This window comes from Tripterygium wilfordii, chromosome 11 (assembly GCF_013401445.1).
Source record: "Tripterygium wilfordii isolate XIE 37 chromosome 11, ASM1340144v1, whole genome shotgun sequence".
Taxonomy (NCBI): Eukaryota; Viridiplantae; Streptophyta; class Magnoliopsida; order Celastrales; family Celastraceae; genus Tripterygium; species Tripterygium wilfordii.
The window spans coordinates 9448576-9520664 of NC_052242.1; the positions used below are offsets into that span (position 1 = coordinate 9448576).

Genomic DNA, 72089 nt, shown 5'->3' on the forward strand with positions numbered 1-72089 from the left:
CGGTATTCCGTATTTAGTAACGGTAACCGTACCAATAACAACCCTATATAAATCTTTGGTGATAGAAAATTCCATCACTAATTAGCAAATTTTTTTGGACTTTTGGGATGGAAAGTCAACAATATTCCGCTAATTCGCAACGAAAGAAATTTTGTCCCTAACTTCCATCACTAACTTCCTATTTTCTTGTAGTGCTAATATATTTGTTTTTCCAGATTTGAACATTTTAAAGGACAAATCAAGGCTGAAATTTTGTGCAACGAAGCTATGTTTCTGACATTAGTGTGTTTGACATCTGTGTGGTCGGACAGTCATAACTCACTTGTTTGAGTTTCGATTGAGAAGGATTTTATGACATTCGAAAGAAGACTCAAAAACTCATAGATTTGTATACAATACTCATTTGGGAATTTGAACATTTTAGGGTCAAATCTAGGCTCAAAGTTTACGAATTAGAGCTTTATTTCTGACATAAGTGTGCTCGATGTCAGTGTGTTCGGACAGTCATAACACACTCGTTTGAGCTTCGATTGAGACAATTTTTATGGTGTTCAAAAGAAAACTCGAAAAGCCACATATTTGTGTTTAATATTAATTTGGAGATTCAAACATTTTAGGGGTCAAATATAAGTTCAAAGTTTACAAATTGGATCTGTATTTCTGACATCAATATGTTCAACGTCAGTGTATTCGGACAGTCGTAACTCACTTGTTTGAGCTCTGACTGAGATGATATTTATGGTGTTCAAAACAAAACTCAAATACCCACATATTTGCGTAAATATATATTGGAGATTCGAACATTTTATATGTCAAATCCAGGATCAAAGTTTACACTAAAGATAAATTTTTGTTAATGTTTTCATCTTTTGTTGTGTTTTTTTCCCATCTGGGAATGACTTAGTTTTGTTTGTCTCTGATTCGTGGAATTTTAAAAATGCAGTGCAGATACAGTGTAGACAAATAGACATGCATTGCAGGTAAAAATGCTATGTAGATAAATAAATATGTAGTGTAGATAAATTCACATACAGTACACATAAATTATATGCAGTGCAGATAAATTAAATCTACATACAAGATTTTTTTTATCTCAGAATATATCGATGAGTGATATTGTTTGAAGGAATTTTTCACGCTGATAGAGAATATGTAATTTTTTTTTCAAATTCCATCATGTATTTTGAGAGATAAATCATTTTGAAATTTCATTTAAGAAAAGAAAAAAGTAACAATTGATGATGTCATGTGCTGGAAAAAATTTAAGAGAGGTGCGTACATATATGAAATTTCATATGGCGTAATTTCTTTAAATAAAAAGGGGTATATATGTAATTTTACAATCTCTATCCTTATTCTTAATTTTTTCCCGACTGTCCTTATTTGAATAAATTTTATTAATTTTGTCCTTATTAGTAATTACCCCTAATATACATACACACAAATAAAGCACATGGTAGCATGCAATACGTAAGTTGACACAGATAAACATTGTACCACATGAATGATAAACTGAAAATGGTTCTAAGCGCATGTTGACAAGTTGTAGCCTAGAGACGTCAATGGGGCGGATTGGAGGCATGGACCTCTTTATCGTATCCGTTAGAGAAATTTTTACTCGTCCTTGCTAAAATACTCATTGGGTATTTGAATCTTCACTCCATCCCTATACCCATCAGTGAAAAGTCTCTCTTAAACTTATGAAAAGAAGATGACTTGACAAGCAATGAAAAATGATTAATACATACGATCACTCTTGAGCAAGTTACTCAATACATTACATAAGGTTTGTTTATATACATAAGTTTCCAACGGGCAAAAAAGAAATAGAAAAGGAAATAATAGATTTTGTTTTGACAGCATATATGTATCTTCTATTTTTCCCCTTTGACGTTTCTTTCTTTGGTGAGTCTTGCTTTAGTTAATCCATTTGCTATTGCCTTACATAGGATGAGATTTGTGTGTAACGGTACAAGAGAGATTTCCTTCTTTACTGGCTCTGATTCTTCACTTGTAATAGATGGTAAGTGTGCTTGATTGTTGGCTTGATGTGTGTTGCTGGCTAACGGTTCAATAGTTGAGTTTAATTGTGCATGATTTCCTCCTTGATTTGTATGGCTGTCTAAGAGTCCAAGAGAGATATTGGTATTTGCTTGATTTCCTCATGAGTTACGTGGCTGATATATCTATTATCATTATCAATCAGTGCGGGGAATCCCTACCCCTTTACTCGTCATTGTCAATTGTAATTTTGAGAACTCCATTAATTGTACAATCCTCGTCAAATGTAATTGTGGGATTCCAGAAAGTGTAAAAATGAATAAATTAAAAGCAAAATATTTATATATGAGTTAAACTATAATATATATATACTATTTTTATATATATAAGTAATAACATATATATATATACTATTACTTATATTACTCTTCCCCGATCCATTAACTAATAGGTCGTACCCTTCTGATTGAGGCAGGTCATGCGAATACTTGTCGGGTACAGATATTGACGTCCCTAAGTTGTGCTACATTCACACTATCTAGTGACCTATATTGAGTTTTAACAATAATGCTAAGAAAACCCTTAACATGCAAATTAGTCCTAAAAATTATACCATCACAATAATTCATGAATGTTATTACTGCAACTTGTTTAATTATTGTAAATTGTAAATATTATAGATATATAAAAAATTAGGATGTGATTTATTCAAGACAAGCAACAGTGTTTGTTCAACAATGCATAGTAACGAAAACTTGTTCTTTATTAGAAACAAATATTATTTCTAAACCCTCCAAAAATTAGTGCTAAACCCACTAAAATTAACAAGGATGTTGCACTAGACAGTTAGAAATGATTGGTGAACCAACCTAATGGATGGGAGTGATGTCCGCTTCTCTCTCACAATAAAACCAAAATTTTCAATTTCTTTTCCTTGAGCTACTTAGGGTCGTTGTCCTTCCAATTAATAAAAAGGGAAAACCTATAAATACATTGTAAAAAGGGAAACTAAAAAAGGAATTCCCCGGATTTGAGATACCTTCACCTCCTCACCAACCACCCTCCCACACCGATCTCTCGGTTGGCCGCGCCAGCGCCTTCTGCTGCTGCCGTGGCTGGCCATCAATTACGTTACCACCCATAGGGGACGACGCGCTAGTTTTATTAATTACATTAATCTAAAATGTCTCGTGATAACGAGGAGAATGAATGTAATGCAACATTGCCATTATCATTGTCGTTGTCGTCATCACCATCATTATATGACTCGGAGGTGGATCAGGAGTTGGAGCGTATGCCGTTGGTTCCACCATTATGGAAAAACAAAAAGCGCCTTACGAAGCAACTGTCAATGTGCGAGACGCCACGGGACATTGCGTGGGAAAAACGTCGACGCCAGATACTTCGACAAGAGAGGAGAAAGAATGGAATCATCGACTCCGAGGAGTTGACCGATGAGGATTTTCATGAGCTTAAAGGATGTATAGAGCTAGGGTTTGGGTTTGAAGAAGAGCAAGGACAGAAATTGTGCAACACGATTCCAGCTTTAGACCTGTACTTTGCGGTGAACCGCCAGCTCTCTCCGAGTCCAGTGTCAACACCGCATAGCCGAGCGTCAACCTCACCCCTTGGTGCTCGCTCGTCCTCGTTTGAGAGCCCAAGGAGCGAGTCTGATTCTTGGAAAATATGCAGCCCAGGTAATTTTTCTTTCACAAAAGTATTAAAATTTGTTTGTTGCTCTAGAGTGGTTGAATTGGATAGGCTAAATCCTTCCAGCATTAGCTTGCCCGGGACAAGATGAGACATTGTTTCATGCACCCATGGATTTAAGTAAGCCAAAGGCCAATAGTTACTCTATAGAAAAGAAATTTACAAAAATTGTTCTAAATGAGAGGACCAAAGCATATATGTAGAATCTATATAAAGTACCTTAAACGAGTTGTAAAAATATGCAGCCCAGGAAAATTTTCTTTTACGTAAGTATTAAAACTTGTTCGTAGATCTAGAGTGGTCGATTTGAGTAGGAAAAATCCTTCCAGCTCGGAAAGCTTATGATTTCTCGTCGGAAAAAAAAATTTAGATGAATACCAAAGAACATAAATGGATTCTATTAAGAAACCTAAACAGAATTGTTGATTTGTCAAATTAAGACACTTTTGTAATACCAAATTTTGTTCTTTTGTTGGGATGATTGTGCAGGAGACAATCCTCAGCAAGTGAAGACTAAGTTGAGGCATTGGGCGCAAGCTGTTGCTTGTTCAGTGATGCAATCTTCTTAAAAGTATGGATGGGATATGGAGATTATTGTATAGAGAACAAAGAGAGAGTAAGAAACTAAGATAAGATAATGAGGTTGGCTTGAAGTAGGGTTTTGTTTAACTTGGCATTAATGGATTAATCTGGGGCATTTTCTCTTTTTTTGTTTTTCATTTTTCCACCCAAATCATTCTAGCCATGAAGCCAAGTGTGTGGAGTACATAATTGGCTTGTGAAGAGAAACTTTGGCTAGCTTGAGAGGGCTTATGGATTTAATATCTTTCCCCTGTTTTATTATTGGAAAAACCTGTCAGATCCCAAAAATTTTTGATGTAATTTGATGGAAACAACAGTGCATGCCACCATGAGGTTGGGCTCTTTATATGTGGAAATTGAATCAAGAATATTCATGAATTTGTCCAGCTTTTTGTTGTTGACTTGCAAGTTTAATGTCATGTTTGTTTAAGTTATTTCTATTGGTCCTAATTTGTGTCCTGAAATGTTTGTATTGTCCTAATTTCTGTCCTGAGAGTGTGTGCGTCATGTCTCTATTACTCAAATCTCATTCTATGCCGATAAGAAAATGTTCAAAAAAATGTAACATATTCAGTATATTCTAGATTGCTCAACATTGATGAAAACTGAATCATGTCTTTGACAAATTTTGACAAATATGTAGAATGTAACAAAGTTTAGAACTGAGTTAGCATCAAAAAGTACCAAAATCTCACAAATTTCGAACCACAAACCAGCAACAATAGTTTTACTTTTTGCCACTAATTGAACAAATAATCCACTTGGCACACTATACTACGATAGTTGTAGTGACCAAAATTCGTATAGGCTTACTAACCTTCGAACACGGACCCAAGCCCAATGTTTTTATGATTAACATGTCCACAAAACATTGGGGCCTGTAGCCCATATGGCGCCAAGCCCACGATTCTACAAGCCCCGGTAGCAGACATCATTTCTAACACCCATGAATGGGTATCACATCAGGCGTCACACCGCCTAACATTGCAATCTGACACAGACTAACTGTCGCCTGACAACTACCAGTGCTACACTAGACAACAACCCTCCAGGGGTCAGACACCAACCCAACTTTTATTACGTCTCCACTTATGAATGGTTACGCCATAAAGCTTCACTTGGAATGTGAGATATCGTCAAGTATGATTACTTTTCTGTATAACCAATCTCCACAGGACACGCTGCCCACCTTTATGACTTCTAGGCACCTAGCCTCATAATACCCATCTTTTCTCTTACTTTATAGACTTTGACATAATGCTTACTACATAGACAATGTCCAAAAGGACAAGAGTGGTTAGACAGAATTTTCAAGATAAACTAGTTGTACACCCGCGCTTCGCGCGGCATGAATTTAATTTGAAAAACCATAACACAAATCAAATATATTTTCAAAGTCATAAAATGATGTAATGAAGATGTGGGACAATTACGGTATCAAGTTAGTTGCACACCCGCGCTTCGCGCGGTGCCTATGAAAAAGAGAGGGGCACTCGAATGCATTAGCTGCAAGCTTAGGTTGTCAAATTTTCAAATCTTTAAACTTTTCTCTACATATTATTATCATGAACTTTATTTTTAGTACCCTCCTAAGAGTCATACCATACAGAATTCAGGCGAAATGCTCATGATCAAAGACAATCTCATCTTTATCACAATTATACTAAGTGCATATATGATATCCTTACCTGTTCTTGCATTTCTATGAAGTGGAGAAAGCTGCACTACATTGGAGATGTGAAAATGCATTAGAAGCAAGCTTAGGTTGCCCAAATTTCAGTCCTTAAAACTTTGCTATCAGAAACTTAATATTTGGTACCCTCTTGAGAGCCGCACTCTACAAAATTCAGGACAAATGCTTATTACCAAACATAATCTCATATTATTCACAATTCTACTATATATGTGCGGATATGATAGTCTTTACCTGTGCATTCATTCTTGCCATGACAGTGACAACACTTGAAAAATTAGAATCCTTCAAAACCATTGTGTCCTAAAAAAATAATCAAAACAATGAAAAGAGTAAGAAACTCAAACCAGTCTGAACATGACCATGCCAACTATATAGGAGAAAATTACATATTGAAAACCTGGAGTTCAGGAGTTACAATATTAGTGGTGAAAGAATCAAAAAGAGAAAGTGAGGGCTTATATAACAATATAATATAGACAAATGATGAATAAGCTCTTATATAATTCTTAAATACTGAAGGGAGGAAAATATGTAAAAACCAATTGAGCAACTATACCACCAAGAACATATCCTGACAACTCAGGATATGTTCTTTGCAAGATTAAGTATCTAATATCCAAAAAAAAAACATATTCATTTGAGGCTGAATCTGGTAGGAGGCCATGAAGGCACCTGGGCTACACAGATAAATCGAACCAAGTCAAAATACAATTAACCTACAAACCATAAAGAATTACATGGTAGAGGAGAGAACTCATTAAAAAACAATATTCCCACAATCCAGCAATAATGTTACTATCTATATGGGTTATGCCAATATAGCAAACAACTTGGACACAAAAAAATAATAAAGAGAAGGTCGGGAGTACCCTATGGAACAGTAGGGTTGATAAATCAAGCTAGATTTAAGAACTGCAACAATCAGTGTGAGCCCATAATAGCAATTGCTCAACTCCTCAATATTTACAACAGACCCCTTCCACCATTAAATTAGAAATGATTTGTGCTTTCTATGGACAACTGTTTCAGAGGCTTTGCAAAGGATAAACATATAATACCAAGTAAATTGCAAAAGCATGAGTAATCATCAACACTAAACAATCCCTTTCCTGGTATTGAATATACTCTTCTGACCTGTTGAAGATGAACTAATGAAAACACACAGAGTTTTGATTTTGAACGTCAAGATAAAGACAAAAGGCTTGGAACTTACTTGTCATTTGCATTTGTCCAATCCGTGGAACTGTCCCCACTCCCCATAAGCCCTTTCGCTAACCTGATGACCAATTCCTCCACCCAATCATTCATGTGCACAGCATAATCCCAGCATGCACCAAATCGGCGACAATGCAAAATCCTACACAAAATCGAAGACATCATGTTAGCAATTCGAAGAGGAAAGTTTAAAAACATAATTGCCAAACCGACGGAGTTCATTCACCACTTTGAAATATCCCTACCTACGAGCGGCTTAAGGATTCAGTCCTGCAAATCTGACATCTACCAAAAAGAAATGAGAAATTACAAAGAGAGAATATGTACAGCTACAAAACGATTAGAGAAAATAAGATAAAAAAAAAATTGAACCAGAGAGAATGGTACCTATGAAAACCCAACCGATTGCTTGAAACAGGTTGCCGAGAAGATAGAAACCGAAGCTTAGAGTAGAGAGAATTGAAGCAGAGAGAATGGTACCTATGAACACCCTACCGATTGTTTGAAACAGGTTGCCGAGAAGAGAGAAACCCAAGCTTAGAGAAGAATTGTAGTTCACCCGCCAGGTGCATGCGGCAGACCAAAGACGATTGGGCTCTTTGTTGATTCAGGTGATTCATGAACATAAGATAAGAAGAGTAATAGGAATGGCAAAAGACGATTCATGAACAGAAGTCAAAAGGATCATCTGAAGAATCGTAAACGACGACATGTCAATATTAACTCAAGTCCAATTTGTTTTTTTTTTAATTTTAATTCAGATTAGATGCCACGTGGCAATCATATGCTCTTTACAGAAGCTGATGTGGACACTCTCAAAACCCATCTGAGACTCCGTAATTATATATGTATAGATACCCTGAAACTTCAATAATTAATCCTCCCCCATCTTTGGGGAAGGGGATATTGATTACAAACTAAAACACTAGCTTAGCTCTGAATTTTTCTACCAGATATTCAACCAAAATATCATCCGGTCTTGGAGCTTCTAATGACTCTGTACCTTTTGATAGGCATTCAAGGTTGTATACGATCCTACATCATCAACATTTGACTTTTCAACGATTATGGATTTAGCTTCTACAATAGTCTATAGAGGCAGATTTATTGTAGTTGTAACAAATTTGAGAAGCAATAGCATCAGTTGGTGCACCCATGTTAGAGGCGGATTTAAATTCTAGTGAACATCTTTATATTATTTTTATTTATAAAAATTATTAAGGAGAGAACTTTATAGTAAATTATTTAAACTCCATCAAGAGTTTTTTTTTTCCACTCGAATATGTACTCTTGGTGGATTCTGAGCAACGAGAACATATATTACAAAAACTTGTATCATGGATTCGAGTTTAACCTAGAAGTGGATCTAGGATTCTCCCTCAAATATGGTTTCTTTTTCTTTCAATTTATTATCACTTCTTATGAGGATTTTTTGGTCTCGGGTAGGTTTAGGTTTTCAAAATCTTTTTTATGTATTCGCAATTATGTAACAAACACAAAAGCTCAATCTGTGTGTACCAAAAGTGACCTCCAGTCTCTTGTTGGCACATGGCGCCGTAAGGGCCCACTAATGGCTAAGAACATCCAATCACCAGCGAACACGTGGCAAGGCAAAAAATTTTTATATTAATGTTTGTTCATTTTGCAGATATTCTGGTGTTATTTGAGTTGAAATCCAAGGGTCTAGTCGTTGAAAATTGAGGGCTATCTGAAATGGTTTGTTCGAAAGGCTAAAATCATGGGATTAATTGTCAATATTGTTTTATTCTATTTTAAAATAATTTGTTAGCTGAAAACCGAGATTTTAGCTGAATAAATGCGCAAGAGGTGCATGAGATTTCGGAGTTAACAGCCTACACATTCCTAAAAATTCTCAGACTCATTTCTAGAAATTGCACGATAACCAAAGGTAAGAAACACGTTCGTCCTACACTTTAAGCCAAGAAGAAACCTGCCCACGTTCAAGCAAACATAAGTAATAACAAAATGACAACTACCGACATCTTTCCCTCAACAGCCATTATGAGGCCTATTTATCAGGGAGTGGAGCAAGCTGCATCTTCCTAGGGCTCTCATATCCATCTTCAAGAAGGGACACGACCTAGGAACCTTACCATGATCCCCATCACTCTGAAGATATTGCGATTATGAAGAGTTTTGACCCAACAACTCAAGCAACAAGAAAGAAGTCAGTTTTCATGATCTACCACGTCTGCACATGTCGAGATCGTGCCAAGAAAACAGGAGACGAGGTCACCATTGAAGACTATAAGAAGAAGCAGAAGAGAAACTCACAATCATCCCGCGTTAAACACAAACTCGACATCTACAAAATTTACTACTTTATTGGCATGGCTCCAGTCAATCATCTTTAACCCATTTATTTACTTTTAAGCCTCCATGGCTATAGCCTCTCCGGTTATATTTTGTTTTGGCCTGTAAAGCACGCCCCTCAATACATTCTAGGATGTATTCCCAGTTAAAGATCCCAATGCATTAGCGATGTGTTATTTCTTTTTATTTCATTAATAGAAGTATTTTCATTCCAGTGTTAGTCTTCGATCTCATACTTTTCTCATTTGATAAAGTTAAATTTTGAGTCTTTTTTCCGAAAAATAGCCTAGAATAAGTAGTTTTGTGTTCTCAGACTGCAAATAACTCGTCTGGTGGCAGGTAAGATTTGGTACAATCTCATATCAAAATCTTTAGATTAACAGCAAATCCTGATACACCTGAACACACACATCATCAACAACTCAAACACTCATATCCCTTTAGTAGTCAGAATTTAGAGATCTCCTGCCAGAGCATAAGAGACCAAGCGCAATCCTAGATTCCATGTACAACTTATGGATCAAGGTGTATATTTGAAGAGTACAACTTGATCCATCTATATGGACGTTGAATGGGCTGATAGTGGATATTCTCAATACCCTTGCTCATTGAGTTTGTTGGTTAAGTGTAGATGGTGAATACATTCAGCCCCTACAAGGTTTTCTTAAAGGGTTGGTTGAGTTAGAAGCTTATTGAAGAACCAATCCTTTGTGTTTAGAGCATGTTTAATCATGTTTGGGTATCTTATGAGAAATCGACTTGGCAAACTATAGATCCCTACAATTGAGGCGAGTCGAAGACTACGATTGTCGAGGTGGGGTATGGTAAGGCGAGTCGATTCGAGGACACCTGCAAGAGTGTGGCAAGACGAGTGAAGCGTATCAGAATGAGGACCCAAGAAGAACTAAATATTTAGATTATGGGTATTTATGTATTTTAGTTAGTTTAGTCAAGTAGTCAACTCTATGGTAGGATAAGAATATGGTATTGTAGGGTTTAGAAATTATGTAGAGAGGGGAGAAAAAGAAGTGAGAGGCGGCACAATACTGAGGGGAAATCCAAGAATATGATCAATTCTTCACTACATTCTTGCTTTGATTTGCTTGGATTAGGATGGAACCCTACCTTAGGTTATTGACTAGATTATTAGGCTCTTTGGGCATTCGTTATCCCAATTAGCTTGGGCTAGAGAGGAACCCTACCTTAAGTTCCGATCTAGAGATTATATTAGGGTTTAATTCTGTAAGTTCTAATCGATCACAATTATCCAGGTTGTATTGGGGTGAAATTTGTAAATCCTCAGTCGATCATATCACTTTGTATTTGTGTTGTTATTTAATTATCCATCTAGTTGTGGATTTGTTCTTATTTATCTTGATAGATATTCAAATTGCTCTTATTTTACGACTTGATGGTGCTTTCGTGTTGTTTGGGTGTGGCATGTTGATGGATCCTGGAATGGGGTCCTCATCAGTATCATTGCAGTTTGAAGGATGGATGAGTTACTATACACAGTGAAATAACATATTTAAACATGGGTCTCCATAGAGGTGTGGAGTAAATTTCACCTCGGTGCACTTGTGGTAGAACTGGCCGCTCAAACGGGCTCCTCTCTACACTTGTGGCAGAGTTCTCACCTAACACTATTTAAGTTGTGAAAAACAAAAAAATTTTTAGGTTTGACAAAATACACTTGAGAAAAAGAGGAAAAAAGAAGAAGAAAAAAGGCGATCGACTCGTGTAGAGGAATGAAAGACAACTTGTGATCTTGATCCTTGTGATAGTAAAGCCTAGCAACCACAATAGACGTAGTCTATTAGGTCGAATTGACGGGGTGTATCACTATAAATCCCTATATTCTTTCTTTACTGCTGTTTTGATTTTACTTGTTTGTTATTTTAGTTTATTCTTTGGTCGTTTGACATTGTTTTGTTGGTTATTATCTAGCATTGTTCTTGCTTAGATTAATTGGGATTGTAGTATAATCCCAACAAGTGGTATCGAAGCTTGAGCTATTTTTTCAACAAGTTTGAGTTGTAGTAGATCTGTGTTTAGTGGGTGAAGATAGTGCCAAGGATGTCGATAAGTTTGATGGGACTGATTTCCATCATTGGAGGATACAATTCATCGATTATCTAAATATTAGGGATTTAGAAGTACCCTTTGCTAGAATAGTTCCAACTTACATGAGTCAAACAGGATGAGAGAAGCTTGATAGAAAGGCCTTAGAGGTGGTCCGGTTAACACTTGCAAAGAGTGTTAGTGCACAAGTCATTAATGACACTACAACTATCCGGCTTATGAGTACCATGTCTGATATGTATGAGAAACCAGGTGATGTAGAACAATTGGTGGAAGACTACGTGGAGGTTTTAAGCGCAGGCTTGAGCGCAGATGTTGATATGGAAGGGTTTGAGCGCAGGCTTGAGCATACTACTTGAACGTCCGTTTAAGCATGCTAACTTGGATTGCAGTTGGATGTTTGATTATACGTTTGAGCGTACTGATTGTGTTACATGATTAGCTAGTTATTTCCATATTCACCATGATACGGTTAGTGCTAAGCTTATGGAAGCTGGGAATCTATACTTGGAGCAGTTAGATGTCAAGAGTCCTAATTGTTTTATCTCTAGGGAATTTGGAGGATGACATTTATATAAAGTAACCAAAGGATTTTGTAGCACAAGGTAAGGAGGACTTGGCATGCAAACTGGATAGGAGTCTTTCATGCTTGAAACAAGCCCCGAGATAGTGGAACAAGAAGTTTGATTCGTTCAAGTGCAGGAATGGCTATACAAGATGCCATGCAGACCACTGTTGTTACTTTAAGAGGTTTGACAATTCCTACTTATTATTTTACTTTAGGTGGATGATGTGTTGGTGGTTTGGGCTGATCTAAGTGAGATTAAAATGTTGAAGAAGCAATTGTCAAACAGTTCTCAATGAAGGATCTAGGCAAAGTCAAGAAAATCGTAGGAATGAGGATTGTTAGAAATAATCCTAAGAATGAGGATTATCTTTAATAATGAATGCATAAGGAATTTTAGATAATATAAAAAGCATGAAATATTATTCTATAGTTAGTTTTGCAAATGAAATTATTTTATGCATAGTAATTGGGAGACTTTGGTTTTGCATGGAGATAGTGGTGAAAGACCTAGGCCACACAAGAGGGGGGTGAATTGTGTCACCAAATTCTACTTCGAATCCTCTTTAACAAAATCATCACACAGACACAACACAAACCAGATTTAATCAAGTGAACAAATAGTCAATGTTTTGGTAATGAATAAAGAGTATAATATTTGAAGTCAGTATATAACTTGCAATCAATATATATGAATAGAGATCAAGAAGCTGAGCTATAATATCAATCGTGTATAGTCTAGACAGATTAAAGCATATTAAAAATCAACCAGTCAAAGCAATAAGGAAAGCTGTAAAAGTATAGGGAAGAGATGCAAACAGTGATTTATAGTGGTTCAGCGACTTCACCAAGTCCTCCTACGTCCACTCCCTAAGCACCATTGTTTAGGAGTTCAATCCACTATGGAAACGGTGATTTTTCGGAGTTCACCCCCGAAACTCAGAGGTTTTTTACAAACTCACCCTCCTAACTTTTACACTCGTGGTTTTAAAGTCAAACCACAAAACTCTCACAAACTTACAAAGGTTACACGTTTAAGTACAAGGTTCCTCTCAAACAAATTTAGAGAGTATTTAGGAGATAGGAACTCTCAAGTATACTCTATGGCTCACGGGTATGGATGAGAGAATGATAAGTATAAGGGCTTTTACAAATCAGAATATAGTATGAGAAAACTTGGTTTGATTAAGATGATAGCTGAGAATTTTTTTGTGCTTTTCTTTGAACTTTCTTGGTTGAGAGAATGATAGATACGCACGGCTCAATGCAATAGCTTTCTTTTCTCACTTTTGGTCTTCTCTTGTTGCTATATAAGTCAGCCACGAGCGAGGCAATTTAAGTTTGAAAAATTCCTTAAAGTTCTCCTCTTGATTTTTGGTAATCAACTCCACAAACTTGCCTTTTTATTATGGGAAATCATCTCCTTCAAGTCACACATTTTTTTCTTCTCCTTTGTCTTGATTTTGTTTCTGCATAAATTTAGCAATCTTGATTTATAGGATCTCCATGCAAAAGGAAACAAATCAGCTCCACTTTATTTTGAAGAATAACTAACTGGCACCTAGGGTTTTCTTTGTAACACAAAGTCAACTCCTCATGATTTGTATGGAAACAACCTTTTCATATTCTTATCATCAATGTGTAGATTCAGCTCTATGACTCTGGAATCAACTCTTTGATCAAATAAGAAAGAATCAATGTAAACATGGAAATGACTTGACTTTTCTCTTTGAAGAAATCACCCTTTGATGCTTATGGAAACAAGCTATAATTCTTCAAATATTAGTCCTTCCATATTTGCAAAAGAATCAGCTCCAAAGTATTGACTGAATAAGTTTGAAAGTATCTTACCAGTAAACCAGCTCTTCAAATCATAATAAGCTCTTCTCTTGTTTTTCACGGCTATGCACATGAGGAGACTTCCTCATTCAAGTCCAGACATTGAGCGAGGATAATTTCCAATAAACTCTCCTTCCTCATCGGCCACCTCACTTGTCAACTTGCCACTTTCAAAATTTGCTTCAATCAATTTCTAGTGGATTGTCAAGGGTACTTAGGAATTTTTTAGCAAGCCCTAGGTCTTCCAAGACCAATCTTGGACCACCGCATAATAGCTCACATATTCATTGGAGTATTTAGACCTAACCTGAAATATTCTAAAAAATGTTTGTAAGCTCGTTTGAACTTAATGCTTGAAACATACGTTAATATAGTTCAAATAATCTATCTTTATACATAGAGTATTATAAGCATAAGCATTTAGCAAATGAATCGTTGAATCAAGATGTAATCACAGTCGAAACATTAAACATGTATTTTGGAAAGTAGCCATCAAAACATACCTTTTCACATTTTAAGACATATTTAAGTTAAGCATGCTCACACACATTTTTACACACAATCATAAAAAACACAATGTTGACCTAGACGGTCCAACGAGTGGTGATATTGGATGGTTCAATCATGAGATATAAATCAACTTATTGAGGTTTTCATGATTTTATTCAAAGCATAAGAATAAATCCACATAACATTATTTGTGTGTGAAAATATTGTGTGATCAATCCATATAACTAATATATGCATATGCATTTATAAGAAGGAAAATCGCTTTCACATGTTCCTTCTCCATGGTATTTTTCTTTGCAGTCATTATCACAATTACTAGCACAAGATGCAAAGTCGTTGTACGGCAAATATGCAGCCTTTCCTTCTGTTGTTGGCATCAAAGAAAAAAATCAGCACACAAAATATATTTTCTAATATTTTTCATCTCAATTCTCTTTAATCCACAAATGAATTTTTGTATCTAGTTTGATAGAATCTTACTGAAAACGAAAGAATAAATTATAAAGGAGAATTATGCAAAACTATTATGGCATACCAAATGCAACCAGCAGGATAACAAGAACGAAGACAAAGGTACCAAGTTTTGCCATATATTTAGTCTTTTCTAAGCACTTTATGGAGAATAAAATTTCAAAGGGATTTGCTATATAATGTTTTGACACCGAGCATGCATATATATAGGAACCAATTGATATATTTTCATTAAATAATTAACCATATCGTTGTGATATTCAGCATTGATTTTAAGATGTCGTTTGGTTCGCGGAATCTAGTTTTTTAGGAATAAGAGTTTTACTTTTATCAAGAATTCATATATTTGATTGGTGGAATCCTTGGAATCCGAGATTTCAAGGAAAGTTGGATTCCTCCAAATGAGAAATTATTCTTTTCTTCCAAAAAGGAGGAATCCTTGGAATCCGCCCTTATTTTTAATTAAATACCTATCATTTCATTTTGAAAAACATATAATTTCGACAATATCCCACTATTATGTTTTTAAATATGTCATTTTCTATTATTTTTTTATTAATTAAATATGATCACATAAAAAAATATTTATATTTTTTCATTTTTATAGTTTTTAATTTAAATATTCAAATTAAAGTATTATTTTTAACTTTAAATCTGTCATATAATGAGAAATAATTGTAATTTTTACTCTATTCGAACATGGCCAAAAAAGTCAATGATGCTGGGAAAATAGTATAAGAGTGCAATCTTTATTGGCAAGAAATGAAGATGTCAGTAAAATAGCTTTCCTGAAATTTTTTTTTCATTCTCATCTCCAAATCTGTGAACCAAACGAGCCATAAAAATATTGTCAGCATCCATTTGCAAAGTGAGGTCACTGTAGTGTCAAACCTGGAAGGCTTCTTGCATTGGCAATGAGGCTAACTCTCTTGCCCCAAATCCCGAGGGGAAGAGGTGAAATATAAAATATCTTCCCAGCCAAGTAAGATCGGTTTTCAAAAGTCAAAAATAGGCCTTGAAAAGCAAATTGGTTTATAAAATCAAATACGATTGAAATGGTAACATTGAGAGATATAAAGTTACACTTATTGCTCAAGGTTATAATCAAAGTGAAAGCTTTGATTATAATAAACTTTTGCCTATGTTGTTAAAATAGCAAATGTTAGGATTTTCTTAGCTTCAACCACCATGAATAAGTGGATCATTCATCACCTAAATGTTCATAATGTTTTTTCTAAATGGTGATTTAGAGAAGATGTCTATATGAAGATTCCTCAGAGATTTCAAAGTCAGGATACCAAACAAGTTTATAAGCTAAATAAATCAATTTATGGATTAAAACAAGCTACAAGACAATTGAATGAAAAAAACAAAAAGACTTGTTAGATTTTGGTTTTATAACAAAAATGACAAAGTAATCCTTCTACTATATATGTAGATGACATGAGAATAGGAGGTAATAATATTGACTTAATAAACAAAGCCAAAAGATATTTCATGGAATGGATTTGGTGTAACAATGACCATTATATAAAAACTCACATTTATCTAAACCGAAAATACTTTATGTCCCAACAAATTTGCATCCCAGAATTGTACCAATCTATATGGCATATTAATTGTGCATGCCAACATGGCATTAATTTAAAAGAAAATTTTATGTTTCCCCAAATTTCCCCACAAGCCGTTGCTTTATTTCTCTCCTTCCTCCTCCTTTCTCCCTCTTCCCTATCTCTTCTCTCTCCACCCTCACACCTCACCTCATGGCCAACTAGGCTTTTTCACCATCGTTGGTCTCAAACAAAGCGTCAGGCCAGAGGGAAGCTACCCTAACCCTCCATTGACAACAACGGCGAAGAATTTCGCCGGAAAAGCCTGTAAAATTGTAGATCTCCATTACTTCAAAAGTTCAATCTGGCCATCTCTGGCGTCTTCTCTGCACGTCGTCACCTACGTTGGACTCCCCGAGGTAAGGAGCACATAGCCCAGCCTTGCGCCAGCCTCCCGAAAGTAGATGACCTATTTTTCAAAAATAATGTAATTAAGATCAATATGTGATAATGAAAACAATGTAATACTAGTATGTGTAATTCAAAAACAACGTAATTACAATCTGATAGTAAAAAATAGTGTAATTACATTTATTTCAAAAATAATGTAATTAAGAACTACCCGATAAAACATACCGTTAATGGATCTTGTTTTAAAGAGGATTACATACTGATTCTGAATATATAATATTTTTTCGATATCTAACATGTATTTTGATAAATAAATAGTTTTGAATTTTTGTTTCAATAAAGAAAGGAACTTTCTAAAAATACTCACCCTATTTACCATATAAACTCACCATATTTCCTATTCTTTCCTATCTCATGACAACTGATTTGTTATGAAATTTATTATATGACCCAATATTGATATTGATTCGATAAACGCAGACACATATCATATTGTTTGCAGATTATGTCCTTTCCATAATTCCTTCATGTCATGTCATAAAAAAAAGAAAAAAAATCTCATTATGAACAATGTTTGGTGTTGTCTATCTCTTATATAATTGACTAAAATCAACTTTTTCACTATTAATTATTTCACTTAAACAAATAATTGAGTTAAGTTCACTGTTATAATTTTTAATTGTTAGATTCACTGTTATAACGTGCATTATATATGCAAAGAGAGATAGTGTTTTCCACATGGCTTGCATGTAGAGATTGTAAGAAGGACTTTCTAAACATTGGATTATAACTACTAAATACTAATAACACAAAAGTCTTGGATATTTAAAACAAAATTATTCAAACATATTAACACATGTTACATTTATAATCTTCCAACATAATGGTTGCAAAAGGAAACATAGAACGCATATACTGTATGTACGCATGAATTCGCTTCGCATACGGGGTAACCCATGCAGTTGCACAATCATGCCTGAAGTGAACCCATTGAGGCATTATGGGAGGCATCGGGTACTTCTCTGTAAATGCAACATGGACGTAGTGATTATTATTTACGTACCCGATAGCGATAGAAACATGTTGATTGGACGGTGGTGGAGTATATCGAAGTGGAAAATACGTCAAGCTCTGTGCAGCACTTAAAACGTGTAATATCACATTAAACTTTGAAGCAATCAAGAGACCCATGTCTGACATAGTTATCCAGTGCTCAATCGGTGCTCCTCTATCGAATGCAAAGAAGTTCAGTGAGTTGTAAACACAAGTCCACTAGTCATCATTGCCAAATATTGCAACATACTGTGTCCTGAATATGTGCAATTCTTCTCTTAAGTTATACCAGATAGTTGCCTATGCATCTTCATGAAGACCAAGACAGACACGGTGATAAGTCAAGTTTCCTCAAAAATTATGTATGGAATCAATTGGTATGGGATTACCATCGTTCAAATATATTGCTTGCTCGTGCGCACATGGCAGTTCATAGCTCGTACAAAGTTGATATCCGCATTTGTAGGAAACTTCTCCGACATTATTAGACTGCTCAAATTCCTTCAAAATTAGATGCAATGCACGGCTTGAAACGAAACCGCATAATTCGTGGAAGTGCGGTATATTGAATCGATGTTGGACGATAGTTTTGCTCTGCTCAATACTCGCTTTGATAGCTATGTCTTGTGATTGGATGACTTGATGAATAAATGACAGTGATGTCACCAAATCTGATTGTGATGACTCCAAGTATCGTTTCAACTTGGCATACTGGCTCTCAACTCTATTAGTTGTTTAGTTTCCAAAATGTAGATATTTATTGGTCTAGACAGATATAAACATCTCCTTATACTGTGTCAACCATACATCTTTAAGATAATTAATAATACCTGGAAGGTTTTGTAACACTACCTTAAGGTCCGCCAAATTGCACACAAACGCATTCTCAGTTTCAGATTTCAACAACGTAGTCCTCATTTTGTAGAATGCATTCCAAGATTTGTTGTTTGTTATTGATGACCTGTACTTACTCAAAATACTGCTATAGATGTGTCATCTACAAAGTAATTTCTTAGCATCAGGAAATACCTGGGCAGATGCATTCATCAAGGCGAACTCTCTGTTCGCGACAATAACTGGTTGACCAGTGCATCCATCCATTGTTGACTACAGACACCTTAAAACCCAAGTATAATTGAACTTTTTTTTTTTTAGTGTAGGAACACGAATGCTATGCAAAATGTCATACTAGTTGCAGTCATGCCAACAATCTCAATGAGAGGCATCTTGTACCTGTTTGTTTTATATGTTGCGTCCATCAATAACACATGTGGGATTGCACGCCATCGCTCTAATAATCCTGGATGTGCGAAGAATAAATCTTCAAGCTCGTTGGTTACATCATTTGTTCGACTCTCGAAAATGTATCCTTCACGTTGTAGGAGTGACATGAAAACTTGCATCTTGGTTTTATCGGCTTTCTCTGCAGTTTGAAATTTCTGACGTGAATTGTATACGGTCTTAATGGTAGATATGTTGTCCAGATTCTGCTTCTTCAACGATCTCAATATATCTCGTGGCTTCACATTTTTCGTAGACATATGTACCATCAACTAGATTTCAAATTCAGAGAGCCGACCGGAGTACGGATGTCCCTCCATATATGTTGTAGGGGCATAATTATGTGTTCCACACACCACCCTTGTCATCCAGTCATCACTTGTTGCATTTTCACCCCTTTCAATATAAAAGGACAATCAATTTCTTTTGTGTCTGTAACCTTCGTAGAGGTTTTCTTGCTTCTGTACGTGTCACCGCGATCACATTGGAACAATAGTCTAGGACTCTTCCGATTAGACTAGTCTCTGACCTTTTAATGACAATGATAGTGTGTCTAGTACTTTGAATCCAATCAATTAGAGATTGGCGCGAATTGAATACCTGAAAATGTATTAATGCTATTAGAAATTAACAATATTTTATTACAAATTAACCTAATAAAACATATATTAATTGAGTTAAATCATACCATGTCGGTGGAAAATTCGTCCACATTTTCATCTTCTTGTTTTATTTCGTGTCCGAGAATATCATCATGAGAACAATAGACATTCACTTGAGCATCTACAATTAATGAAAAAAATTTCCTAAAACATTTAAAAAGTTGTATATTACCTTATCACTTGAACCACTTGACAATCACAGATCATTCGCCCAAATTCTCAATTGATCCAAATTCATATTTTCTGTTCGTATGTATATTGCCAAGAAGAACCATATCTATGTATATATAAATTAATGGTGTTAACGTTGAAGTAGTTGATGGAACTAAAAAGTTACGCCCTTTTACAGAGAATATATTATCTACAACTAAAGAGTTACATCCTTTTACAGAGAATATATTCTCTGTAACTAAAGACTTACGCACTTTAATAGAGAATATATTCTCTTCAGACAGATAACAAAGGACAAGACACGAGCATGCTTATCACTAGGCTAGGTAAAAACCAAAGATTTTTATAAAATTCAATAATAAATTCAAAACAAGGCCCAAAAGCTTAAATATGTTGTAAGTCAAGAGTCAATGGTGTATGTACCAGATGATTTATAGTAAGTTGCACAAATTAGTACGGATTCAACTATTTGCAATTGGCCATTGAATGTCAATGAAAAAAAAAGACATAGATTTATAGGTATAGGCATATAGAGTGGGTATAAATAGCAACACTCTAAAGAAAAAGTAAAAATCAATGACACATCATATGATGTCAGCTTTTATAGGAAAAGAAATTACACAAAAAAGAAGCATATTTTTGTCCAAAAAAATGACAAGACATTTATAACTAGGATGCATTTAAGATATATGTTGCTGGGATATCTAGTGCTCCCAATATGTAAACATATCGAATTGATATGATCTTCAGAATTTCAAACCATTTGTTTTTTTTTTCATTTTAGAAAAAAAAAGTTTTGTAGACTTTGGCCTATTTGGCATCTATTTCTAGAAAATAGAAAAATATGAAATTTATTCGTTTTTCTGATTTTAGTTATTTGTTCTTGAAAATAGAAAATAATTTTATTATTTCCTTCACTGAAAACAGAAAATCTATTCAGTGATATTTCTGTAAAATTTTATGTTTATAATAAATGAAACAAGAGTTGATTTATCTGCTAAAAAAATATTTACTACCTCTTAAAAGCAAAAAATAATAATTTATCTTCTAGCTAAAAGCAAGACTTTTAAAAATATTCTCGCCAATTTGACGAGTGTGTTTTTTTGTATGTAAAACATTGACAAGTGCCCCTTTAAAGTATTATAGGATTGACATGTCTCATTCAATTAATTAAATCATTTATCAAATATAATAAGTTTAATTTATAAAAATAGTTAGAATCCCTAATGTAATCAAAAAACAATTTTAATATCATAACATATGATATTCTTCAAGTATAATTTTTCATCAATACATGAGTTATTGGTAAGTTATTCATAAAAATATTTGATAAAATAATAAAACAAAATTAAAAGCACAAAAATCTAAACTACAAATTTTCGTGATATCTTATGTCAACAAAAAAAAAAGATAGACATAAAGTAAAACATGGCTTACAAATTTACATAATTTTCTCATGTCAAAATATAATCTTATTTGGGCCAAATTACGAGTTCAACTAAATAAAAAATGGTAAATATTTTTGTCGAGCATTTATGCTTGTATCTGACATTATGCTATGTGGCTACCAAACAAGCACTTTGGGGTTGCAATTTCAAGAAAATTTTTGAAGCATTTTAGAGTCTTTTGAAAATGCTTCCAATTTCAAGCATTTTCATTTTCATTTTGTCCTTATCTTTTTTTTATTGTTATCCCTAATACCCCTTATTACTCTTATTCTCTCTTCACCTTCCTCTTCCTATTCTTCCCCGACCCACCTGGAGCGACCACCAGCTCTGCCGCAATAGACCTCCGTTCGATTCCACCAACACCCACAGCAATACTACCAACAGAAACAACCACCGCAACTCTTGCCATGATATTCCCTCTCTACCCCTTGGCACTGGCACTCCATACACAGCTTCGATTTGGTACCCCAAGTTAGAGCCAATTTATTCAGATGTCAGTTTTGATCTGAAGATGAAGAATTGAGAGAGAATTAGTGAGAGAAAAAATAGTGAGACAAGAACATGGGAGAAGATGAAGAATTGGAAGATAAAATAGAGAGAGAAGCAACGAGAACCATGTGGGAGAAGATAAATTTGGGGAAGAGATAAACATGTAAAATAATATATTACAATGTCAATATATTTAAAAAGTAGCAGATAAATATATTAAACATATGCCTTCTATTAATTTCTCTTTAATTAATTTAATCTACATAAAAAATGTTTTTCATATTCCTTTTATTATTTTAAAAATCTATATTTTTTATTTTAGAAATTGTTTGTTATTTATTTTTGTAATTATTTATATTTGTTATAACTAAAATGCATCATACCCATGCACGTAATTTATCACAAAATGTTACCCAGCATAAATGTTACAAGCAAAAGTTGAACAAAACACTACCAACCATTCATGCAGCATATCTGCTACTAAAATTGTCCAATATTTCTACTACCACCATTTCTACTAGTATATCTGCTACTTTGCAAATATTTTACCAAACTAGGCCTAAGAGTTAGATGTAGATAAAGAAACTGTTGACACCAAAAATGGCACAAGATGGTAATGAATAGCAAGTGTGTCAAGGTTTATAATTTCCTACACTAATTTGAATGAAATGCACCGAATGTAAATCAAACTTCTATCTAGACAATTGAACAAATTATCTTAGGACCTCAATAGTTCTAGGTTCCCAACTCCACTATAATGCGCTTCGTTGAGATTGGAATGAAGATAAATAGATAGACACCAAGCATAATTTACACAACGATAGTTGGTATTGAAACTTGACAAAAAATATTTGCAAATACAAAGTAATTTGGAATGAACAACATGATGTCTGTTCGAAATTGATAAAAATTTGGAAAGCAATTGGAATGCTAAGAAAGACCTTTGGGCTTGAGTAGTTTGTTTGATTTGTTAATTATTTGTTTTTGTTGTTTGTGTCTTTTATTCTTTTGTCCACCAGCTTTTATAGGGCTTGTTTTGTATGAATATCTCCCATAACCCACTATCTTCCTGTAGTTATCCCCTCATTTGCGCTATGTTTGTCAGTTAGAAGTCATTACCATCTTTCTCACACCATTTTCCCTTACTTCTCTCATGTGCTGCCACGTGTACCACCTTTCTCTAACTGTCATAAACTTCTCCCATTTTTTGTGGACCACTTCCAACACGACTCTTCTTGGGCCAGTATTCTCAGTAGCTGGGCATTTCTTTCTCAACAAAATAGGTGTACACAACAAATTTCTCAGAGTAAATTAAATACACTTAGAAGTTGATACAAATTACAAATATGTAAATTAAAGTGGACTTGATCTCTTCTCTTGACGTATTCCACCCGAATACGGAATCTTCTGATTTTTAGTTGAACACTTCAAACAAATTCTACGAATTTGTAATAAACTCCAATTGAAATTAATTGCTGGACTTGAATTTGGGACTTGAAAAACTTAGACTTTTCACTTCTGGGACTTGACTTGGACTTGAGACTTGATGGAATTCTAAGAATTCCAAATTTAGAGAACTTAAACTTTTTACTTCTGGGGTTTGACTTGGACTTGAGACTTGAAGGAATTCTAAGAATTTCGGATTTAGAGAACTTGAACTTGAACTTGAAGCAAATTTGAGAGAGCCTTTAGATAGTTTCTCTCTCCTCCTCCTTTTTTTTTCTCTTCCAAATGAGCTTGGTATTTATAGGCAAAGGGAGATGTGAAATTTACTTGATGTACCCTTAGACTTAACCCTTGACATTAAGGGTATTGTAGAGAAATCACTTAATGAAAGATTATCTCTTTGATTTTATTTTTATTTTATTTGAATTTGATTTTGAATTTATCTTAGATTTTATCCATTTAACTAATTTAATTTGATTTGCGCTTTATAAATTATTTTAATTTAGAGTCCATTTAAAGCCTACTATTTTATTTAATTGGGCTGTAATTTTTTTATGTCTACAAATGCCTCCTCAAGACTTAAGTTATCAAAGACTAGATAATTTAAGTCTTGAATTATCTAATAAAATTTATTTTTTCTAATCACAATTTGATTTGTATTTGGTAACTTGTAACTAATCCTACTTGATATAGTAAAATAGAATAAAATCAGGTTTATATAAAGTCAACGTATACCATAGAGCTTGTATACTCATAATGAAAACCCACACCGGCCCATAAGGCCCAAGGTAGAACTACAACCCAGAAAACCGGCTTACCAGGTGAGGGTGCCTTAGATCCTTATAAAGGAGAGTTGGTAGCCCTATTTTTTCGATGTGGGATACTCATCGAACCACCCCCTTGGACAGCCGACGTCCACGGCGGCTCCGCTCGCCCTTCAGACGGCAGCCCTTTCCTGGACAACAGCCCTTTCCGCAAACGTGACTCTCTCAATGAAAGCACCAATGATGAAAACCCACACCGGCCCATAAGGCCCAAGGTAGAACTATAACCCAGAAAATCGGTTTATCAGGTGAGAGTGCCTTGGATCCTTATAAAGGAGAGTTGGTAGCCCTATTTTTTCGATGTGGGATACTCATCAACTCCACACAGCACACATAAAAGGTGAGATGGCTTTAGTGTTTTTTTTTCCCTCTCCACTAACCTTGACTAATTACTCTCACCAATGCGTTTAGTTGTTTTTTTTTTTAGCATTTAATTGTACTTCTACAAGAACCTGCAGACTTGATCTAGTGCAGTACGTCAAAGACCCTTTTTTTTTCAGTACTTATGAATGTTGATATATATATTTTTTTCTTTTTTTTTTTCAGATTTTTTTTTTCAGCTGATGATTTCTTTTTAAATTTTAGATATGACTTTCTACAAATCGCGTTCCACCCCGAAGATGGATTCTGAGAGTAGCTCAAACTCTAATCCACAATGGATTATAGAATCTAGTAATCCCAAACTTAAGGGGAAAATAATTCGTTTTCTGATGGTTTTTGTTGGACTTCACTCTTCTACAGGCATGTAGGGTCATCTTAAATTTCATGTCAATAGTGCAATGACTGGCCGTTTTGCTATTCCCGACGTTAATCGATTTCAAGGTTTGGATATGTCTTTGATTAGAAAATCCAAGGAGTTGGCACCCATGGTCTTTGATTGTCGAGAATATTGGAAACAAATTTATTAGATGGGGGACATCTTTGAACCCCAAAAGAGAGATTTCATATCTTAATGGATTTTGGGAGTGGTACAGACGGGTTGCCGGACTCCTTAAGAATAGAGGCTTGGAGGATTTATCATTAGCAGTCAAAGCAGCAACGATGGAATATCATCGATCGTCCCTCTTCAGTATATCGGGCTTTATGTGAGGTATGGTGTCCTGAAACCAATACCTTTGTGATGAGGCATGGAGAAATTGGCATTTCTCTTTGGGAAATACGAGATATTTCTGGATTGTCTATACTTGATGATTATTATGAAGAGGTCATTCCGAGTTTTAGGGAACTCACTGATGGAGAATCTCTTCTGGATTCTTGTCTTCATCTCTTTAAGGCTTTTCAGCATATAGCCGGAGAGAAGGATATTGATCGAATCAAGCATGCAGACTGGATCAATTTTTGGCTTAATGGGATTTCCCGGAAACCCAATCCTCGAGGAGATTTGAAATATAAGAAATTATCAAACTTGGGAAAGTATGAATTTCTAAAAAGTAGAACAACAACAAAAGTGTGGAGACCCATAGTCATTCCGAACCAAAGTGTATCTTCTGAAGACATCAGAGATCTAAAATGTCTACAGGAGTTAGATCTTGAATTATCTACTACCAAGATTGATGAGTTGGAGATAGCTACATATCTCTCCATTTGGCTTTGTCGATTTGTTCTTCCATCAGGCGATGACCACTTAAGACCTGCAACTTTTAAAGTTGCTTCCCGGATGGCTGTAGGTGTAAGATATAGTTTGGTTCCACCTGTTTTAGCGAGTATTTATAAAGGTCTTATACAGACTTTTTCTTCTGATAGAAAAGATTTTGGAAGAATTACTCAATCATTTCCAGGGCACTTTCTTTATGAGGAGAATGACACCATGCGTTTTCCATCTTTAGAACAAAAACAAAAGTAGTTGGCTTCTTTGGAAGATCTTATTTCTGCTTGTATGCTTATTGTTCCAGACTTGACCAAGGAACGTTGTAAGATAGAAGTAGAACAAAAGGAAGTTAGACTTGAGATTTCTCGTTTAGAGAAGCGAGATAATGTTTTGTCTTCCCAACTTGGCTCCATTGATGAAAAAAATGAAGAAAGAAAATGATGACCTTAATCAATTGAAGGAATCACATTCAAAGCTAGAGAAGCTCTAAGTTAAGGATGTCACTACAACTGCATTAATTGCTAGACGGAAGGCAACATTGGAAGATGGATTCCGTGGGCTAGCGAATTGGATCAAGAAGAATTAGACTTCTTTATTTATTTATTTATTCTTGTATTTGTCATTTTGATTAGCTTTTTTTATGTAATGAACATTCATATCAATAAATTCATTTGGCTTTTTTTTTTGAATGCTATAACTTGGCGCACCTTCAAGTATGCACATATAAGCAGTAAACAAAGGTATTCTCATTAAAGAAAAGAACCTTAAATCATAACATGAATGTATATTTTACATGCTTCGATTTTGTCCTTTCGAAATGATAATACAAAGAAAATTTTTTCCTTTTCATTGTATCTGACTGAACTTGGAAATAAAAGACATAATCTTTTTTTTTTTGGATTTGACTGAACTTGGAAATAAAAGATAAAGTTTTTTTTTTATTTGGATTTCACTGAACTTGGAAATAACAGACAAAGTCTTCTTTTATTTGGATTTAACTGAACTTGGAAATAAAAGACAAAGTCTTTTTTTTATTTGGATTTAAATGAACTTGGAAATAAAAGACAAAGTTTTTTTTATTTGGATTTGACTGAACTTGGAAATAAAAGACAAAGTCTTTTTTTTTATTTAGATTTGACTGAACTTGGAAATTCTCGAGCTGCCTACGTACTCCTTTTGAGGAGATCAGTCAAACAGAGTTCCATGCAAGGATTTTTTTTTGAACTCTTATTTTTTGTCTAGACCGCCCTTTTGGGTTTTCAATCTAGCGAGTTTTTTTTTTCAATTCCATTCATAGTTTATACTCATATGGGCAAGGAGTAATACAATTTAATTCTAACCGTAAATACGCTTCAAGAATTTTCCAGTGATAGGTCCGATCCGTAGACCGTCCTTGTCGATAATCTTATAAGCACCATTTGTGTAGACTTCCGTGACTACATATGGTCCATCCCATTTAGGTATGAACTTGCCCCCAGTCCGTCGAGTGATCACAATCGGTCTCCTTATAGCTAAGACCAAGTCTTTTATTTGAAATGATCGAGGATGTACCTTTTTATTGAAAGCTCTGGACATACGAGCTTCATAACATTCCAGTCGCTTTTGAGCTTCCAACCTTCTTTCGTCTAAAGACTCAAGTTCTTCCAACCTTAATTGAGCATTTTGCTCTGTTGTAAGGCCTTCTTAGATAGCAATCCTGAGAGACGGAATTTGACATTCCAATGGTACTACTGCTTCAACGCCATAAACCAAAGAATATGGTGTGGCTTGTGTTGGTGTTCGATAAGTTATTCGGTAGGCCCACAAAGCTTCTCCTGCCCTTTCATGCCAATCCCTCTTTGACTTGGAGACAACTTTCTTTAGCAAAATGTAGAGAGTTTTGTTAAAGGCTTCTGTAAGTCCATTTGCTGCTGCGTTGTACATGGAGGAATTGTGTTGAACAAAATGAAACTTTTGACAAAGTTTGTCCATTAGATTGTTATTGAATGGTTTCCCATTATCAATAATGATATATCGAGGAACTCCATATCTATAAATGATTTGACCTTGGATGAAATTGACAACGGTCTTTTTTTAACTTCTTTTAATGGAAGTGCTTCCGCCCATCTTGAGAAATAGTCTGTAGCTACCAAGATATACAAATGGCCAGTAGACAATTTTGGAGTTATGGGTCCTATAACATCCAAACCCCAGGCATCAAAAGGCCATGAAGCAATAGTCGAATGTAAGGGTTTCGATGGTTGGTGTATAAAGTTCGCATGAACTTGACAAGCTTCACATCTGTTAGCATGGTTCATGGAATCTTTCACCATGGTTAACCAATAATATCCCAACTTTTTTATCCGAAAGTGAAGTTTTGGTCCAGACTGATGAGCACCACATATCCCAGAATGGGCCTCCTCCAATACTTGATCCGCTTCTTCTTTACTTAAGTATCGAAGAAACAAGCCATCAAAAGAATGCCGATAAAACATATCTTTGTAGTAGATGAATCTAAAGGCACGTCGTCGAATTTCAGTTTTATGACGATGATTATTTGGTAACTTTCCGTATTTAAGAAAATCAATGATTGGTTGCCTCCAATCCTCATTTTCAGTTGTATCAACTGAGATACTATGAACCTCTGTTTCATCTTCAAGTGTCCATGATGGAATTATCCATTTTTGAGAAATGGACATAACTGTGATATCTTTATCAGAGTTAGCCAATACAATAGCTAAGTTAGCCAATGCATCTGGTTGTCAATTTTCATTTCTTGGGTCATGAATAACATTAACCATGTCAAATTTTTCCAAGAGCTTTGTCGCATGCTTTTGGTAAGGAATTAAATTGATCTTCCGGACTTCATATTTTGCTAAAAGCTGATTAATAACCAACTTAGAATCTCCAAAAACTTCAAGTTGTCCGTGCTGCATCTCTAAAGCCATTTCCAAGCCAATTATCAAGGCTTGGTACTCCACCACATTGTTGGAACATATCTCCATCAATGTGAAGGAGAAAGGCATGACTTCATTTTGAGGGGTGGGTAGGAACTTGCCCCCTTCTTCAAAGGTAGATGGTGTCGATATGGGTTCTTCATCAAAAGATGATTCGAAATTGAATTTCTTTTCAGTCACTTCCTCAATTGTGACATGGTTGACAGAAACAATCACCTTGTTTTTACCTTTATCTTTAGCTGGAGTATTACGTCTACGACGTTTTTGTCTCTTTTGTTTCTTCGGATCCTCTTTCTGGAATTTTCGCCTAAGCCTAGAAAATACAGAGACTTTTTGTACATACTCCATTTGGTTTGATGTTGACGGATTATCATCCATCCATTTAAATACTGAAATTCGAGTATTTTGCTCTTGTATTTGACTGGGAGCAAAGGGTTCTATGGGCTTGTGAGTCGTGAGACTCATGTCCCAATCCGTGTTTTGGCTGCGGAATAGATATTCCTTGTTTATTTATCACCAAAGCCTTTCCACTAGAAAGAACATAATCAAGGTTATCAAGTTTGCGAGGCTTCCATTTTCCGTATCCAGCATTCTCCATTAGCTTCTTTACACGGGGATCAAACCAACATTCTCCCAAAGCTTTAGAAAGCTCAGCTTCCTTGACATTTTCTTGTGTATAATTAAAGTTCATAACTTTCCCAACAGAAGCAATCGAAAGGATTAGGTCTTCCTTGAGAATGTCAATATCACTCTTAGACAACTCAATTTTTGATGATTCCTTCACAAAGGTTCTTGATAAGATGTTCTCAATTGAGTAATCTTTTACGTCATTTTTTTTATTCCAGAATCAACACTGGAAGGGCTTCTTGGGGCATATCTTCTTTTGGGTAAAATCTTGCATCCGCAAAAATGAGATTCTTCTCTTGTGAATGGTTTTGATTCAGCTACAATGCATTTTTCCTCACCATCTCGACTGTACTTGAAGCATTGGTGCCATTTTGAGGGAATTACTCCATTCTCATGTAACCAGACGCGTCCCAGAAGTAATTCATAGGATGTTTTGGAGTCAATTACATGAAATAAAGCTAATGATATCAAGTCATTCATCTCAATCTTTAATCGGATTGTGGCAATCGCACGTTGTCCTTTTTGATTGAAACCTTGGATTGTAAGTTTTGAAAAGCTCATTCACTGAGATTCCAATCTTTCTCATTGTATGAATCGACATAATATTTATAGCAGATCCATAGTCAATGAGGATTCGAGATATTTTGTGTTCTCGAATAAGTCCACTAACATAAAGTGGTCTGTTATGAAGTCTTGTCCCAAGCTGTAGATCATTATCCGTAAAAGTAAGTGTTGCCATACAATCAATGGGACTAACTTTTCTTATTTGGGAAAATATTGTCCCTTTATATTATTCTTTTCCGGATTGAGCAGTGTTTGAACTAGCGCCAAACGAGTATCTATTGGGAGTTCAAGGACTTCTGAGATGTTCATATCAAAGGGAATTTCTTGGAGTGAAGTAACAACTCCTTTCTTTTCAATGCTTGAGGCTTCCCTCTTAGAACCATCTCTTTCTTCATGTGACTCTTTAGAGTCTATTGCACTGATCACATATGATGTCATATGTTCATCTAGTCGAAAAGTATTCCTTAAGAATTACTTCTTTTCGGGGAGTTGAATGAGTGCTTTCATTCTCAACATCAACATATGTTTTTCTTCAATTTCTTCTTAATCGGTTCTTAGGCCAAGATTTATTATTTTCTCTCCTTCCAAACTCCTTATTCGGAATAGGCATTGGACTTGGAAGAGATCAGATTGGTGATGGGCATTGTCTTTTATTTTTCACCTCTAGCCAACCTTCATCTTCACTTTAGAGGATGAATCATACATTTCTGGTGACGAATCCCACACATCCAAATCATCTGTTATAATTTCATATAACGTTGGCATATTTGGAGCTTATGGTCTTGGCATTTCAGGATATGCATAGACAGTGGTGGCTTCTCCATCTACAATGAACTAGACTCTTACAGCTCCTTCAAGAAGCTCAGTAATCAGTTCTATATTTGATGAATTCCTCGTTAGTTAGGGACGAGGGCATCATTTGAGCTTCCATTGATATTGGAATGGGATCAAATGACCCAAAAGCCACCATTCCGCAATTAACTTCAGCGTTGTCAGTTAGATCAAGATCGATCTTGTTTTCTCTATTCAACCGCATGATTATGTCCTTTAAGATAAAACATTTCTCAATCGGATGACTAATGATTCGATGATACTTGCAGTACTTAAGATTATCATTTTGGCCAATTTCTTCTGGCTGCTTCGAAGTGGGAAGCTCTATGAGCTTCTGTTCAAGTAATTGGTCTAGAATTCCATACACTTTGGAATCTGCAAATGGGTTTTTTTTTCTCTTGCATTTGTTTCAAGGTTGGTCGCTCCTTGACTTGAGTTTGATCCTTATGAGTCTTGGACTCAAATTTAGATTTAGATTTATGTGTAGAAATCTTAACGGGGTCGGTAGTAACATCCATGGATTCTTTAGTCCATGAAGGCTTTGAATCCTTCTTCACCTCTTTCTTTAATTCTCATTTTTCACGAGGGTCACTTGGAAAATAGCTTCCATGCCTTGCTATTTGGATTTCCAAGTCGTGGGCTCGGGTTGTAAGTTCCTCGAAGGAATGAGGCATATTAGCTTGAAGATTGTATAGTAACCCCCAATGCATTCCTTGAACACACATATTGATGGAGGAACTTTTGCTTATACGTTCCTTGCAATTTAGGACAAGGTTCCTCCAGCGTCCAATATACTCGACAACAACTTCTTCTTTATTCTGCCTCATTCTTGCAAGTTTCGGGAGGCTAACTGTCTATCGGGTGCTATAAAAGCGAGTTAGAAACTCGCGCTCAAGTTGATCCTAACCTTCAATGAATCCAGCTAGAAGGTCAGTATACCATTCAAATGCGGCTCTTTTTAGAGAGCGTATGAATTGTTTCACCATGGAATCACCAAATGTACCAGCATTATTGCAAGTTTCGATGAAATAAGCAATATGTTGCTTTGGGTCACCCTTCCTATGAAATTGCTGGAACTTAGGGGGTTGACAACCCCATGATATGCAAATTTCATCAATCCAGCGACTATATGGTTTTGTGTACACTAGAGATGATTGTGGGGCTCCACCATACTGAGCTCGAATGGTGTCAGCAATCATGTTTTGGAATTGATTAACAGAGAGTGAAGCAACAAATAAGTTGGTGGAATTGCGGAAAGCATTTTGCACTGTCATGCAATCTTGAACTTTCTGGAGCTTTACCTTCTCGTGAAACTAAGGTTTCATGGCTCGGTTCCATGATTGATCGTAGGGAATCCAATCGGTTTATGAGTGCAACAATTTGTTTGTCCTTCTCCTCTAAGGACTTTGTCAATTGATCAATGGTAACATTCATTTGTTTCACCTAATCTTCGGAACTTGTTGCCTCGGTCATCATAATCGGTACAAGAATCTCTAATTTCGACGTTGGGATGTAATTATCCCACTTCTGTGATGTAGATTCCTCATATGCGGGATTGGAATATACATATTCCGTTCCTTTTGACTTAAGAGATTTGGATTCGGATTCAGGCTTCTGAAGGAGAGGTGTAATCACCCCACTTCCGTGATGCCAACTTCACGGAATGAGATTTGGACTCAGATTCATCATTCGAGGAGCTGGAATATACATATTGTGCCTCTTTTGATTTATGGGATTTGGATTTGAATTTAGATTTACTCACATGGGACTTCTTTTGACCCTTTTTTGAGAATTTCTTAAAACGAGAAATCAATTATGATTCTCCGGCTTTAACTCACGTACGAGTTGCGTGAGAGACGTCATCAGTGACATCAATCTCCTTTGAAGGAATCATGGATTCCATAGTTTTGACTTAGACTGAAATTAATAAATTCAACTTAAATATGAGAGGAGAAGAGTGTCCCAACGAGCGTGCCAGAAATTTGTACACAAGGAATTTCTCAGTGTAAATTAAAATACACTTAGAAGTTGATACAAATTACAAATATGTAAATTAAAGTGGACTTAATCTCTTCTTTCGACGTATTCCACCCGAATACGGAATCCTCTGATTTTTAGTTGAACGCTTCAAACAAATTCTACGAATTTGTAATAAACTCCAGTTGGATTTGATTGCTAGACTTGAATTTGGGATTTGATTGTTGGACATGAATTTGACATTTGACTTGGACTTGAGACCTGAAGGAATTCCGGATTTAGAGAACTTGAACTTTTCACTTCTGGGACTTAACTTGGACTTGAGACTTGAATGAATTCTAAAAATTCCGGATTTAGAGAATTTGAACTTGAAGGAAATTTGAGAAAGTATTTAGATAGTTTCTCTCTTCTCTTTTTCCTCCTTTCTTTTTTCCAAATGAGCTTGGTATTTATAGGCAAAGAGAGAAGTGAAATTTACTTGATGTACCCTTAACCGTTGACATTGTATTGTAGAGAAATCGCTTAGTCAAAGATTATCTCTTTGATTTTATTTTTATTTTTATTTTATTTGAATTTATCTTAGATTTTACCCATTTAACTAATTTAATTTAGGTTTTATAAATTATTTTAATTTAGAGCCCGTTTAAAGCTCACTATTTTTATTTAATTGGGCTGTAATTTTTATATCTACAAAAGGCTCATAAGATTATTCCGTTAGGCTGTACCATGGGCTTTGTTCATGGTCTAAGCCATTAGGTCCAACATTTTTTTGATGCCAATAGAAACTAACATTTTAATCAAGAGTACTTGCTAAACAAAATTTTGTTTGATAAACAACTAGGAAGAATTTCATTGCTCCAAACAAGTTGCACAATCTACAGTAATAATAGAGATGACACAAGAAGAAATCTTCCAACCAAATACGAAACCTCCCAAAATTTTGGAATCCTTAGAAAGAACGTGAGAAATTTTGTTGCACTCAAAGGGTACATGGCTAAAAGTCATAGAACCCACAGAAAGAGTGACCATCTTAATGGCTAAAAGTCAATAGCTGGTAAGACTAAGATGTCAACACAGACACAATGATAGAGGAGCCCGTTTCAATCGAAATATCCTAAAAATTGGATTCACTACAAATTTACAAACTCCGAAGTACAGTCATAGTGATGAAAACATTGATCTTAATAGAATTAAGAATAAGGTTGGGTTGAGAGAAAACTCTCGGTTTTGAGAACAAGTCTCGATTTGTGTTTAATTTGTTTGATTGATGAAAATAAGTACAACTCTACCAACTTATATAGCCAAAGCAAACAACCCAAAACCTACTCAAACTAGATGACCAAAACTTATAGAAAATTACTTTATACTTTAACGGAAACCCAACTTTTAAGCTAGACTAATTAAAAGCAAATACCAACAAGAATATAAAATGCTAAACAAATACTAATAATAGTTTTGTCTTTTCTTGGTTATCATCACATAGCCTCAACAATGATCGGCTAAAACTCGTCACTCAGACATTCAGTAAAAGGCATAAAAATTAGGATTGTCAAAAAAATCGTGTCAAAATTGAACCGACCACCAAACTAATCTTTTGGTATGTTATTGTCAAATAAATATTAGTGAGGATTGATCGAAAAACTGATTAAACTGTCAATAATCAACCGAATGATCGATTAAATTTATATCAAAAAATTAATTGAAACGGACAATAGACACCCCTAATAAAATACACTTGGTGTGACCTCGTAGTAGCGCACCCACAACAAAAGATTTATCCTCTTTTAACATAGCACCATCATCATTAAGTTTATAAGAACCCATACCTGGTGGACCACATTGATTAAAAGTTGAAGAAAAGGTTACCAACTATTGATAAACAAAGTTAACAACTAGTTTTCGTAGTATTAAATTTATATTTTCAAAAACATTTTATCCAAATAAATTTTATGTCTTTTAGTTCCAAACATTGTTACATGTCATAATACACTTATTAAAAATCAAACAATAGTATTTCATATTTTTCAAATCAGAAGTTAAAAATTTAAAAAAAAATGAAACGAAAAAAATGAAAGTAAAAAAATTGCAAACCAAATCGGACCTTAAATTTTCCTTTTTTAAATACCGTAAATATTATATTAAAGAACATATATATGCGAACCAATTAATCAAAATTTATTTTTTTCCTTGATAAAAAAATTACACCAATTTTTATTAAAAATAAAATATATACATACATATTTCTACCTTTATGGCTTCTATCTTTAGACTAATTAAACACAAATGATAAATATGTTCTTCAAGTAAAATTCTATTAAAATAGACTATGAAAAAATATCAAAATACAAAATTTAAAACACAAATAACATTATTCGAGTAGAGAAAATTTTAACAAGATTTTATGTAAAAAACGCATATAAATAATAAATTTATTTTTCTCCGGCTCACCAATTCCAATCCGATCTTGGTTAGAAACCCTATCGTGCCTGGTTCGCCCAGAAGCTTCTATAGTTGTGTTCGGGAGACCCGAGTTCTTTCTACCGCACTCGGGAACGCGGACACGGACACGGACACGGACACGGACACAGACAGCTGCTACTAGTAGTGTTTTCTGTGATCAAATCCTTAGAATCCTTCTCACAGAAAACCTTTCATTGTTTAGGTTTCCACTCACATGCCTCCTGCTATGGCCCCTGACGCTTCTACTGCCCTTGCAGGTAAGTTGTTCTCTCTATGGGTGTAATATCATGGTTATATGTTGTATATTTTGATTTTTATGGGTTGGATTTATGTGAAATCGTGTAAACAGTGCACTTGTGGAGTCGCGTGCAGTCTATAGTCATCTTTGATTCACGGTTGCAGAGTGTGGAGGGATATATCTTTTGCTTTTCTAACATGAAGTGAATGTCTTCATCTTGATGCAGTGAGGGAGAAAGTTCAGCAATTTCTAAATGCTGCTTGTACTGGGAATCTTGATCATCTTAAGAGTATGTATAATTTTTTGTTTTTTAGGCCATTTAAGTTTTAGATGATATAATTCTCAATTTCTATGTTTTGTCATTGTATCCCTTCCTGATAATTTTTCTTCTTGATATTTGTTTGAGTAGAAGTAGCAAAGCAGCTTGATGATGGAAAAGATATGGCGAAAACAGTGGCGGATATTAAGGATGCAAATAAGCGAGGTGCGCTTCATTTTGCAGCGAGAGAGGGCCAGATCGACGTATGCAAGTACTTGATTGAGGAATTGAAGCTTGATGTTGACCCAAAAGATGAAAGTGGTATGGATTTTACATTTAAATCACCCTCATATTATATATACTTATTTCTTCATTCTTTTTTAAATTAACTGTTAGTTCCTTTTCTATGCGTTGAGCAGGAAACAGTTCATATAAAAATGTGATCAGAATAATTGAATATATGTTGCACATGAATTTGGCGGCCCAGTACTCACCCTTGTTCCTAACAGTGATTGAGTAAATACTTGATAAGACAATCTTTTCTCACTGCCTAAATCTTATTGATGCACATATATTTTGCCACATTCTTTTCAATCATGACGAAAGAATAAGTAAAAACGACATCTTCTTTTCTGCAAACCAGTTATCTCATAATGGTATTGCTGGAAATCCTTTTTGTGGCCATGGGGAATAGCAGCATCTGATTCCAACTTCAATGGCTTACGAAAAATATTTTTGTTACTGTATAAGTGTTTTGAGATTGGTCGGACAGATGTTTACTTTTGTCACTCTACAAAGCTTTTGTAGATTGGTTGGATCTAAGATCTGAGTTCTTTTTCAAGGTTACCAGAGGTGATTGTTATGCACTAGAAACTGTTGTATAACACTAAAATGTCAGGCTGGCTGTCAGAAACTGTGGATATCATTGAGGTTCCGGTATTCTTTCAAATTTGTTTGTGTTATTACTGGCCTCTTATCTTTTGAGGCAAACTTGATTCTAGAAACATCATTGAGGTTCCAAGTATTCTTTCAAATTTATTTGTGTTATTTGCTGGCCTCCTATCTAGCGAGACAAGGTTACTAACATCTTTTGCAAATTTGAACTCAGTATTCAAATAGCTTCCCTTTTGACATTCTCACATGCCTGTACAGAAATAATTGTCCCTAGCTTTAATGATCCATATATTTTGTCCTGAGCAACTTCTTCTTTTTTTTTTTTTTTTTTGCATTTTGTCAACAATCAAATTCTTCTTCACCATATTTGTTGTCTTTGTATCTATACACAACTAAGATACGACGTGTGACTAGCATAATCTTTTTGTCATAATTTATTGAAATTATTCATATCCTTAATGTTTACATTAGGGCCACTGGTTAATTTGTATTAAATATTGCTTGACATGTTGTTACTCTACATCTGATTCAGTTTACGTTCTCTAATTGCTTATCTATATGCAGATGAGACTCCTCTTCTTCATGCTGCCCGGCAAGGTCATACCGAGATTGCCAAATACCTTCTCGAGTGTGGTGCCAATTTTTCTATAGCTAGTGACATAGGGGCCACTGCTTTGCATCAGGCTGCAGGAATAGGTAAGGCCGCGTATGCTTTTTCAATTTGGCCTTCTTTTCTTGTCTTTTTCATTATTTTTTTGGGGGTATTCCAGTGGGGGGATTTTCTTTCTTTTTTTTTTTAATAGTGAAATCAATTAGACATTTGCTTCTACTTTTGCCCTTAGTCGACAAAAGTCTGGTCAGTTGCCTTGAATATTTTGGGAATCATCTGGGTTTGTTGTTCACTGCAATATCGCAAGGGTGCTTCTTGCTTGGAGTAACCTAAGCACGGACAAGACACAAGACATTTTTTCATCTTATCCCCATGTCTATAAGCTGAATGATCCTTTGTGAGAAAAAGCTTCTATCATCCCAAGCATAAGAAAAAAAAGGCTTCTTTCTCGCCTTGTTCTCTTCTTTTGAAGCCTTGAAAAGGAAAAAGGAGAAAGAGTCTCAGAGGTCAGGTCTGCCATATGGAATGAGAGGAATAGTAGAATATTCAATTCTAAGGACTCAAATTTTGATTCTTTTAGCGATAGGTGTTTTAGTTGCTTTAGACTTTGGTGTTCTTTTCTGTGTCACCTAGTTCTAGAGGCTCTAAGCTTCGGCTCTTTGGAGTTGCTTGTTTGGACCTTCTTGGTCCATTCAATATACTTTTCCATTAAAAACTTAAGTTGTATTCTTCCTTTGTGGCAGCATTTACTGGAACTACTTTCAAGTACTGACAATATTTTTCTGAAGAAAATCATTGGTAATGTAGATCATGATAGGAAGGTGTAGTGTGTGTGTGTGTGGAGGGTTTAGAAGATGATAGAAACTCATACATCAGAAAGATGGAGGAGTGAAGTGTTGTTTATAAGGAGGGCAAATGCCACTCCTTGACATGCCCAATAGGTTTTCACAAGAGCCCATGAAACATTGATATTGTGGAGGCCCATTGGATTACAGCCGGTCCATGGGTGCGTGCGCTCAAGGATGCGGGTTGGGCCTGTTGGACTGTTAGGGTGGGGTTTGGGCTTGGACTCTCTAGAGCCCATGAAACACTGGTATGGAGGGGTCCTTATCAATGGTATCAGAGCTGTTCGGTTCTCCGTGTGTTGGTGGGCCTATCTCCCTTTGTCTAGGTGATCCTGGATTGGGTTGGGCGTGCCACGACAGGGGCTACATGTGGATCCAGGTAGGGTATGGAGAGCTTGTAAAGCCCGTGGAGGCCTGGTGACCGAAGAGTGTGCCAACATGGGTGTTGGCTCAATAAAGCAAAGGATATTGATAGAAACTCCCACATATGAAAGATGGAGGAGTGAAGTGTTGTTTATAAGGAGGGCAAATGCCACTCCTTAACATGTCCAATAGGTTTTCACAAGAGCCCATTGGACTACAGCCGGTCCATGGGTGCGTGCGTTCAAGGATGCAGGTTGGGCCTGTTGGACTGTAAGGGTGGGGTTTGGGCTTGGACTCTCCGGAGCCCATGAAACATTGGTATGGAGGGGTCCTTATCAGAAGATGTCCTAGAAGGCCATCCTCTGCAATAGGTTCTAGTGTTATTTTTAGCTGTACAGACTATTTTCTTACAAAGATGACTGCTAAAGCCATATATTCTTGAGGTAGCATGCCTTGATAAAAGTAATTCCTTCAAATCAATGGAATTTTCCTACCAAGTGATTTGCTGTCTTCAATGCTGTCACTGAGAATATCTTTGCCTATGCTCTTCTATTTTACATTGAGTCTTTAATATATTTCATTCTCATTTTATTAATTGCTTTATACTTTTCTTCCAGGGAATATTGAATTGCTGAGATATTTGCTCTCCAGAGGAGCTGAAGTTGATTCCGAAAGTGATGCTGGGACTCCTTTGATTTGGGCTGCTGGTAACGACCAGGAAGAAGCAGTTAAAGTTTTGTTAGAGCACCAGGCAAATGTAATATTTTGAATTTTTTCTGCGTTCTTTAAAAAGTGATTTTCTTTCATCTTGTTAGAAATGTGCATGAATGAAGTGTGTGCATGTTGTGTTTGTGTGCGTTTGTGTGTATTTGATCTTTCTCTTTGTGGACCCTTTGGTCGGTGCTTTAGACAAGCTCTCATTTAGCCCCCTACTGTGTATCAAGAAAGATTTTCCTGGCCTGAGACGAGTTCATATTTCAATGCTCAAGACAAGTTCATATATTATGCTTATGGTTAGGGCAGAATCATTTACCCAATGGGTCGATTTAAAGGGTAACTTTTTGGTTGTGCTGGATACTAATGGCACTTTTCTTTCTTCTAGGCATACCTTTAACTCTATGGGGCACTGGTTCTTGCATCTGGGGCCTTCATAAATAGCTTCAGGGCTCAATGCTTGTGGTGCTACCAGCCTAGGTGGCTATTGCCAAGGCTTGCATTGTCTCATTTGGGCATAAAAGTCTTGGACAAGCATTCATAATTTCTTTTTGATGTTTATGTATCTGCCTCTTTTCAAACTTGCAAATGCTTGCAAAAGTTCTTGTAGAGTTTGCAATTACACGAGTATCTATGTGGGATGCTTTAGTGTGTTGACTAAGATTTTGTGGCCATTGAGTTGACATATGCACGATGAACTTCTTATCTAATACTGGTCAATGATAACATTGCAGTGATTTGACAATTTGTGATCTAAATTAATGATGATAGCTTTTCTACATGCTTGTGTAGGAAAGTAGTGATAACTTCAATTTTTGCATTTTGCAGAAGTGTTTTGAAAGTTAAAACATTTGCTTTAAGTTTTCTTGTGAAATCCCTAACAACATTGCATGAATGTGTATCATAGGTTGAAGGTAGTTTTGGCACATCAATGGGAATTTTCTCCACAAATTTTTTTCTTTGGCTTCACATGTGTTTCCCTTCTTTCCAATGCTGCTACTTCTCGCCTTGTCCATCTCTATAGTTTTTGTGTGTTCCTCCATTTATTGCATGGACATGTGAGGTAGTTTCCTCTCAATATAACTTAGTTATATTAGTTACCATTCATTTTTCTTTGCAGCCTAATGCTGCAACTGAAGATGATGTTACTCCATTGCTATCAGCAGTAGCGGCCGGGTCATTAGCATGCTCAAACTTGCTGGTTCAGGTTCTACATCATCCTTCGTCTTCCAATATGGATGCTACTGTATTGAATGCCGTAGTGCATGTTTATGGTTTTTCATAACATAGCTGGAAAACTGGCGCTTTTTGTTTGGAATTTTTTTTAATTTTTTCAAATATTCAATTCGTGATATTTTTTTTTTCAAAAGGTGATTGGTTTGTAAAAAATGAAACCTGTTTTATTTTCTTGGTTCATCTTTAACCTGAAAAATCAAGTTGATGAATGATTTGTATCAGACAAAGGGTTACTACTTTATTGATTGACTGGGCTTTAGTTTCAGGTACTGATAGTGGAGATGGTAGTGAGTTGAGATTGTGAGATAATGCAGAAGATGGTGTTGAAAATGAAAGTATCTGCTTATTCCTTCATTGAAAATAAAAAATGTGAAAAGTACTTACTTTCCACCTCGAGTAAACAGGAGCCAATTTTGAAAAATACTCTCTGGAAAATGAACAATCTTTTTCTTTTTCTTGTTTCTTTTTTTTTTAAAAAACTTTTTCTTTTCCTGTGAAATGAAAGTAAAAAGTGCCTTGTCAAATCTGAATGTTTTCATCACCAACTCTTGCATTTTCTTGTATGCAGGCAGGTGCCAACGTTAATATTATTGCTGGTGGTGCCACCCCATTGCATATTGCCACTGATAATGGGAATCTTGAACTTATAAACTGTTTACTTAAAGCTGGAGCTGATCCTAATGCCATGGATGAGGTAAAATGATGATGACATTTGCTTGCTTTCAGCCTTATTGCTTCTCGATGTTTGTCTGTGTGTTTCCTTGTTCGAGTGTGTTATCTGTCATTTGCAGACAAATTCAACCTTCTGGGTATGATAAATTTAAGAGGAAAACATTCGCTAATTCATGTTGTTGTTATTGATCTTGGGCCTTGAAGTAAAAGCAGAACTGTAGAAATTGTATCATTTTACCTGCCTAATTTTTGTCTTGCAAACTTTTATTCGCTAACTACTATGTGTTTATATTTCTTACTGTATTTGGTAGTCTCAATTCTTTCATTCCCGTGGCAACTGGAACGCTCAAATTTTTAAATCACAGAAATTACCGGCGGAATGATCAATATCCTAGTGGTGTTAGGGTTAAGTTAATCTGTCGTTTTTTCGGTGTCAGGTCGGTGAGAAGGCAATACAAGTTGCTGCTGCAAAAGGCAATCGTGCAGCTGTTGAGATCCTTTTTCTTTTGACGTCAAAAGTTGACAGTATTCCAGAGTGGACAGTCGATGGACTTCTCGAACATATGCAATCTGAAACTAGCAAACAGGTAATGATATCCATACGTTCTCTGTCCGTACCTAGTAGATGAAATTAAGCTCGTAAATACTGTCCTTTTGTTTTTTGAGGTGTGCACTGCAAATTGTCTTGAATTTTTATGAAAATAATTCCCCTGCTAATTTTCAAATTTTCTGCAGTTCTGTTTTGTGCTTCATATTTAACATGCCACCTTGATGTAGGTGGGTGATAATGATTTCGTTCTATGCCCATAGAAATAGCATAGTAATGTCACTATATCTGCTCAAGGAAGAAATATAATTTGTGTTCTGAAAAGATTTTGAAAATATGGGTTTAAAAAGGAGGGAAAAATTATAGCACTAGGAAAGTGCATGAATGATATGTATCGGGCACCTATCATCTCTATCGGACAGTTATGATTGATTAATCACACAAATACTTAAAAGTCACTTGAATATGCAGTGGGCAGCATCCTGGTTATTAAGTTGCCTACATGCTAAACCTATGAAAACTAATAGTAAGGGTATTGGCGGAATTACAAGCTATGTTGGAATTTCGAATCTTATAATATTTATAATTGTTTTCCCTTTGGTTATTTTCCTAAGTCTAGTCATAGTTATAATTGGAGTCATTAGTTTACTTTTAGGAATCCTAGTTTTATTTGAAGGAATTTTTTTTGTTATTAGGATTACTAGGAGTCTATATATGTGGATGTAAGTCATGAATGAATAATAATTGAGAGTTTTTATGCAAAGTTGATTTAGGAGAGATTCCTTACTCATGCTGTGAGAGGGTGAGAGGGGAATGTGAGTTTATCCAACCCTACTTGAGAGATTCAGGTTTTCAACTTGGAAGTTTAATTTTCTATTCTTGTTCGCTGAAAGTTCTGTTTCAGTTTTAAGGAATCAAGAAATTGAGAATTTTTGTCCTAGGGTTCTTGATTTTGGGATTAGTTTGAGATTAGGATTCTTGGTTGCTCAATCCTACACAAAAATTTACATTGGTAGTTCCAAAAACTACATCAGTTTTTGATGTCAATAATATGTCCATAGCCGTTGCTAGTCATGGCACAAAGATGTCATAATGAATGGCCAATACAATTTCTGCTGTAATCCTAACTCAGTCCTTTTCACATTTCATCCTGAACAAATCCGAATCTACAACTTGCTGGTTACTGTCATATTTTGACTGAAAGTCATAACGTAACCTAGATATTTGTTTTTACATTTCTGGAAAATTTTTGCAGGAAGAAACAACAAAAGAGATTGAAGTTAAAGCCCCAGAAGATAAGGAAGTCTTAAAGACGAATCTTCCTGTGGTAATTTTCTTTTATTTATTTATTTTTTAACTTTGAAGCTCTCTTGCTACTTATGAATTTCTTTTGCTTGGACTTCTGCATCAAAGTCCCTCATAAGCTGTTACTACTCTTTTTAACTACCTCAGAGAGAGTAGAAATTTCATGAATCTCATGTGCATTTGTAGAAGTTACAGAATCGGTCTCTTGGTTCTACCTTGTAAATCAGCTGTCCATCCAAAGAAGATAGCTGATTCTAATTTCTTTGGTGGGTGGTAGCTGATTCTACCTTCTTGGTGGGTTGAACGTTATATTATGTTTATGTTCGTGGACAGATATGAAGAAAGTTATCGTTTCTGAAGAAGTATTTATTCAATTCATAAGGTTTGAGTTGGCATAAATTTATTTTTGTGTATCTTGGCTGCTCCTTAGAAACCCATGTTGGTGGTAGAGCTTGATTTTTCCCCTCTTTCAATGCTTTGTCTCGGAACACGGAATAATATCTATGGACTTTGATCCCTGTACTTGTTATTAATTTGGGTGATTAATGATGCTTAAGATAAAACTGGTTGTTTAAATGTCAATGCACTCTTTGAATTGACTCTCATCTCAGATGAATGCTTGAAATTTGAGTGTTTTAAGTTTTGCTGGATTATAATATTTTCCACATATTTGAGTTTTAAATAAATATGGGGCTTATGCTTTTTCCAATGTTTTGTTTTGGGGTAGGTTGCAACTGCTCTAATTATTTTAGCATTCTTAAATACTAACGTAGAAGTTAATAAAACTGTTTAGAGAGTGTGATTCACTGCCACAAATGTCTATGAACTGTCAGGTGTCACCTGAAGCAAAGAAGAAAGCTGCAGAAGCAAAAGCAAGAGGACATGAGGCATTCAATAGACAGGATTATTATATGGCTATAGATGCTTATACACAAGTATGTATTTCATCTCAACTTTATCAAAACTTGAGACTACTCTCTTTTCCAATTTTAGGTGTTGGGTCTTTATAGTGTTATTTTGTTGAACAAAATTAATTTCATTTGCGGATATTGCAATCAGGAAACTTTCAATTGCGATGCATGCAGAAGCAACAAAAGAAAACATTATGTATAAATCTTATCTTTCTGCCAAGTGCCAAACTTGAATTGAACAATGATTTATATCCTTTGCTTGCATAGATGGCCTCTCAGTGTCGATCAGTTAATGTTATAGAAAGTTTGTAACATGTAGTTAAGACCTTACAATTACATCCTTCATTTACTCAAGACATTCAGAACTTTTTTCTGTTCTATTCTCAGTAAACTCATCAGCCACTATGCTCTCCATCTGAACCTTGCTCACTCTGACCATAAGAGATTTTAAACCTTGAATAGCATGAAACATTTTCCAATGGAATACTAATTTAATCATCACAAGCAATCAGAAGTTGAACGATCTGTCCCATTCAGGCATAGTTTGGGAAATTCCTCTTTCCAAACCTAGGTAATCGCTACTTCTGAACATTTTCAACAAGAATCTGTTGGCAATAACTTCTCTCCATCCCCGAGTTTGAAATGCATTCCTAAACTTTGGACTACTTGTTATTCTCAAAACTAATGGTAATAGCATAAGACCCCTTCTCATCTCCTCAAACTCATTATGTTGATTTGGTCATTTGACCCATTTTTAACTGTGGTAGCTAGTCTTTTATGGGAATTGATGTCTGATGAGATATAAAAGCCATTTACTATGTTGATTTAGTCTGCAAGCTGTATATGGGATTTGATCTTCAAAATTCATTGAGGGAATAGGATGGCAGTTTCAAGATAAGAGGCTACACACCTACACCCCAATGGATATTGAAGGATTGTCATCATCTCTTCTGGTTATTTTATCACCTCCATTTGCAGCTGGATATAGTTGCCAACTTTCTACCTGTTCATTGCAATTTTCTAAATATTAATTTCCCACCAAATTTGGTGAGCTTTCTGGACTTCAACTGAATATTTGAATTCTTTTGCACTTACAGGGAAGTGATTTGGACCCCACAGATGCCACCTTACTCTCTAATAGAAGCCTTTGTTGGATACGTTTAGGACAAGCTGAGCATGCCTTGGTGGATGCAAAGGCTTGCAGAGCATTAAAACCTGATTGGCCAAAAGCTTGCTACCGAGAAGGTGCAGCGTTGCGTTTATTACAGGCATGCTCTTGTCCTTACTTGTATGATACAGAAAACATAGGTTAATTTTTTCCCTGAATTATTTTACTTATCTTTAAATTGCAGAAGTTTGATGAAGCTGCCAATGCTTTCTATGAAGGTGTAACGCTTGACCCAGAAAATAAGGCGCTTGTGGATGCTTTTAGGTTTGTAGTCACACATCCTTAATTTTTGGCTTTACATCCCAGATAGTTTTAAGTCTTGGTCTTGGTATAGCTGTTGTGCACGTTCTAGAAATTTGTTAGTTGTGCTAAATCAACTCTTCAAATCCGGGCTCAAGGTTAATAGCACTTTTGGTCACTGAATAATATGACCCACTTCAACTCGGTCACTTATTTTTCAAACGTTTCAACTTAGGTATCGAAAATTTAAAATTGTTCAAACTTAGTCACGTGGGCAGATTCTAGACCTTTCGGACAGTGAAAATGCTTAGATGGCATTAAAAGTATCAAATAATTAATTTTTATATTATGTGGCAATGATGTGGAATTTTATAAAAAAAAGCTAAACCCTAAGAGTGTGTTTGGATTGAGGGATTTGGAGGGGAGGGGAGGGAAGGAAAGGGGTAATAATTTTCCCTCTCTCATGTTTGGATAGATAAAAAAGAAAGGAAAGAAAATTAGTTTAATTTACTAATTTATCTATATTTTTTTATGTTAAGAGTGTGATGTATAAGGGTAAAATAGGGATTTAACATATAAATAACTTTAAGTCATCGCTTCCCTCCAAATGACTCCATTTTGAGGAGGACGAATTTTGACAAAAATTTAATGAAATCTTCCCTCCCATTCCTTCCAGATCCCTTCCCTTAATTTTTTCTTTAACTATTCAAACAAGGGAATTGGAAGGAAGCTCCCTTTCTCTTCTCTTTTCTTCCCTCCAAATCCCTCAATCCAAACACACTCTAAATTTCCAATCCTCTCCTCCTCCAACCTCTCCTCCTCCTCTCCAGCAAAATCAGTTGAATTTGACTTTTTAATGCCACATCACCGGTTTGACCGACTGAAAAGCCAGAAAACTGTCCGTGTGATGACTTTGAAACAAATTTAAATTTCGATACTTAACTTGAAACGTTTGAAAAATGGGTGGCCAAGTTGGAGTGGGTCAAATTATTCAGTGATCAAAAGTGCTATTACCCCCTTAAAATCCATATTCTGACATCTAATTTACTGCTCATCATCACTCTGCAATTGCTAGATCAAGTAGTTGATGATTGCCCTAGGTTTTGAAAGAGTAAAAATGGTCTGGAAGTTATTCAGTAGTAATTTTACAATCCTATGGGATTTCATTTGGCAAAGAGTTCATTTGTTCTTAGGGTTGATGGGACACACTACGGCTGAGATACTATAACATTTTTGTACACGAAAGTTGAAATATCTGGAGGACTTTTGTTTACAATTTAAGAGAGATTTGCATTACTCACCAGTCCATGATTGTTTTGCACAGGTGCATTCTCAATTTATATTTGCTTATTAGGTGGTCCAGGAATATTCTGATTCTCTGTTAGATTGTGGCTGCATGTTTAGGGTATAGAAAGTAGTCTTGGATTCGTCTCCTGTGTTGATGACTATGGCAAAGCCAATATTGTGTGGAGTATGGATATGTCTAGAGCTGCATGCCTTTGATTTTCTGAACCGTGAATTGAATAACTAAATTATGTGGGAGCTTTTATAATGTCATATTGTAGGAGTTAATAACTTTTTAGAATGTAGTCTCCTACGCACCCTATGTTTGCCATATTTGCAGCGAAGCTGTTGAAGCTGGGAGGAAGTTTCATGGCACAGATAAGGGAAAATCATAGTTTGTGTTTTGTCAACTCCGCAAATCAGATATAAGCATAGAACTGGAACCAGACTAGTTTGTCTTGCGATAGCTGTATTTTTTTTCTTGGGGGGGGTTTTGGGGTTGTACTTGATAAGTAATTTACTGGAAAACTTAAATGATGATGACATTCAGTTTGGTCAGTGAATTTAATTTGATGTTTGTTGGGGTTTAATGAAGAGAAAAGTTTCCTGCATTTCTTGTTTCCTAATCTGTCCGACTCTTGAAAGTGCTAACTAGTTTGGGATAGAGCAAGTATCAACTATTATTCAAACGAGCTAATTTGGGGAACACATACAAAAAGTTTCCTGCCTTTGAATGAAATATTACGTTCTTTTTTCAGTAAAAAAATATATTTTTTAGTAAAATACAATCCAAAAAAACAATGGATTTTCGTAGTTTTCAGTCTTTTAGATGTTATTTACATTGCTTTCAACAACAAAGTAATTAAGATGGCCATGAAAAACAAATTAATAATGTGTCTTGTTGGAAAGCATTTTACGAACATATATTAGTTGTTTAAAACAATAAAATAGAATATATATTATTGTCACATCGATAGTGCTCTTGTATATTTGACCGTGGAAGGATTTCTTCTAACTTCAGAAGGAATGTGATTTGGGTTTCTGATTGATGTGCAGCTGTTGAAAATATGTTTGAGCCAACAAAATCCCCTATTTGCAACTTTTCATACAGCATCCTTTGCACAATCCTGATTTCAAGCAATCGTCTCTTAGATTTCATATTAACTAGCACCGGATTTATCTGTAAAATGAACAAACATTAATTTAAAATTTTCTTGCCCTTGCCGCATGTCCTCTGGAGATTGGTTGATCATTGCCAATTACGGATCCCACATTGTCACGTCTCAGCAGATGACTAGAGGTCAACAATGCCCCTTCCAAATCTTCCTCTTATTTTAAAGAGAATGATTTGGATTTTGAATTTTTGAACCAACCCTTAATTGCGTAACTCTTCAAATTTCGAATCGATTCTCTGGCCAATCAGTGAAGAGACGCGCTGCTAACTGATTTTACATAGACTATGCAGTAATTACATTGTTTTCAAATAATTGTTTTCAAAATCAATGTAATTTCAATAAAATACATAAAACGACCCAATTTTTAGTCTATAATCTCTCTTTTTTTTAGTACAAGTACAGATACAATATACGACACATCACCAGATCAAGCCTAGAAAAGTACAGGTGTCAGCAGATACAAACCAAGCCCACACAGGGGTAGACTACAGGTGTCAACAGACACAAACCAAGCCCACACAGGGGCAGACTAAACTCACACACCTCCTTATAAATATTTAAAAGGTGACACACCACCAGATCAAGCCTAGAAAAGTAAGCCCACACAGGGGCAGACTAAGCCCACACACCTTATAAATATTTAAAAGGCGACACACCACCAGATCTAGCCTAGAAAAGTACAGGTGTCAGTAAACACAAACCAAACCCACACAGGGGCAGACTACAGGTGTCAGCAGACACAAACCAAGCCCACACAGGAGCAGACTAAGCCCACACACCTCCTTATAAATATTTAAAAGGAGGTGAGACTAGAACTCATGAGCTGAAGTCAGAGACATGTAAAGTTATTACCACTCAATCAACGGCTCATTTGCTAGTACAATCCAGGAAGGTGTAGCAATAGACCTCTTAACTTTTATTTACCCACACCCAAGAACTGTGCCTAACACAACTTTTATTTATTTCACGATTGTTAATATTGGTAAAAAAAAAAGGGGTCGGATTGAATTTGTGCCTTGACACATGACTTTTATTTATTTCACGATTGTTAATATTGGTAAAAAAAAAGGTTTCGGATTGAATTTGTGCCTTGACACGCTTGAAAGTGTGTCAATTCGTGTGGGGCCAAGTGTGGCTAGTAGAGGTTGGCACAAAATAGAACACTACATGATATTATAATTGTGCACGTCTGATGCAATGAAAAATTGGAAGCACTACATATCTCTCAAGTTCATTGTTTTTTGGTTTGTTGTAGTCATGAAGGAATTATCCTAGGGGATAATTCCCCAACAAAGATAATATCCCCGCATCCCCCTCTAAAAACCATGATCTCATGGTGATAGAAAAGTGAGTATCCAAATTGCATCTAGCCTAGGAAAATCCCCCACATATAGAATTCAAAAATGTGTCTACACATAGTATCCCATTTTGATTCGGACCGAACAAGCGCACAAGTGATTCACAAACCTATTACGCAGCGCAACCCATAAATTTACCAAACATGACAAAAAAATAAATTATTTACCAAACATTACCATCATATTTGCTCATATTGATTAGTTTTAAATACAACACAACACAAGATAGTAAGATACAGAGACTTTACGGTATTAGATATATGCTAATACCACTAGTACAAGTCCTTCAACGGCATTATTTATTAGCAAGACCAAAAGGCATTGGTCACATACATTTACGCCAACCACAAAGGCAGGATTTTTAGTACTAGTGTTGATCCATAATAGAAAGTAGAGGTTCAAAACCGTCGCCACAATTGACAAATGCATAGTCCACCATTAGATGTCCTTGCTGATTACCCACTCCATCTGTGTCCAATCTGTTAAACACACCCACATCCAAATCTAACCCTCCATTGCTACACTGATCCACAATCCTCACCGTTGTTTGAGCTCGGGTCCTCCTATTTGTTACCTAATTAAACACAAACAAATAAATAAATTATTACATTAAATTAATTCCTATTCAATTATTATACTTTAGTTCTAGAGCTTACTGATTTCTACCCTTGAATTAATTTGTGTTGCTGACCCTAATATTATTGGAGATAAGGATTTTGATACAATGAATGAGGAATAGAATAAGAAAAATAAATTATTAATTAAATTGATGGGATAAGAGCTAGATTATCTTGGCAATTCTTGTAATAGACTCAAAAGCTGTGCCGCGTGTAAGAGAATCATAACCTACAATGATTTTTTAAAAGAAAGTTGAAATGTGTACATAAGTCTACTTAATTTAAAATGATTTTAATAAAAATGCTTATAATAAAAGAATAGAATAAATATAATGAAGCAAGTAAACTAGCTAGGATATGTCTAATTTTAAAATTATTTCCATACATAATCATTTTAAAGTTTAAAAATAAGGTGAAAGAACTTCAATTTAAAATTTAATTATTAATTCACTTTACATAATTTTACACCAAAAAATGAATTGAATAATAAAGAATTGGGGCATATCCCAATCTCCTTTTTGGTCCATAAAAATCTCTCATTTTATATATAGATATTCTTGTACTAAATACTCAATTCCATAAATTAATTATTGAAAGCGTAACTATTTTATAGATTCATGTAACCCATCCTTATTTAAGCTGTATAATTATGAAATATTCACACTGCAAAAAAAAAAAAAAAAAAAAAAAAATTATGGAGTAGAGTATTCTCTTACCCTCAAGCACTTTCCACAAGAAGCCTGGCCGCGCGGTCCAACTGGGCCACAGAAGGCGGTCCAACCGTACTTCTTACGCCATGCGAGGGGCTTGCTAGCATCCCAAGTTGAGCAATATGCACTCACCGCCATCAAGTCCCAGCCATGTTGTTCTGGATTGTACAAATGATAGGTTGCTCTAATGTTGGAGGCGCTTTGGCCAACACCACCTCCTTGGCAATTACTTTGACAGTTGTTGGAAGGAGAACAGTATTCATCAGTGCTTCCACAATAACCATGTTGGCTACAACACAGGTTGTTTTGGCATAGCGTCCCCCCAGCTTGACTCCCACACTGTTGTGCAGTGGCTCCAGCTGCTGCTACATATAACAAGAACAACACATATGCACCTCCCATCTTTCCCATTTTGTGTATTGATTTTGTGAAATTGTTCTACATTTGGTGGCTATATATAGATCAATAGGGTACTCGTCTCCTGACAAAAAAAAGGGGTACTCATCTTTAATTACCGAACTACCCTTTTGTTTTAAAGATAAAAAATGTTGGGGATCCCAATAAATGAGATCATTTGTTGGGATCCCTATTACTTTTGTTTAAAGATAGAGAGGAAAAAGTCACAAGAGTAGTTTTCAAGGAAGCGTATGGTTTGAGTTGGATTGGATTGGAGGTTCGAGTTTAAAACAGTAACGATAGGGATCTCCATAATTGATATCTCAGTTATCCCAATTATTAAGTTGTACACACGAGATTTTATAAGTATCATGTGGAATATATGAAGTTCATGAATTCACTTAAATCCTATGTATCTAAGTCAGTAATTGAGATAACTGAAATCTCAACTGCGAGTTTATCTTTTTCGAGAACCCTTTTATCTCACCACAAGGGTTTATTATCTCTACAAGATGAGGTGTCGAGGATTTGTTGTAAATAAAATTACAGTAACTCCCGTTGTAGCAATTTTGAGTATCTATATTATTTTTAAAAATAACAAAAAAATTATATGTCTGTAGTATTTTGTTTAAAGAATCCAACGATATATTTTTTGTTAGAAACAAAAATCAAATTAAACATGAAAAAGACATAGAAAGTTTTAAGCTTATATCCAATGGTTCAGAATTATTATGTATTTTTATGTGGAATTTAATTTTTGTTTCGGACAAAAAATATATCGTTAGATTCGTGTAAATGATCAAAATACAAATATAATTTTTTTGAAATTTTAAAAAAATTTACTCGAGAATGTAATGAAATTACAGCGTGAGCTGCTGTAGAAAAACTACAGCGGCCCCCCTCACCCTAGAAAATGAGGCTGCTTTTGAAAAAGTTGGACTTTGACCAGCTCACATTGATGACGTTAGGCGGCTACAAATAAAAGCTAATAAAGATTATATGGCCAAACAAAAGAAAAGAAAGAAGAAACTCGAAGTCGCATACCCACCCTATCCTTTCATGTGCAAAAAAAGTGATAATGATGGTTAACCCTACTTTATATTAATCTATTCATGTGAATGTTGAACCCTACAACTTGTTTTTGATAAGCATTGAACCCTACAACTTGATGACGAAATAGGATTATAAAAAGTATCATTAAAAAAAACAGTAACAGTATATGCGAATATCCATTTTGGATTTCCCTCTAGTAACTTAATTTGACACAAAGTATGCTACTTTTTTGTTATATTGAGCCCCGCACGAAATATGTTACTTTTTGGTTATCTCTGATCCGTACGATTTTGTTTCTCAAAAGTTTAATAAATGGGTTAAACCCAACTCACTAAACCTTAAGAAAAGGCCTTGTTGTAAGTTAGGGGTGTGTGCTTTGACTTTATAAAAAGAAGAATCCACACATACTTTTTCGACGTGGAATGAGCCCAAACATTAATGAAGCTTCAAACAACCCTGGGCCTAGGCTAGGCCCAGGATCTAGAGTTAAGCTCGTGTCTCCAAGAATTGGACGCAAACTTTGGGCAAAGAATTTTGTATGCTTCAAGTAAGACAAGGACGTATTGTCGATTGAGGATGAAGCAATTCTTCAAATTCTTTCACCCCCGCAAGGTGAAGATGGTCAAGGGCAGAGTCAGGAATTGGAGTTGGGGACTACTAGAAGTTGACGGGGGTCCACCCCAGAAATTTTTTTTAGGGTTATTTACGACATTACACCTATTTAACGCATAAAATAACCTTAAAACGTTAGCATAAATACCTCATTAAAGTTGATGAAACAAAAGACCATACACAAGATGAGATAATATCTATTGAAGTTGTGCCCGACGAGACTTCAAGAAATAAAAATAATCTATTATGGAATCTAAATTGACTTTCTCAGCAAGTTCTCATTCAATGTAAAAAACCATATAATCTGTAAGAAATTCATCATCCATTTTGTTATGGAGTGCTGTCTTAACATGCTTCATAGCTGAAAATGTCCATTCTGTAGTCGTCGTTGAAACAGAAAGAGTTAATACTAGATGAATCAATATCTCAGTCATATAATAGTTCTGTGACTTTCTTAATGTAACTAAGTTGTGACATAATTTGGAAAGTGTAGATACTCTTTGAAACTCAGGATCAAGTATTACATCATAGTGATAATGCTCCAACTCACATCTCAAAGCACGGATTTCTTGTGAATTGAAAGCTACTTTTAGAATTACAAATAGTATAATATTGTTTACAAAAATCCATTACAAAAATTATCCAATTATTGAGCATAAACTGCCATTACAATTATGAATAGTATAATATTGTTTACAAAAGTCCAAATTCCTTGACCAATAAAAAATGCAATTAGGGGCTAGTGGGAGTGGGCTACAAGTGGAATACCACCAGACCTTATATAAGACCTCTTATTTCTAACAAAAATTCTTCACCTTAGACAAAATCAGATTGATTGGAAGAATCCTTAATGATATTTCATATTCCATAACCCTAGAATTAGCAAATTAGGTATTTCATAGTTCAACAATTGGACACTTACGGAGTTACAATTAGTGAGAGAGTGAGAAATTAAGAGTTGAGACTTGGGACTTGAAAGTTGAAACTAAGAACCATTAGAGCCGCAGAGGAATCTCGCACGATTACCGCATGGATCTCTTCGTTTTTACAAAGCACAGATTGGTTTTGGATAGATGTTGTAGGTACTAATGATGGTGGGGGTGGTGGTGATGGTTGTGGGAGAAAGGTTGTTGACGATAGCATCACTGATTTTCCTTTCTCTCTCACTAGCCTAGGGTCTCTCATCTCTTCCTCAAATCCATCTTGGCCAATGTTACTGTTTCAAAACAGTAACATTAGTCTGCCAGTGTTATTATTTGGAAAAAAGTTCAGATCCGATCGATTTCGGTGGCGGTTTGCCATACCACCATCACAGTTGGACTACCCTCATTGAAGCACACAATGCCTAGTCGGTACAGCCCAAAATGACCATCGGATATAGCCGTTTTAAAACAGTAACATTGGTCGATCAATGTTACTATTTCAAAACAGTGACATTGGTCGGCCAGTGTTACTATTTGGAAAAAACTTCCGATTCGGCCGATTTCGACGACAATTTGAAATACCACCATCACCATTGGACTCCCCTCATAGAGACGTATAATGCCCAGTCATATTTGGACCAAAACGACAACCATAAAAAGAGATGAGAGAGAGAAAGACAAAGTAAAGAGAGAGAGAGAGAGAGAGAGAGAGAGAGAGAGAGAGAGATTTAATATGTGATGATAGAGAGATGCAGTAGGAGAGAAAAAGTTATTGTGATAAGAGAGAGATGTAGTAGAGAGAGAAGATGTAGTGAGATAAGATAGAGATGTAGCATATAACAAGAGAAAAACCATATTAGATCTAATCCTCTTTGAAAAAAGGGTAAAAAATGAATAAGATAAAATTTAAATGATTTAAATATTATAAAAAAAATAAAAATGGACTTATGGGGGATAGAGTTTTTTGGAGTGGACCTAGATGTCCAACAGTTTTGAAAGTGGTATTAATATGTCATTTTCCATTATTGTCTATATGACCTTTATTTGTGTATGTTTATATTTATATACGCATATCACTATATCAACATATGAGTATATCTATTTATGTATATGTATGCATAAGTATTTTTTTAAAATCTGCACTAGGCTATAGCCCATTGCAATCCCCCCACTTCCGCCCTTGAAGATGGTGGTCGAACAAATTCAGCTTGGAGACTAGGTATCTGAGATGATGAGCAGACAAGAGCAGCTTGGAGACTATGTTCATGAAACACTAGGCTATTAGCGATGTGAATCGCAGCTTGGTTGTAATCATTGATGTGAAATTTTGATTCACTAAAATTATAGCGATTCAAAACTCAGTTGATACTTGCAAGTGCACGAATCAATGGTAGTATAACTTAATTGGCAAATACGAGTGTCGAATAAGGAGGATTGAATATTAGTATGTCCCTAATTTCAAAATTCACTACAAATATCATTGAATAAAAAGACAAAATTGTTGATGGTTTATTATGAAAAAGAAAGAGAAAAATTCTGAGAAAGTTTGCAAAGAGCAAATCATAAAGTTGTACGAAAGATCAAATTGGAGAAAATACTAGGTTTCTGATTTCACCATCTTTATTGTACTTAAATCTTTTGATTGTCAATTATATTCCTTCATATCAAAGACCAAGTCCCCTGGTTCATATAGTAGTCATGACATTTAACTTACTACGTCTATTCTTAGTTTGCAACTATCCATAACATCTAGACTAGTTTAAAAAACAAGGAACGCAATTAGAACTATGACAACTTATATAGCGATCACATGAAACCTAGCATATGGCGTCTATGTCTAGACAATCATGGTGTTAAAATTGCAAGAAGCTATTCCCAATCTAAGCATGACGTATCGTAGAATCAACACTTGATATAGAATAAAGAAACTAATAATTAATCAAATCAAAATCATTAAGCACAATCAACGAGGCTACATCATCTAGTTCCTCGTGCTAGATTCACACAGTAAAATAAAACTAACAACATCCATGGGATAGAAAACACAAAGAATCGCAGAATCCATTGTCAAAATCCCCTTATTCCTCCTTGCTCTTCCCTCCAGGGGTGGCCCTGGGCGAGCTAGGCCCTCGCCCAGGGCCCCCAATTTTTTAGGGCCCCAAATTTTAAAAATTTTTAGTTATAGGATAGTTTATTTTAAAACCAATCCCTACCTATTTTAAAACCCATAAATATTACTTATAAAGCCCAAAAGGAATTGAGAGTTAAAACAAACTAATAAAAGTGAGGAGCCCAACCCAATTAGAAAGTAAAAAATACCACTTTAGGTTTTAGGCTCTTAGAAGTTAGACCAACCCATAAAGAAATTAAGAAAAAAAAATTAAAAGCCTCTTCAAAAATCAAAAGACTTTTTGAAGTGTGACATTTTTTATGATATTGATGTAAGAGATTTAGCTTTACAATTAAAAGTTTTGTGTAACATTTTACCAAAAGAAATAAAAAAGCCTATTGAAATACTTAAGCATTTGCAAACAATGGATGGTGGTTTTCTAAATGCTTGGATTGTATATAGAATATTATTTACTATTCCAGTAACGATAGCCTCTGTAGAGAGAAGTTTTTCAAATTTAAAGTTGATAGAATCATATATTTTGTCCACCATGTCGCAAGAAAGGTTAAATGGGTTAGCTATGTTGTCTATTAAAAGTGATTTGACGATCAAAATTGATTATATTAAAGTAATTCATGATTTTGCATCTCAAAATGCTAGAAAAGTCATATTTAAGTAATATTTTTTAGAGTTAGATTTTTAAGAACTATATGATAATAACGGGGAAAAAAAAATTAAGGGGCCTCTCTTTCAGAGTTTGTCCAGGACCTCCATAAACCTAGGTATGCCACTGCTTCCCTCCCGCCGTGCTATGCTTTTTTACCACGAAGACCCTAGCCCCTTATTTGTTGCTGCGTACACTTCTCTCCAAAGCCCTACAAGGCTCTTCTGTGAGTGGGACACTTGTAAGTAAATTCTTCACTCATTGATTAATCCTTTAATGGGCTGAAGAAACCCTAGATTTAATCTCCAAGGAACCGGGCCTTATGTGGGCCTTAAGATGAACAAAAAGGCTTAAGCTGATTTTCTGCACAATTTCAGCTTTCTGTCTCAATTTTGAAACTCCATAATTTCGTCATCTGTAACTCAAATTAGGCGAGCTTTACGTCCATGTGAAGCTTGAGAGGTCTACTTTCTAATGCCAATACAATCACTAGATTTGGAGCTCTGTAGAAAAAGTTCTGGGCGTCCGAAACTTGGCACGTCAATTGACTTGTTTTAAGTGCCCATTTTGAGTTTGTTTGCTCTTGCACCTATAAAAACACAAAATAGATCAAAAGTAATAGGGAATCATCAAAATAATCATGCAAGAGCCTCTATAAAAATACAAATATATGTATATAATATTAAATTATCAATCACAATGTAATTTTATAGGATATTCTAGTAGGATTTTGATTTCTGTAAGAATGCTTGAAATCCAATTTAATTCACTAGTAGCAGAAGCAATTACTTTTTATTTGGCTTCTGCCGAAGATTTTGAAATTTTTGTTTGCTTCTTTAACTTCCAAGATAGAATTGACTAGTTTTAGAAAAAAAAAATTTCTAACCGATCTTCGTGAGTCTATGCATGAAGCCCAGTCCGCATCACAATATACTTCTAGCTACATATTGTTAGTACTAGGATAGAAAATACTTGTTTCTATGGTGCCTTTGAGATATTTAACAACTCTACAAGATGCTTTGAGATGACTATCTGTTGGATTTTTCATGAATTGGCTTCGAGAATTGACAGTGTAAGTTATATCAGGTCTAGTCAAAGTTAGATATAAGAGTCTGCCTATCAATCTCTTGTATTGCAAAGGCTGGTCTAAAGAAGTTCCTATATCTTTGGATAATTTTGAATTAGTATCTATGGGTGTAGCACTAGTTTTACCTTGAGTAGGACATGTGTCTTTTATAAAACCTGTCATATATTTCTTTTGACTCTAAACTAGTAGTAGTATTATGAATCTCCAAACTTAGAAAATACTTTAGAGGTGGGTGCTAGATTTTTTATTTTAAAATAACTCCTTAAATAATTTTTAAATGTTTGAATGAGGTTAAAATAATACTTCTTGGAGCCATATCATCAACATATAATAATAAGATAACTACACTGTTGTCTACATAGTAATAGAACAATGAGTAGTCAGTTTTACTTTGTTAGAAGTCAAAATCTAATAGAACTTTCCTACATTTGGTATTCAATTGTCTAGAAGTTTGTTTAAGACCATGAATAGACTTGTTTAGTTTGCAAACTAACTTAGATTGTTGTTTTTCATAGCTCTGAGGTATCCTTATATACACTTCTTCTTCTAAATCCCTATTTAAGAATGAATTGTGAACACCTAGATGTAAACTGAACCAATTGTGCATGCTGACTAGAGCTAACAAGATTTTCACGGTTGTAAATTTGACAACTAGAGCAAATGTCTCTATGTAGTCAAAACCTTCTATTTAGTTAAAGCCTTGAGCAACTAACCTTACTTTATACCTTTCTAAACTACCATCAGCATTGTATTTAATCTTAAATATCTATTTGGAGCCTATTGCTTTTCTTCTTGAAGGTAAAGGAACTATGTCCCAAGTATTATTAGCTTTTAAGGCTTCTATTTCCAAATCCATATCTTCACACCAAAGTTTATTCTTGATAGTTTCAGCATAAGATTTACTATGAATTAAAATAGATGCAATGATTTATTCATGAGATGCATGAGAATGCAATGCAATGGAATTGCAATCACAATCTGCTAAATGTGTTGGTATTATTTTGGTTCTTCTTGGTCTATATGTATGTGAATTAGTAGGAATATGAGATGTGGTATCTATGTCAGTGTTAGTAGATATTGTTAGAGTGTTCATGTCCTTGTTCTTTTTAAATTGAAAGTCATTTTCATAGAAAAAACATCTCTAGAAATAAAAATTCCTTGTCTTTCTAAATCTAGGACTAGGAGTTTATAACCCTTAATTCCTAGATGATAACTTAAGAATACACAAGCTTTTACCTAGAGTTAAACTTTGCACTTAAGGGTCTGTTATCCTTAGCCAAACAAGACTGGTTCTCTTGAACATCCTCTCTCCTCTTTCCCTTCATCTTCTAATTCCTCTGCCTCGATGGTGATCCTCGTCTCTGTTCAGTAGTAGGATACTAGGATGAGCGGGTACAGCGGGTGAGTTTGCCAAAAAAGCATTGCTATGCACATGGGGTTTCCCTTCACGCGAGACCTTCAAGTAAAAACATAGTTTCTTCTTCAGAGATTAGAGGTGGTGCTCTACTTTCATGTGTGCACTCAGATCTTGCTGGTGCTTTTAGGAAGAGCAAGAAGCTTTGTCGGTGCTACCACGGCAACCCATTCCAATTTCAAGATGAAAGATTAAGTAACTAGAGAGATATTGGTCGTGTTAAAATTGGTCGTGGCAAAATTGGTCCTGTTAAGACAAAAACAAGGTTGCAGCTTGAATGAGTGATTCACTATGGAGTGGAAGACAAGAGGGGACAATGGGTCGGGTAGTCAAAGACTAAAAAGTACATTTGATTCGTTCTTGCTTCCATTTGAGCCCCAAATTCCCAAACAAGTTTTTTTTTTTTTCAAGCCTTCACTCTGCTTTCTTCTGTGAATGATTTTTGAGGATTTTCTCAATATCACTGGCGACAAGAGAGAGTTTTTAGAGAGAGACAAGAGAAAGGAGAGTTAGAGTCATAGAGATTTTTTTAATTACATTTCATTTTTTATTAATTTTATTTTAGATAACTTAGTTGAATATTTTAAAATTAGGGTTAACTTAGTTGAATATTTTATTATAAATTTACATCAAATTAATAATGATTAACCAAAAATAACCTTAACTTAAAATTTTGAGTTTAGAAAGTGTGAAGTTTGCACAGTTATACACACCACCAACCTAACAAATCCCAAGGATCAAACCTGCTAACATCCACTTCAGATTCATGTTGCTGATCTGTGTAAAAGATTGAAGTTTTCATTATCACTTTCAAGTTCTTCTGTTACGAAGATCACTTTCACCATTTCATTTTTTCTCTCATTTCCTTTCAAATTGAGAGATTCAGTTCTATTTTTATTTGGCAGTGGAAAAAATTGGAAAGCATAACTGTAATCTGTAGAATAGTATACTAATTACTAAGTTCTATTGAGCATAGTTTTTAAACCCGGACCGGTCCGTCGGTCGAACCGTCAAACCCGTGAACCGGTAGCCTAGCCGGTTTGTTGCTTCTTTTAGACCGTATATGCAATGAACCGGCGAAATCGTACGTTGGACCGCGCGAACCATGTTAACCGTGACCCGCCCGGTTTAGTTGCCCCTCTTCTTTCTTACCTTCTCCGACAGAAGTCTAGGTGTTAAGTCGACTTTTTATATCCTTGATGAAGATAGTGAGACCTCCCTTGGCTTCCACCTTTGTATTTGAAGTCTTGAACCAGCAAACGAATCAAAGAAAATGAGAGAAACGATTCGAAGAAAAAAGTTGAGGAACTCATTTAAAATAACAAAGATTGTGTGATAGATGAAGATCTGTAGCATGGTGAGATTGGTGAGAGATAAAAACTGCAATTGTAGAAAGAGGCCGTGTGAGACAGAGATGAGAGAACTTTTGAGTTGAGAATGAGAGAACTCATGAGAGGGAGGCGGCACATCTGTTTGCTAGGCATTTAGGTTTGTTGCCCTAAATGGCTAAATCTTGGCCATTGATTCAACAAGTCAACGGTCAAAATTAATCAATTATACCTAAATATTTAAATATATAAGTTAACTATATACATACATATATATATATATATATGTATATATATATATGTGATTATAATATTTCTTGGGACTTGAGACAAAAGAAGAAAGTGACAGATTATATAAAATATAAAATAATTTGTATTAATCAATTATACAAAAATATAAATTTATTTATATACTATATATCTAAAATATATTAATTCATAGTATATTATAAATCCGCGATTCAACCTTAATCAAATCGGTTGAATCTCGAAACCCTTGAACCTTCAGTTGACACGGATCGATGCACGAGTCGGGTTTAAAAACTATGCTATTGAGTGGATCGAAACAATTGGATAAGCTTTCGTTTGCCAATAATGTAAATAATAATAATAATAATATTCTCATATCCCAAGAAGTTCTCATTAAATATAAATATATTCATTGCTGTCATGCTGTGCCTCTGTCACGTAAGACGTATTGACAGTGCGGTGTCACGTAATATTTGGCCGGCGCCACTATCGACACTCCCTATATAAACCCCTTTGATATTGACAACTGATTATGACCTTTAATTGTTGATGTATAACATTGATGTATTTTCAATAATTAAAAGTCATAATCAGTTGTCAATATGAAAAAGGGTTTATATAGCAAAAATGGGGAGTGTCAATAGTGGCGCCGGCTATTTGTAAGCTCGCTGGTCTCCTATTCTGATCTGCTCACAACAAAATGTCTCTTCTTCTCTCAATTTCAACCGCCGCCGCTACGATCTTTACGGTTTTGCTATTTCTCTACTCATGTTTGAGGATCCTCAAAAGCAAACCAAACAACTACAGACTCCCACCGAAAGCAGGCGGCGCTTGGCCTGTGATTGGCCACCTCCACCTCCTCGGTGGGCCACAACCGCCGCACAAAACTTTAGGCGATATGGCTGACAAATACGGCCCCATCTTCACAATCAATTTGGGCGTCCATCGTGCTCTGGTGGTAAGTAACTCCGATGTTGCCAAAGAGTGCCTAACAACCCATGACAAAGTCTTCGCAAATCGTCCAAAGAGTCTAGCCACTGAGCACTTGGGTTACAATCAGGCCTTGTTCGGTTTCAGCTCATACGGTCCATACTGGCGTCAAATGCGCAAGATTACCACACTCGAGCTCCTCTCCAGCCACCGCCTCGAGACGCTTAAACACGTACGAGAATCGGAGATCAAGAATTCCATAAAACAGTTGTACCAATTATGGGTCCAAGCTCAAAGCGCGTCACCGATGAGTCAAGTTTTAGTGGATCTGAAGAAATGGTCCGGAGACGTAACTGCGAATGTGATCTTTAGGATAATTGTGGGTAAGCGATCTGTGAGCGAGGAGGGTCAGGAGGATGTAAGATGGAAAAAGGTGTTGAGGGATTTTATTGAGTTGTCGGGGAAATTTGTTGTGGCTGATGCGTTGCCATTTTTGAGGTGGTTGGATCTGGGAGGTGATGAGAAGGCCATGAAAAAGACGGCCAAAGAATTGGATGGTTATGTCGGGGAGTGGTTGGAAGATCACAAGAAGAAGAAGAGATTAAGTTATGGTGGTGATCGGATTGTAGAAGAAGATTTCATGGACGTCATGCTCTCCATTCTTGATGACGATAGTCAACCGGAAGAGCTCACTGTTTATAGTGCTGATACTGTAAACAAAGCTGCAAGCCTGGTACGTAATCTTGACCCATATCCCGTTTACGCTCCAATATCCATGTCAATTATCACACTTACATACGTGGCAACTTAACCGGAAATTAATAAAATAGTACCACAAAAAAAGAAAAATCTTTTGGGGCTGGGCTTTGGTTTATTTCATTAGGAAAAACTAAGGTCCAAATTTATTTTTTGGGTTGGGCTTTGTGTTTGTTTATTGAACTTTGAATCTGGCCCAGCTTTCTTAACCCAATATTTTTTCGAACTATATTTCATGGTCATTATATTTATATCCAAGTATATTATGGGCGTTTGGTTCACAATTAAATAAGTGTGAGTGTGACTTGAGCGTGATCATGTTTGATATGAAATAAAGACTCAATATGAATGTGAAAGTTATAATAGTAGAATTTTCATGTTAACTTTTTTTTTTCTTTTTTTTAAAAAAATTATTAAAATAAGTGTATAATAGTTTTTCTTATATTAAGAGTTATTAACCTTATGAAGAAAAGTCATTATCATCATTTGAGTGATCAGCTTCATTTTGGTGATCAGCTTTTCACCATAAGGGAGAATAGATGATGGAATAAATTTTGGATTCCACCATCTCACACTAAACTGAACAATAGAATAGGTGATTCTCACCGTCATCCCACCCTCATTCCATCATCTAACTGTCAACCAAATGCCCCTTTACAGGAAACAATGCTATTAGAATTGGACCGAACATCAACTTGCGAAAGTTTACTGCCAATTGTACCAAGAATATAGCCATTCCACATGTTCAATTTTTCTGTATTAATTTTCTTTGTGCTCGTTATCCTTTCTTGCTTATTTCCTCTGTATTTGGGTTTACTTTGGAGGCCATCTCTTGATGCCCTTTTGAGAAAAACTTGTGAAAGTTTACTTAATAAGGTTCAGCTGGTGGAACCGATGAGTTAATTAGTGGTTGATTAAGAAGTCGAATTTAATCCTTCTTCACGGTTACAGGGTCTTATTATGGCAGGGTCAGACACTACTACGGTTACTTTGGTATGGGCCTTATCACTACTAATCAACAACCGTCATGTCCTGAATAAGGCGCAAGAAGAGTTGGATGCCCACATCGGACGAGAAAGGTTAGTGAAAGAATCAGACATGAAATCTCTGGTCTACATAGAAGCTATCATAAAGGAAACATTACGGTTATATCCTGCTGGACCACTTTCGGTGCCCCACGAATCCGTGGAAGATTGCAATGTGAGCGGATACCATGCCCCGTCTGGGACTCGGCTTCTTTTCAATCTCTGGAAAATTCACCGTGATCCGAACATATGGGGGGAGGATCCTTGCGAGTTTCGGCCAGAACGATTTCTCACAACTCACAAGCACGTTGATGTTAAGGGCCAGAACTTTGAGCTTATACCATTCGGAGCTGGGAGAAGAATTTGCCCTGGAGTCTTGTTTTCTGTTCAAGTCCTGCAACTCACACTCACTAATCTACTTCATGGCTTTGATATCTCAACACCAAATGATGAACCCATTGATATGACGGAGAGCATTGGATTGACAAATCTTAAAGCAACGCCAATTGAAGTGGTTCTCAGTCCACGTCTCCCACCTCATTTTTATGCATAATTTATGTATAATTTATCGCATCACATAAGTATATATGTATGCTACATCCGAATCACAAGTTTGGAGTTGTGGTAAAGATGGTGTGTGTATAACCCTAGTGATCAAGGTTCGAATTTCTCTCAGGTTTAAACAAAAAAAAAAAAGTATGTATGTATGTTATTCAGTAATTACTACTTTTTATGTGAATCTGAAGTACTAGGGCTGCGTTTGTCCCGCCGAATTAGATAGGACTAGACAACAATGGATTGGATTGGGTTAGCATAAAATGGACTACATTACATTATTTTTGGTGGATTAAAATCATACTTTGTTTGATATTGCACAATAAAAGCACCGGATACGTATATAGAATGCAGTTTTTTTACGTAGTTTGCAAAATGTTAAATGACTAGCCGATGAATAGGAAGATTTTACAAAGTCTATCAAAGACATTATAAGTTAAAAAAAGAAAAAAGAAAAAGTGGTTGAAGGAGACCTATAAATATCTCATGCAAAAGGAGGAATTATTCTTGTTTGCGACGGAATTCGAGTGTTGTAAACAAATGAGATCAGACGATGTGTGTAGGAACAAATCTCTTGGAACAAAGTCTCAAAGATGGATGCAAATACAAGAAAGAGGGTGGCTTCTATTGCTGCAAATTCGCAAGTATACGAAATCGCGCAAGTAATAAGGAGACTCGCTTCTATTGTTGCAAATTCGCAAGTATACGAAATCGCGCAAGTAATAAAGAGATTAGAGTATCGTCCCACAAAGATTTTGACAATTTAATTCAATATCAATCAAAGCTACAATTATGCTAAAATGGATAAGCGAATTGGTTTGGATTTGGTTTGTTTTAAACTAAAGAAGTATTAAAAAGTGATTAACAACAAAATTAAGCGAGTAAGTATGAACAAGATTGAACTCAAGAATGAAAAGTACTAGGATACCTAATTTCACCGTCCCTTAAACGATTCAACTCCCTTGGCTCCTTAATTTCCTAAATAACTACCTCATTGTTGACAATCGGTTTCCCTATCTTATCCGATGCTCCATTCCTGGTTACACCAAAAGTGTCTTTATCTCTAACCTCTGTTATTCCTAACAATCGAGTTCAAGAGACAAATACCCATTAAGATTTGTGGATTAACCGTGTAGCAATTGCATAGGTCATGCCTATATATTCCTATGGTTCATGCAAGCTATGATGTCTATGGTTAGAGGCAAATCCTAGATATCTTATGTAGAACAAGCACAAGTAGCCGAACAAACAATAGATGATTTCTATGAGATGTGGGACTGCAAGTAGGAATCTTTGGCGTGTGTTTAGTCGTAATTTGTTTACTTAATTATTTTGGTTTACTTAGTGGTGTCTGACTTTTTTTTTTTTTTTTTAATATATTCCTATCCGATGCTCCATTCCTGGTTACACCAAAAGTGTCTCTATCCCTAACCTCTGTTATTCCTAACAATCGAGTTCAAGAAACAAATACCAGTTAAGATTTGTGGATTAATCTTGTAGCAATTGCATAGGTCATGCCTATATATTCCTATGGTTCATGCAACCTATGATGTTTATGGTTAGAGGCAAATCCTAGATATCTGATGTAGAACAAGCACAAGCAGCCGAACAAACAGTAGATGATTTCTATGAGATGTGGGACCGCAAGCAGGAATCTTTGGCGTGTGTTTAGTCGTAATTTGTTTACTTAATTATTTTGGTTTATTTAGTGGTGTCTGACTTTTTTTTTTTAGGATAAGTACAAATACAATATACGACACACCACCAGATCAAGCCTATGAAAGTATAGGTGTCGACAGTCCCCACGCAGGAGGCACAAATCAAGCCCACGCAGGGGCAGACTAAGCCCACACACCTCCATATAAATATTCAGAGGAGGTGAGACTAGAACTCATGACCTCAGTCAGGGACATGCAAAGTCATTGCCACTCAACCAATGGCTCATTTGCAGTGGTGTCTGACGTATTTAGAAGTTTGGAACTTCATTACTTTCTATTATTTCCTTTAAGATAGTGTGTTGCAATTAGTGTTGGATCTACTATATAAGTCTTTGTAACCTCCTGGGTGGGGTAATTTTGCTTGATAATAATACAAACACGCTGTTTGCCGAGTTTATTTCTCTGGACTATCTTGTTTTGTACGGCATTGACAAAGATCTTGCCGTTTATCTGTTTTCCGTTCTGCGTTAATATCTCCTTCCGGTCTCAATCTAGGCAACGAATCAATTGAATGATGGTCAAACATCCAAAAACATTAAGTACACCCATAAACAATCAACAATAAATAGAAATCAAGAGAAATCAAACCAAGTTTATTGAATCATCAAAGTTAGGTTAAATTAGGCCCCTAGCAAGAGAATCAAGCCACTCATGGAGTCAAGATACATCATCAAGCAATGAAAATCAACCATAAAAGCAAAGATAAAAGAGGAGAGAAGAAACCCCCTTGTGATCCCATTCTTCTCCAAGCTCCAATGGTAGCCTTCAAGGTAGAGAATGAATCTCAACTCTAAGAATACCTCCAAAACCCTATTTTATGCCCTTTTATACTTTCCCAAACTCTTATGTCGTTTCTCTAACAAGTTGGGGTCATTTTGGCTCAAAGACGAGTGAATTCAGAATTTTTTCGCTAAACTACACGTGCATGTGAATAGTAATACGATCGATAAGAAATCGGTTGCGATCAATCGAAAAAGTCTCTGAAAGAAAGGTGCAACTTGATCAATTGTTTCCCGATCAATCAGAAATGGATTCCGATCGATCGAGAAAGTCTCTGGAAGGACAAATGTCCATTTTTGCCTCTTTTTGGATCCCTTCTTTCCAATTCGTGCCTTCACACCTGAAATGTGCAAATATCGATTACTTAAACAATATCAATCCTCGATTCACTCAAAGAGGCAAGAAAACGCAAGTAAAAGAGTGCTCAATTGTATGTGTATAATGAGCACAACAGCCTCCAAGGGGCACAAGCACACGAGGAAGAAAATGTAAAAGGGCCAATTAGATTAAAGTTACAAAACAGAAATTACATGCTCTGTTTGAGTCTTTGATTGACCAAACCTTGTAAAATCTAAAATCTAGGCTTATATACATGTTCTACAAAACGGAAATTACATGCTCTGTTTGAGTCTTTGATTGACCAGACCTTGTAAAATCTAAAATCTAGGCTTATATACATGTTCTACAAAACTGTTAACACTGCTATTTAAAGTTGGATCCATTGATTTGCTACCAAGTGTCTCATGCTCTGTTTGAGTCTTTGATTGACCAGACCTTGTAAAATCTAAAATCTAGGTTTATATACATGTTCTACAAAACTGTTAACACTGCTATTTAAAGTTGTATCCATTGATTTGCTATTGTTCTCTACCCTCTTTATCCCTTTCTCTCACGCCTCCTCTCTTTTTCTTCCTCTCTCAATTGTGTCTATCCTCCTCCCTTAGCTCCTTTATATAATGCCGTACCACCTCACACAAAACCCTATTTCTACTCTTTTACCAAATAGTCTCCTTAAACCTTATTTTCTTTTCCCTTTAGAAACCCTAAGAAAATTAACCCTAAGAAAATTACCCCTTTTTGTATTTTTCATTCCTTTTGCAAAACCCTAAAAAGTTGTCACCTTTCCCTTTTAAGGTTTTATTTCCCAAAATCTTTTAATTTCCTTATTTTATAGATAATTTATGGGGCTTGGTTTTATTGGGCTAATAATTGGGTATTTGTGGACTTAAGGATCCAAGAAACAAACTTTTGAATATCCGTGGGCTTGTGGGTCAAGGAAATGAGTTTTTGTAGGCTTGTGAGTCCAAAAGTGGCTTTTTGAATTTTTGTGAATTTGCGGTCTCAAGAACGGGCTTTTGCATTTTTTGTGTTTTTCTATTTTTTATTTTTTGGGCCGGACGAAAACCAGTTACTACAATTTGCTACCAAGTGTCTCATGTTCTCTAACCATTTAGTAATGTTGAATAACTGATCATTCCTTGACTGACACGTGTTCCCCATGTTCTGATTTTGTTGAGTCTCTTTTGGGCCATATAACTTTCACGTTGTCCACTTCCTCCACAAGTTGAGGTATTTGGGTAACTACCGTGTTTAATCGATTTACTTCGTTCAGACTTCTAGCTTGTTCAATTGCTGTCTCATCTTGATCTCTCGCTCAGCCTTCGCTCTGTCAACTAAACGACCTTATTATACCACGTAACTCATGGACATTTTTTATATCTAACAATTTTTCTGCTAGAATGAGATAATGGGATAATGTGAAGAACTAACGTTATCCTATTTTTAGATTGCGTCAAACATGGGATTCGACTATCACCCTGTAGGGCCTTACCTATAAAGGCAAAAGAAAGAAAAGCCAAGAGGTATTGCTATTGCTTTGAATATGGATCTAGATCTATTTTTAAGATCTATTTGGAGAATTGTTTAAATTGTCATATTTTGCTTTGTTCAAATTATTCCTTTGTTTAATCTAATCGGATTTATACTTTTTTGGTGTAGTCTGGCATAGTACGGTGTTGTCCGATGATGTCAGGTGTTTGTTCTTTTCTTTTGATGTAGTTCTCATATTGTGATATTAATTCATCTTTCATCTTTATCGTGACTTGAGTGCCTTTGAAACTCAAACTCTCTTACCTAATTTATTGGATAAATGAATACAATTCAATCTATAATTTTTTTAAAAAACACAGCTTAAATTATGCGTGTTAGATGTTAATGATATGACTTTGATTAGTCGTTTGGAAGGACATAAGACCATGAATTTCATTGAATCAAACTTGTTCCCAGAACAAACAAACAGACAGTAGACATCCTCGTCCACCATCAGATATACCCCAACACTTATTACAATGACAACATCAAAACAAAAACAAACAACTCAAAAGATATACGAAAACCATCAAATACCGAATATCATATCCTATGAAGGTCATGATCCAAGGCCTCTTGGAGGAACAACGGGGGAATCATATGCCAATGAGAAGGAACAACAATCTCCGGGGCTTGTTTCGCAAGAACATGAGCAGAGTTATTAGCATCCCTTCGAACATGGCACACAGACCACTCGTCCAAAGAATGCAGCGAAACATAACCTCTTGGATCACGTTCCACCAACTCTGATAAAACCCCAAGCCCTCTTGAACAGCTTTCACAATGATACTAGAATCCCCTTCAAACCTTCTTAGAAGCCAAAGACATAGCAAACCACACAGCTTCAAGTAATGCCTCAGCCTCTGCATCCGTTGGCTATAGATCAATGGCCAGAGTCTTCACTGAGGCTGATAGAAATTGATATTTATCATCTCTATGAATTTATACGTTAAATTCATATAGATGAATTTATACGTCATGACGTCGTTGATAATAAGAGAATTTTCAGTGAATTGTTTCCCTCTCTTTTTTTATTGGTAACTTACGTTTTCTATTCAACGGCCAAATTATCTTTTTTGAAGTATAAAACTTCAATTAAAGAGGTATTGCTATTGCTTCGCTCCAACTCCACAAAGGACATGCTCATATATACATAGGAACAAATTTACATATTTTCAATAAGTACCTACCACTCATATACACACGTAGGAACAAATTTTGCATATTTTTATTAATTACCTACCATCTCTAGCTTTCCTTCCCTCATGTATACGTACCTACCTAGGTTTGGTGTACAACCGTTTGACAACTTGAAACTGAAAACCCAAGAACAAACAATACTTTTTTGCTCCATTTTGAGGTAAAATTGTGTTTTCGATTTGAAGGATTTACCATTACTATAGTCCACCAACTCTAAAACTCTGCGTTTACAATAATGTGAAAGACCCAGCCGGAACTTAACATTATCTTTTATTTTTCCCTTAACGTCCATTCACGTATTGAAAACGTTATCAAACATGTTCTTTTCAATATGCATGACATCGAGGTTATGTTGTATGATATTATTGCACTAGTAAGGTAGATCCTAGAAGATACTCCTTTCTTGTCCAATTACGTTCTTGACAATATCCCGACAATGATAATGGGCATGTCTCAGTAATTTTGAAAAGTTCCAAACTCGTGCCAACACCGCTTCTCTAGAAAAACGTGGAGGAGGTTGTGATTTCTCCATTTGATTCTTGAAAAATGCATCATTGTTCTGCCTAAACGGATGTATGGTAAGCAAAAACTGTCCGTGACAATCAAACCATGAATTTTTCCTATCATTTTTCAAGGTAAACGTCTTCGAACACTCCATGCAATAAGGATATGCTAACTTCCTCTGTGTCATCCATCCAGACAGCATACCATAGGCAAGAAAGTCATTGATAGTCCATATCAACATATGCAGCTCTCATAACAAAATTTTGTTTCATGTACACATCGTATTTTATGACACCTTCACACCATAATTGATTGAGCTTGTCTATCAGGGGTAGAAGATAAACATCGATTATGCTTTTAGGATTATGAGGATCTGGAATGATTATTATCAGGAACATAAACTCCCTTTTCATTCATATCCCAGGTGGTAGATTATAAGGAGTCAAAATGACAACGCAACATGAATAGTTCTTGTCAAATTGTCCGAAAGGAGTGAAACCATCTACACACAAACCTAGTCTTATATTACGTGGGTCTGAAGTGAAATCTCGATATGTTCTGTTAAAATATGTCCATGCTTCTCCATCTGATGGATGATACAGGATGTCAGACTCGCTTTCCTGCTCATAATGCACCTCATCTCCTTTGCTATAACTATTCAACTAAATAGCCTCTAAAGCCTAGGAACTAGTGGCAGGTACCACATATGTTTAATCGAAATATCCTTAAAATTTTCACGTCCAGTTCTTCGAGGTTTATAACGTCTACCCCACAAAATTTATAGTATGTCAAATTCGCATCATCCTTATAGGGTATCATACAACTGTCTGTACAACAATCGATTCATTGATACACTACAAGAAAACAATTATTTTGCGACGATTTTTTCCGTTGCGAAATATATGGTTTGCGACGGAACTTTCACATATTTCCATCGCTAATTTTTGTAAAAATTTTAAGACATTTTGTGACGGAATTTGCCACGCACTTTTCCGTTGCAAATAAAATTCGTCGCAAACGCCGTTACAATTTATGACGCGAATTCCCGCCAATATTTGCAACAGAATAGCGACGGATATCGTGACGGAATCAAAATTCCGTTGCTAAATTCTAATTTCTGACACACTTTAAGAAAAAAGATATAATTTAGCGATGGAATTATAATTTCGTCGCTAAATTAATATATCTTCTGACACCACTTCCAGAAAATCACCCTTTTTCTGCCACAAATCAGCAACGGAATTTTTTGTTCGTCACTAAATTTAGCGACGGAATATGGATTCCGTCGCTAAATTCTATTTTCTGACACCCTTTTCAGAAAATCCCGCTTTTCTGCCATAAATTAGGAACACAATTTATTTTCCGTCGCTAACTTTAGCGACGGAATATGGATTTCGTCGCTAAAGTTAGCGACGGAAAATAAATTGTGTTCCTAATTTATGGCAGAAAAGCGGGATTTTCTGAAAAGGGTGTCAGAAAATAGAATTTCGCTAAATTCTATCTTCTGACACCCCTTTCAGAAAATCTCACTTTTTCTGCCACAAATTAGCAATGAAATTTATTTTTCGTTGCTAAATTTAGCGACGGTATCTAAATTTCGTCGCTAAATTCTATCTTCTGGTACGATTTTCAAAAAATCCTGCTTTTTCTGCCACAAATTAGCGACGGATGCATACGCCGTCGCTAAATTCTATCGAAATCCTTTAGAGATCTTCTTTTTCTGACACACCTTCGCGACGGATTATAATTCCGTTGCAATGGCCGTCGCTAATCCGTTATAAATAATTTTTTGTTTGTCGTTGCTACCTCATTTGCTCAAGAACTCTTTTTTCATTCTGATATTCCCTTTCGTCTTCCTTGCTTCTTCTTTCTCCTTTCATAATGGATGTGACTGAGTCTCATAGATGGATGTACAACAAAGTCAGCCCCAATCGAGTGGGACCTAGCGATGAGTTTTTTAGGGGGTTGAGGAGTTCATTACTTATGCGTGTGGAAATAATCCACGATTTATAGACACGGGAACAATAAGGTGTCCATGCGTGAGATGTAAATGCACAAGATTTCAAGAGTTGGATGATATAAGGGTGCACTTATATAGAAAAGGTTTTCAGCCTGGATATCATTACTGGATAGCTCATGGTGAAGAAACGCCTGAAATTCCCCCTGTGGAAACTGTCGATGTGCAAGCGGATTATGAAAATTATTACTGGCAAGACAGTAATCGGGCTAATTTCAATCCATACGAGCAGATGGTAATGGACGCTGCAGGGCCTTCGGTTGGGGATGAGCTCTTACAAGGAGAGGATAACAACCAACAGTTTGTGCCGAAACCTCCTAATCCCGATGCATAAGCTTTCTTTGACGTGTTGTCTGCTGCCCAAGCTCCACTATGGGACGGGTGCGAGTCACACTCAGAGTTGTCTGCTGCGATGAGGTTATTAAGCATT

The 72089-nt window shown here is 35.6% G+C and overlaps 4 protein-coding genes and 1 long non-coding RNA gene across 8 annotated transcripts; 3 read left to right on the forward strand and 2 right to left on the reverse strand.

Moving 5' to 3' along the window:
- The first annotated feature begins 3184 nt into the window (after window positions 1-3184).
- LOC120008761 lies at window positions 3185-4491 on the forward strand. The gene is made up of 2 exons (XM_038859136.1): window positions 3185-3698; window positions 4201-4491. Exons 1-2 carry the CDS (start codon window positions 3185-3187, stop codon window positions 4278-4280), a joined length of 594 nt encoding a protein of 197 aa, XP_038715064.1. The 3' UTR covers window positions 4281-4491.
- Window positions 4492-5768: 1277 nt separating this feature from the next.
- LOC120009774 lies at window positions 5769-7827 on the reverse strand. The gene is made up of 4 exons (XR_005470740.1): window positions 7592-7827; window positions 7203-7346; window positions 6221-6386; window positions 5769-6130 (listed from the first exon to the last, which is right to left on the reverse strand). It is a non-coding gene; the product is annotated as an uncharacterized LOC120009774 (long non-coding RNA).
- A 27523-nt stretch (window positions 7828-35350) lies between these two features.
- Window positions 35351-47220, forward strand: LOC120009773 (ankyrin-1). Of its 4 annotated transcripts, none has more exons than XM_038860469.1 (13): window positions 35352-35580; window positions 35788-35850; window positions 35971-36141; window positions 37279-37410; window positions 39150-39289; window positions 40367-40453; window positions 41051-41176; window positions 41592-41741; window positions 42957-43028; window positions 43840-43941; window positions 45015-45185; window positions 45304-45349; window positions 46950-47220. In XM_038860469.1, exons 1-12 carry the CDS (start codon window positions 35538-35540, stop codon window positions 45307-45309), a joined length of 1263 nt encoding a protein of 420 aa, XP_038716397.1. In that variant the 5' UTR covers window positions 35352-35537; the 3' UTR covers window positions 45310-45349; window positions 46950-47220. The 4 variants fall into 4 exon arrangements, with proteins under 4 accessions (XP_038716396.1, XP_038716397.1, XP_038716398.1 ...); XM_038860470.1 differs by having other exon boundaries at window positions 35353-35580; window positions 35673-35850; window positions 45270-45349; XM_038860467.1 differs by having other exon boundaries at window positions 35353-35580; window positions 45270-45349.
- A 2081-nt stretch (window positions 47221-49301) lies between these two features.
- On the reverse strand, window positions 49302-50903 carry LOC120009861 (pathogenesis-related protein PR-4). Its single transcript, XM_038860587.1, has 2 exons — window positions 50476-50903; window positions 49302-49716 (listed from the first exon to the last, which is right to left on the reverse strand). The coding sequence occupies exons 1-2, from the start codon at window positions 50878-50880 to the stop codon at window positions 49510-49512; spliced, it is 612 nt and encodes a 203-aa protein (XP_038716515.1). The 5' UTR covers window positions 50881-50903; the 3' UTR covers window positions 49302-49509.
- Window positions 50904-60940: 10037 nt separating this feature from the next.
- Window positions 60941-63666, forward strand: LOC120009875 (cytochrome P450 CYP82D47-like). Its single transcript, XM_038860604.1, has 2 exons — window positions 60941-61968; window positions 62943-63666. Exons 1-2 carry the CDS (start codon window positions 61006-61008, stop codon window positions 63567-63569), a joined length of 1590 nt encoding a protein of 529 aa, XP_038716532.1. The 5' UTR covers window positions 60941-61005; the 3' UTR covers window positions 63570-63666.
- Window positions 63667-72089: the final 8423 nt, after the last annotated feature.

Bases quoted from the DNA above. Each gene is read 5' to 3' on its own strand.
- LOC120009773 (XM_038860467.1), top strand. From the start codon at position 35,538: ATGCCTCCTGCTATGGCCCCTGACGCTTCTACTGCCCTTGCAG. The intron at 35,581-35,787 runs GTAAGTTGTTCT...ATCTTGATGCAG, and splicing joins CGCTTCTACTGCCCTTGCAG to TGAGGGAGAAAGTTCAGCAA. The intron at 43,029-43,839 runs GTAATTTTCTTT...ATGAACTGTCAG, and splicing joins TAAAGACGAATCTTCCTGTG to GTGTCACCTGAAGCAAAGAA.
- LOC120009875 (XM_038860604.1), top strand. From the start codon at position 61,006: ATGTCTCTTCTTCTCTCAATTTCAACCGCCGCCGCTACGATCTTTACG. The intron at 61,969-62,942 runs GTACGTAATCTT...TCACGGTTACAG, and splicing joins TAAACAAAGCTGCAAGCCTG to GGTCTTATTATGGCAGGGTC.
- LOC120008761 (XM_038859136.1), top strand. From the start codon at position 3,185: ATGTCTCGTGATAACGAGGAGAATGAATGTAATGCAACATTGCCATTA. The intron at 3,699-4,200 runs GTAATTTTTCTT...ATGATTGTGCAG, and splicing joins TTGGAAAATATGCAGCCCAG to GAGACAATCCTCAGCAAGTG.
- LOC120009861 (XM_038860587.1), bottom strand. From the start codon at position 50,880: ATGGGAAAGATGGGAGGTGCATATGTGTTGTTCTTGTTATATGTAGCA. The intron at 49,717-50,475 runs GTAAGAGAATAC...GTGTTTAATTAG, and splicing joins CTTGTGGAAAGTGCTTGAGG to GTAACAAATAGGAGGACCCG.